This window comes from Photinus pyralis, unplaced genomic scaffold (assembly GCF_008802855.1).
Source record: "Photinus pyralis isolate 1611_PpyrPB1 unplaced genomic scaffold, Ppyr1.3 Ppyr1.4_LG1, whole genome shotgun sequence".
NCBI classification, from domain to species: Eukaryota; Metazoa; Arthropoda; class Insecta; order Coleoptera; family Lampyridae; genus Photinus; species Photinus pyralis.
This window is the reverse complement of record NW_022170249.1, coordinates 64,153,348-64,218,166: the sequence shown is the minus strand read 5'-3', so window position 1 is coordinate 64,218,166 and position 64,819 is coordinate 64,153,348. Positions and strand designations below refer to the sequence as shown.

Here is a 64,819-nt window from a genome sequence, read left to right as displayed (position 1 = left end):
ATAATAGTACATTATATATCAAGGTAGAGAAGTACAGTATTATTGCCTGAGCACCAAGATTACATCTCGAGGCGCTTGCGCCGAGGGGTGTAAGGTGCGAAGGCAATAATAGACTTCTCTACCGTGGTATATATACTATTTTTTTCACTACTAGCACTTGAAGTCCTCTAAATTAACATATTATATTGATAAGAAAGTGAACGGTTGGACAGAATTTTTTGTTTATTAATTTAACATGTCAATCAAGTACGTGGAAGTACAAGTCAAACAGGCCGTATTTTGTTCTGTCATTGAGATATTTTCAAAGAGTAATTTCGTTCGAATTTTTTCAAAATGTGATAATTTTAGGTATGTAATTTCTCTGGAAATGGCGGATGGTGGCAATTATTCATTTTAGAGAACTTGTCTAAACGTTTATTGAGCGAAATTTCGGGTTGTGTTTTCTAAAAGTGACAGCGTGACAGTTCTCATTATTGACTACTAGTTAATAATGTCCACATTATTAACCACTTTGAACAAATGCCGAGAAAGCCTACTTTACAAGTGGAAAAAGGGTTAATAATCATGCCATCAGACGCTAGTAGTGAAAAAAATTTTTTTGCTTGCTTATTTAATTATAATTAGTTAAGAATCATGCCGCACACAGGTACACACAGACATTTTCTAAAAACCACTTTTTTGGACTCTTAGGACCTTGGGCGCCTTTTTCCCATACTTTGATTTAAATTCACGCGTGATCCCTAAGAATCACGAAAAGTTGACTTGTGAAAAATGCAAAACCAGCACAAAATGCTAGAAACAAAAACAAAAGAATCCACGAAAATATTTTATAACAGTATCTCTAACCCTAAAATACACGTAATAACAATTCTACCACAACTAACGTAAATAGTATTATACTTGCAATACAAAAGCAACTACAGAAGACACTCAGTACTTGTTTTAACGTAAATATAAAAAGGAAAGAAATAGAAAGTAATAACACACATTTCCCCATATCCCACTAAATTTTACAGACATTATCAAAAGAATTTGTGACAGTGTCAATATTGTCTTCTACTTCACTCTGTTGCTTACATGGTAACTCTAATTCCGTAGTAAGTTTCTGGCAACCATCTAAGTTCGATCGTTTTGCCTTTTTATATATGTACATGTCGGAAGAGTCGAATAATTTACGCTTGACCAATTCACTTTTCTCTGATACATGATGGTTTCCATTGTCCAAGTCGAGAGAGACATTAAAAACGACGGGGTTATTTAATTTTCGCAGTTTCTTCAATTTGCGCTTCATGCGTCTGTTGTCTCTGCGGATTTTTTCTTGTAGATCGCATTTACTTTCACATTTCGAAGAGCTGTAGTCGTTGCAGTCAATACCTTCATCTAATTCGTTATCTGCTCTAAGAGGCGATGAATCCTTTGTGTTTCCCAATTTCAATTGGCGGATAGTGACAATGGGTGATGGTGGACGTGACATGGCTTCATCTGTGGGTTTCTGTTTGGAGGTTTCAGGTTCGTTCGATTCTTGGGTGTGAAATTCGACAACAGTGTCGCTAAAGGAAACGTTCTTACGTTCACCTTTGCGTTTCTTATTGCCTTTGTATGGGCTGTTGCCGATGAATATGCATGGACTGGTTGGGGGCGCTATTTCCATTGCATCCTCCAATCTGTTTTTATTTTTGTGGTATTCGATCTTTTTGAGTTTTTTCTCGATTACTTTCTTATTACAGTTGTCGTTATTGTCTGATATACTAACATTGTTTAATTTCTTCAGCAATATCTTTTCTTGCATTTCTAAACGTGATAATTTCCCACTCAACTTGCAGCCATGCCGAGCCCCTCTAAAATGAAGACTGTTCTAAAAACAAATTAAAGTATATTGATAAGCTTACTTATGAGCAGTACGTCCCCCGCAAGCAGCAAATAAATCTTCATCTTTTAAGCAAGGTGTCGAACTGACAGGAGCTGCCTCAGTAGATGTGTCCGCAAAATTGACAATTCCATTCTCAGTCAACTTGGATGTTTTTATGAAAGACTTGTATTCTGAACTAGTTAAGGTATGTGTAGGCGTACTTTTCTTTGTAGAGATTTGAGTGTTTCCATTGTTGTCACTATTGGTTACCTAAAACGTAACATTTAACATCTCAAGATAGACATGGCTGGGTATCGGATATATTACATTAATGTTACTGGCAGTCTCATTATACAGTTTTTCCCACCAATTATTGGTATACCCTTCAGAGGCGTTAAATCCAACCCCTGCATTGTCAAACTTTAAAGCTGGCTTTAAGGCAGTTTTGATACCAATGGAGTGTTTACCTAAACCATTTCCTAGCACAAAAAAATTGTTTATCAAAAGTTAACCCAAACTTTGTCAATACCTTCTTTCCACCCATATTTCTCAAGTTGTCGTCTAGCAAAATCCATTTATTCTTTACGTTAAAGCAGAGCATAAAAATATTTGTTTTTGTTTAACCTACATCCACCATTTCTGCTGCACCAGTTAATACAAAAACAGAAGTAGATGGCGCAGCGCTGTTGCCAAACGCATTCCTAAGGTTACGATGTTTTAGGCAACGCACAATACACGCTTAAAATGCAATGTATTTACTTAGAAGTCAAAAAAGAGTAGGTACCCTCGGTAAAAGTAGCAACACAAAACAGAAAAGCCATAACCGGAATATTTAGAACTGGTTCTTGCGAAGTTTAAAATACAATCAAAAGAAATTCCAAAGTTTTTGTTTAAGTTTAGGTACCTATGTGGTTTTATGTATAAATATTATTTCTTGAAACGATTTTAACATGTAAAATAATAAGAGGTGTATACTTTACGTATAAGTTCCAAGTGCATCCAGTTTTATGGTCTATCTCTATCAAACTTCCACTAATGGAGTTTTTGGGCTCATGCTCTTTGAAAGCAGCCTTTCAGTTTATTTTTTGAAATCAAGCATGGATGCAATCTCCTTAGAAAATGATATTTTTAACACTGAATTGGAAGATTTGGCTACCATTTGAGAGCCAATTGAATTAATTGTTCGACTAATATTATTTTCTAAATTTATGACGTTGCATTGCGGTTATAAAGTTCTTTTTTACACAGCTCCAAAGAAAGAAATTCAGATGGGTTCACGAGGTAGCCATCGAACTGGCCCATTAGTTGCTGTCCACCGATCTCCAAATAAATGGTGCAAAGCTTCAGCAATTGTGTGAAAGTTGTGTGATGGCTTTTGCCATCTAGTATAAATAAGTTACTATGGTGATACTTAATGCTCTAGGGCATAAAGTGCCACTTAAAGTGGGGCGGCCATAAAGTGGTACTTTATGCCCGCGTATCACACATGAAATGTGCTATGATATTATGTTAGTGAGACATAACTATAACCACAGACAACATCTATAACGTACCTACTAACTCTTTGGTAAATACATAAATATGTAAATAAGTTATTGGTCTAAACATTAAAACAAGTTAAAAAGTCATTATGTAAACATAAATGACTAGAGTGTATTTTCCTCCTAATAGCGTATACAAATATAAGGAAATGTCTCTAATTTAAATGCTTTGGTAAATGCGCCTGCGCAAAACCAAATTTTGAAACTTGCATTATATTTGCTTTTATTCCAAATGCCTAGGAATCAAATTTCATTTAAATGCTTTTAAATAAAAAAGTTGGCACTGCGCATGCGTACGACAATATTTGGAAAACGTTGCTAGTTTTACTTGTATTTGTAGTGTAGTGTTTACATATAAAATTGCATTTAAATACCTTCATAAATAAAAAAAGTTAGCATTGCACAAATGCACATGCGCTAAACCCAATTTTTGACAATGCGCATGCAAAAAACAAAAAATATCGTACGCGCGGAATCCTTGGCCCAAGCCCTTTCAAAATCAACCCCATATCACCCGAATCCGATCACTTGTGCAAAAGTAGTACGTGTGACAGAGCGACGGACGGAAAAGTGCAGCCGATAGCTAAAAATAATTAGCTTGTCTCTAATTTGTTCTACCCTTATTGCCTGTACATACTAAATAGTGACGATGCAAATGTTTTGCGTTTAGTTTGAATTAGTAGATCAAATGGATGGAGTTAAAAATCAATATAACTTTTCAAAAATGCGTCTGTACAAAAATAATCAAAATTCTATGCGTTTGTTTTAAAAATATGTGGATTGATAAGGAGTGTGCTCGAAGGTAAGAGAAGCGATAAGAGTTAGTGGCCTGATTCACCTATGCTAATTCAATGGTTAAAACCAGAAATTTACCTGAACGGGCAGTCATTCTGTTTTGCCGCGTCGGTTCGATCGCGTTTAAGACGTTTTTTACGTCGATTTCTGTAGTGTAAAATAGTGTATAGTGAAAAAAATAATCGTGCGGGTCGTGTACTTAATAAATAAGTGAGGACTAAAAGGCCTCCGTTGCTAAAGGTAAGTCTAAATCAGAGGAAAATTTTAGTCTAGCGTTATGTGAGTGATTCATTTGGGCCGCTTAGTCATATAGGCTGATATTCCGTTTCCAAAAAGTCACATATAAGAACCTCAAAATTTCATTTTTTAATCTTCGTATTGAGGGTGTAGATTCTTACAGGGATTACGCATTTGTAAAAAAACGTTCCACTTCAGCCCTAACGGTTACAGGTCTTCTTTTCCAAACAATATATATCTATAAATAAATGTACTTTCGAATACCTACAAGAATTTTGCATTGCTCGAAGGTTCTTAGTGTAACATTAAACACAAATGCAACGTATTCCAACATCGCAAAATAGCCTGAAAACAATTAAGTTAGAAAATGCACAATTTCTGTTCAATTTTGAACAACATAATGCGCAGTACGTCATTCACGAGCCTACGAATGTATACGTCTTGCGTCACGTTCACTGGCTGAACTTCTTAATATTTAAATTTGCGAATATGAAATGATCCGAGGTGGCAAATGTATTATTAAATTCAAATATATAAATTATAAATATAGCAAAAAAGTGCAACTTTAAGTGACGGTCGTTATTCGAGCGCCTTTCATAAATCTCCAATGCCTTCTTGGTGACTACGCGTATTTTGACCAAATAATGAACCCATTCCTGCATTGTTGTACTCCAAAACTTCGCTTATGGTGTCACTGTAAACATTTTTTGGGACATGTTCCGTCGCAAGTATGGCAGGATTAAATTTCAAATTTCTGAATGGAGGTGGTAGAGGTCAGGTGTTGGACGTACCAAAAAACTTGTATGTAATGTACGTTGTCACTGGCAATCTCCATGCCGCCGAAACGTAAAACAGATGGCCCACTTGAATTTTTTTTAATGTCGTCCTGTATAAGTATATTTTAATCACAAAACGGATACTTATTAGCGCCAAGATACAATGCATGTGTAGGTTCCCCACCAAATTGGTAAATTCGTATCTTGTTTGTAGTCTAAGTCTAGTCAAACCAAAAAAAACACAGGGATCGTTAAAAAAATTGCAAGAGAACGTTTTATTTATTATTTAGCACCGAAAATGTGTAAAGAATAACTTAGCGATTGTTTTGGTCGTTTTTCCAAATTCCAAATTAAAATCTTAGAACAATTTCACTAAACACATGCTTTAATTTTCCAGTGAAGTTTATTAGTGAACATAAAAAGGGTTCCTATTAAAAAATTAAAGGATCTTTGACTCAAATACCTCAGAAAATATTCCAAATATATACTATCGTTTCGTTTCCCAAATTGTAACTTTAAGTTGGCAATCCATTGCTATGCTTTCATCAAAATTATTAGTTACTCTTTGACTAGGTATGTGTTGATACTCTCTTAAAAAAATAGAAAATTTTGAATTTATTTATTTTTAAAGGGTGGATATTTTACAAATTCTAAACACACATTCCGCTCACAAGGCAACGTGTAACAATTTTAAGAACGACATAACAATAGCATCAGCAGTATACAGTTTAGAAACATGAGTGTAAAAAATCGTAGATCATTAACAAATAAATTACTTAGCGAACTACAAAAAATTTATCTTAAAGCCCCTACAGTCTTTTTCGCCGTTCGTTGTATAAATAGCACGTATACACATTATCACCACGTTCTCGAAAATGTCTACCACTTACAGCCATTTGGGCGAGCGAAGTAATTTTACTTAACTAATTTAGAGATCACTCAAATTTTGTCTAGTAGACTGGAAAATATCCATGCGCGTGAGCCTGAGTTAGTTGCGAATTTTGCCTATAATTTTGATAAAGAGGATCTGGTGGTATCGCTACATTCGCTACATATTTCCTCGGCTGATTACCAATGTAAGGGTCGGCAATACTTTCAATTTTTTGACTAGGCGCTCTAACTTGAAATCGGCCTTCGGGCGAACGGTTGTAATTGTCGTACCTCGGTCTGTTGTAGTTGTCGTTGTAATAATCGTTCTGCGCACTGAAACCTGTGGGATAATTACGTATTGGTAAATTAGGTAATGTGGGGTTTAAAGCGTCGTTTAGCGTTACATCGTATTCACTTTCGTTGATATCTAATGGATTTTTTCTTGGAGGAGTACTGAATTCCTTTGGCTTGCCGTTGAAGCGCACCTGCACCTGTGGACGGTTTGGAAGGGACGCGAGCTCTTCTTTGCTCTCCGTTTCATCTGGGTTTTGGTATTTTAAACGGTTCGCTACTTTGGCTACAGTAGGAGGTGGTTTAATTTCTTCTTCTGACTTTTCTTCTTCTGTCGGCAATTCTTTTACTTCGGATTGTGACGGACCCGTTTCTGGAAACTGTCTACCATTTTGTACCGTATAATCCTTCCCTGGTCCTTCTTCAGTGGTGGATGCTGCCTCGTGCCTGGTTATATCAAGTGCTTTAGCACCGATTGGTTGTAATCCACGTGTCGAAAATGGACTTCCTCCGCGACTAGGTAGAAACGGCCTCTTAACTACTCTGACAGTCTCTTGGTAGTCACGAGGCGATTCTTTCGCAGTTGTAGGGGGAACATCTTCGTTCTTATGCTTCGACTCCTTTGAACTGACATTTCGTTCCTTACTTCTAGAAGTGTGGTCTTGGTCGGAATCTTCATAGCTGTCGGTGGTTGGGCGGTTGCGGTTGTGTTTTTCTCGGGAAAGTATCTCTTGCTTTGGCTTCATCTGTGGTCGCACGGGCTTACTTCGATCATCCTCGTAATCGCTAAAATCATATTGAATTTTTTTATTAGGCGACGGTCGGGACCCTCTGCGTGTGTCACGCTCACGATCTGCTTGACGCTCCGTCTCTCCCTTGTGTTTTGGTGTCGGCCGTTGAGGTGGTAAGTCATAGTCATAATCATCGTATTTTTCTTCTTTAGGCGGCGCATTTGTCGAAGCTGCTTCGGCTGTAGGTTTATATGCAAACTTACTTTGCTCATTTTTAGGAACAGGGGGACGTATTCTAGGTGCCATTCGGGGTTGATTATATATAGAACTACTGCTGTTCGGCTTCACTAGTGGCTGAACATTTTCTTGTGGAGGCGAATTTCTGGGACGGTCAACGCTTCGACGGTCTTCTTCATGAGATTCATCATCATATGGTCTACGATTGCCTTTGTGTCGGATATAACGGTCCTCCATTGGTCTTCTACTTTCGTACCTAGGGCTATCTTCACCATCGAGAGGTCTACGTTTACGATCATCTTCTCTTTTTCTGTCACGATCATATCGATAATCTGAATCGTCGTCTTTGTCATAACGCGACCGATCATCGTAATCTCGCCTTCTTTCATCTTTGTAACGTCGACGATCGTCGTACTCTCTTCTTCGTTCCGACTCTCTTCTCTCATCGTTACGTCTACCAGATCCTCTTCTCTCTTGACGGTCATCATCATACTCATCATCGTACTCGTCGTAGACAGGGCGGGGACGTGGCCTCGGCCTTTTTCTTCTTCTACGAGGCGGCTCTTCATAATAATCGTCTCTTTCTTCTTCTTCGTAATCATCGTCGTAATCGTATTGAGGACGTCGCCTTGAGGGTCGCCTTCTTCTCACCGGTGGTGGCCTTCGAGGTGACGCCGTCAATGCAGGCGAAATGGAAATAGGCGTGGGTTTAACTGTCGTCGTCGTTGTGGTGGCGGCTTGGTATAACGCATCATTCCTATATCACCAACAATAAAATAACGATTCAGCCTTAAATTTTGGTAGTACTTACCGATGCCAATATTTGTGCGAATTGTTGCAATCTACCTCCGACACGAAATGACAAATGAAGGTTTTTTGATCGAAAGCTGTGTAATTGGCACATAAAAAGTCATAGCGCGTTCCAAACAAACAGTGGTGATACACCTGAAATTGAAAAGTATTATTAATTGCAAGTAATCGAAATTTGGCACGCAAAATGAAACGCAAATGTAGGATTACATAAACAATTTACCTAAGTAGTAAACACAGAAGTTAAAAAACGGTATGCAAATTGCTGATGGTCGCTACTGGTATGTAGTTATATAAAGAATGAATATTGATTTCCTCACTTTTTTTGAAAAGTCAAACAGTAGGCATATCTATAAATGGTTTCAAGTTGTTTACATTTCCTAAGAATGATGTTCACCTCAAGGTAAATATATTGCGTAATGTTCACGTTGATGATCTTCACAGTAAACATGTGGCATCCCTATTGCAAAATACCTATTGTAAAACTAAACGCGTTTAGAAGCTATTTAATGTTGGATGGAAATGATCTTATTTTAGAAAAAAAGCCTTTTATTAATTGAAAAGTTGGTTGGAAGTCTTTTTTGAAGATACAATCGCATAAAAGTGGTATTTGACAATTGTTAATTTCTAGCTCTTGGGGTATTGACAACAATTAACATACTACGTATATTACTAACAAATAATTCATTCTAGAATATCCATCGGTGTAATTTTCTTCTCAAAATGGGGTGGAATGAATAAAGTTTTCCTGTCAACTTTAAACAAACTTTATTAAATAATCCTCAAATTCAATGTATACGAAATATTGAACGACAATGTTCGCAACAATTATACCGATGAAAACTATATATTGCAAATCGATCAGCAGGTAGTATATTCTTGACTCTAGATATTTCTTGGTCGATTAATCCAGTGTTTCTCAACCTTTTTTTACTGGTGGCCTACTTGTGAATGTTATTTATCTCTGTGGCCCCCTTCCGCGTCAGACCCTGGAGTATAGAATCCCCCCCCCCTGGAGAGGGGGGTCATACCCCCACAAGTTTTTGAAATTTTAGTACGTGTGTGTACTTGTTTTTAGACTCATTTACGCCTTTCTCAGACTGCACAAATATGTATAAAATACAGGCCATTAAATGTGGCATTTTAACACTTTAGAATTAGATCAAAATTAATTTGAGTTATTTTTTAATTATCAAAAAACCATTTTCAAGTTCTTTTGTTTTGACGCTGAAATTTAAAAAAAAAATGCTTCTTTGAAAGGTGTAGAAAAACAAATCTCTACAGAAAAATAATCCTGGTAGGCGGTAAAGGGGTGTTAGTCGTGCACATGTGTTCATTTTTACTATGTGCGATATGTTTGCCTTCGCTAATGAGATTTGTAACTAACTCGCGTCTGTTTTTAAACAATGTTTAATTTACGTTTAATTAATGTACTATTTCAAAGGTATCAGTAGGTACATTTATAATGATTAATACAATTCATTTTGCATATTCTATTAAAATATTCAGCATATTTTGCGTTTATTTGCATATTTTCCTTTCACCAGCGATCAGCTATAAACTCTCGACATGTATAACACAGTATATTGAATCAAAATAATGTCTGCTTATGGTGAACGAATTTACCTCTGTGTTCTAAATGCAGATCAACACTTCCAATAACCTTACTGTGCAAATGAAGTTTGTCCAACATTTTAAACATATACATAGTTTCATTTTCTTAGGAAATGGGTTTTTGGCCCGTTTCAGGACTCCCTCTTAATAAATTTGTCATACATTTTTTAGGGAAAAAGGTCAAAGAGTAATTCCTTTTGGCATTGACTTAAATGATAGATGGAGGTAAATTAATAGAAATACATACTTGGCATTTGTGTGGCACACTAGCATAGAAACCATCATGCAGACCATCGCACTTGAAATCGATGTCTTCAGGCATGCTATTGTAAAAGGGGTAGTTGGAAAGGTTGTATCCATTTAACTCTCTTGGTAGATTCGGATCAAAAATGTAGTCGATTTGGGGATTTCCGGTAAAATTTGATTTGGTGGAATTCTCGGCAGTTTGTGCTAGTTCCGCTGCTACCTGAAAAACAAAGGAAATATATAAACAAACTTCCTTTTTGGCATAATATAAGTAGTGAAAGCATCGTTTTACCTTAATTTATCCTTGAAATACATTAAGACATCCTTTACATGGAAGGTACCAACTCGACCATACATTGGCCTTGAAAATTTTCAATTTATCGGAAGAAAAATCCCAGTGTTACGAAAGTAGGCGGTTTCAAACAAATAAAAGTGAAGGTGTGCATAAATACCTTCATCTTCTTTATTAGCGTCACCACACAGAATTAAATATAATAAAATGTGAAGGGAATCCAGATTTTTGTATAGGTAATAAGCTGATTTTTAATTACAATGCAAGTGACATGCCGTTACTAAACCCAACTTGATTGAAAATCGTCCTTCAATTTACTGTTCGATTAGGTCATCGTATCCTTCATTAGAAATTTAAAGCGTGATACAGAAATAATCGTTAAATAATGCGAATTAGTTAATTTAATGGTCATTTACAGATGCAAGTTTAATTTTAAATAGACACGGTTCGGAGATTTCACAAAAATACATTTGAGATCGTTTCATTCACTTGATCTGATGATTTTGCATAAAGCAAATCTAATTTCTTACAGAAATCCTATTTAACTTGAACTTCCAAAGGCGACTCGACAGCAATTCATTTTCGATCGCCCGTTACTATGGTAATAGCATGTAATAGCATTGTTTTAAACAATGGTAATAGGTAAGGTACCGTTTCCGAGGCCGTTTTGATGTTTTAAAAGGTGTTTAATCTTTAATGCCTTTGCCACGGTATCAATTAAATCTATGGCGTCCCTATACCATGACCCAATAAAGGGAAAAATCTAATAGTTATTTGTAATTGAATACTACTTCGTTCTTTTTCTGGAAGCTGCTCGATTAACAGCGGTTTATTGTTAATCTTAACGTTAAAGGTCTATGATACCAAAGTCTTATCTTATATACACATTATTGAGGGGGCACATATCTCAAGATTTTTATATAAAAAAACATTCAACTCAAATGAACATTAGTATTCATTATTAAACAGCGAAAGTCTTTAGGCTGAAAAGCTTCTTTATGAAATCGCACTCTCTGTGTGTCCGTCCAAGAGCGCGAACGTAACAACGTATATCGATATTTTAATTGTATTTTCTGCAATTAGACCTACCTATGGTCTCTTGGATGAGTTTGTAAAAAAACAAAGTGGGATTGACCAACAAATTTCAATTTATATAAATAAAATTATTATGTAGGTACCAATTTAATTATAAAACGGCGAAATGCATTATTTAGTTGTTTTACGTGTCGGACTTTAACCTCATAGGTGGTGAATAAATGAGGATCTTCCCCTGATTATTTATTAATGGTGTATAAAGTCAATTAAGGAGTACGGCTCTGCCAATAAAACTGACTTGAAAAAAAAACAGTGTTACTGATTTGTTTGAGCCTTGTGCCGTTTATTTAAAGTGTTTTTTCTGACGTTTCCATGAAACTTATATGTTTAGTTATAGTGGACTTGAATCTGTCCATTGTTTTTCTTTGTATGTACTTTAGAACTCAAAATTGTGACAATTCTGTGGTAGGTTATAAGACGACTGCTGCTTAAATCACAGGATCTGTGATCCTTGCAGAGGATTTCAATGCTCATTGTGCTGCATTTGTTAAAAGCAGTGCACTACAGCTAACCCAATAGGTACTTTGACAAAGGAAAAGGATCATTACTTCCATATTCTCCATAAGCAAAAACGACCGATTACACTGTTTATAAATAAAACTACATTATTTGTTAAAGGTATTAGTATCTACAGGGATTTAGGTAATTTAGGGCATCGTGGAAATTTTTACCCGAAATTTTTCCTCAGATGTGGGCAGCTTTAATTTAAGATAAAAGTGGCAGAACAGGTCTGGGGTGTCTCACCACAGAACTGAACTGCGCCCCGTTAGATTACGGAATATTGATTTCTTTTAATTTTAATTATTTATTATCTATTTCTATGTTTATTTTTTCCTCCTGTACTTCTGGTAATCTAATAAATGTCACTTATTATAATGTACAGGGTGTTGATACAATTTCGGTTATATTTTAGGTTTCGTGTACGTACTATATGGAACTTTCACATTTATTTTATATTTTAGCAGTTCGCAAGAAAGTGATCTTAAAATTCAGTTATGATGTTGTCGATTGGTACGATGGGTCTGGCAGTTTATGTGGGAGCGTTAAATATTTATTGAATTTGATCTTCTATTGTCATCATCTTTTATTTTGCCTTATCTTATTTTACATAAATGCCAAATGTGATACTTTTTCATGACTGAATATATTATTGGAATACTGTTATGTCTCGTAACCTACTTTGTATGCAAATGTTATACCCCTGTTAATCCTAGCCAAAGGCGGGACCTTGAACTCAAACCGCGAACACAAACCCCAAGCATATCCCACTATTGTTGTTATGGTGAGACAGGTCAGGTCCTAATGCAGGAGTATGAGTTTACAGGAGCTGCATACATGGTTATTACAAAATGAGTCATAGTTTATATAAAGTAAACATATTGGTGGCTATCCTGTTAAATTTAGAGGTGTTTTAACTGTAATTTATACAAAGTGTGAGTAATGGAAAATCTACACTTATTAACCCCTAAATGGGACACATAACATATATACACCTATGCTTTACTTTTTTGGAAATAATTTTCAAATGTAGTCGCTTTTCTTGGTTAAACGTATAGAGATGTTCTGGTTAAATTTACGGGGATACTAGAAAATGTACACGTATCAACCCTTAAATAGGACTCATATACATAGGTACGCTTTATTTTTTTGAATGAATTTTAAAATTTATAGTCTTTGTGTAAACGTCTTAAAGGCGGTCGCTGGTCACGTCAAATTTATGAGTATTTTAGCTCTAATTTTATGAAAATTTGTGGTAAAAGGAAAATGCACACTTAACAACCCTTGAGTAGAATGCCATACCGTATATACACAGACAGTTTATTTTTGAAAGTAATCTTAAAACGTTTGTGGGATAAATATCTTGGCGGCGAGGTCTATATAGATTGCTAACAAAAGTGTAGGAAGGTTTCGATATATGTGTTCTTAAAAAAGGTTTCGAAAGATTTTCCCAAAAAGACCGTTTGTAACAAAATATGCAGAAATAAGATTTCTTTTCGAAAACGAGGTTTCTAAGAAAATTCCTAAATGGGTATGTATTAATATTTCCAAAATGAACTTCTAGTTAATAAATACAAACTTAGATTTATTATGCGCCAAGATAAAATTATTATCCCAAAAATAATAGTTTTTTTTCTTTTTAGAACTGTTTGTAAATGCTTAATTCTTGTTTAAATTTTATCACGTTTTAATTGTTCAATTTAGATATGGTGTAAGTGAGACACATTCTGGTCAAATCTGCAGGTTTTATAAAAAGGTTTTTTTTGGCCGTTGGGTAAAGAAGTAAGAAAGTAAAGAATAAGAGAATGCAGGTGTTAAAATGCGCGTTTATGTGGAGAAGTGGAGAACCTTTTCCGCGTTCCGTTGTGGCTGGAGTTTATCTCCTCTAATTGTAATTGGCGATTTATTCGAAAATTCATGAAGGAGTAGCTTTTATGAAGGAAGTTGCGTTTCCTTAAATACTGGAGACAACAAGAAGACGAGGCTTTTGCGACAGTCTGGGAGCGTGTAGATTTTCTACGCTAAATTTTTCATTTGATAGTGATGTTTTTCTCTTTTCGATGACGTAACATGTTAGTGCAAGAACATTTTTCAAAAAAAATTTAAACATTGATTACATCAATAACATTAATCTATAGATAACTTACGACAAAATAAAACAAATGAACGTGTACGTTTCTTATTAAACCACGAAGACAAAAAATTAGAATAATTGCTGCAGCAATTTCGCCCAGAATACACAGGCATTCATTTCAAGCTTTTCGTAATAGGTTAGGTTAGGCCACTACCTTTAAGTGAATGGCGCAAACCTTCATTTGATTTATTTTGATGTAGGATATCTATATTAATGTTATTGGTGTAATTACTTAATAGAGTTTTTAATTTTTTTTAATTTCATGTATAAGGGTACTAACGTGTTACCTCACCGCGAAGAAAAAAAAACTATCAAATGAGCCTAATAAAAGAATACATTACTACTTAAAGAAATTCAATTGTTTTTCGTTACTCATTTGTTTTCTGAAATAACAACTAAATGATGCCTTATTATGGGAAATGAAATGTTAAACAATTTTTATATAGAAACATGTCATACAATCGTTATTTACCGAAATATATACTATATAATGGGCACCCTGTATATAAGGTAAACTAAAAGGTTACATGAGTGTTTCGAGGCGAATATTTATTTGATGAAAGTTCTGCTGACATCCGTTTTCCCTCTGTTCTATTATTATAGTGATAGTTTTTATTACACTATGACACAACATCATCTTTAGCTTGCAACACATGAAAAGTAAAGTTTATGCCGGTGTAGGTATATTTATGTAAAATGTATAATACAACATTTCAAGACAATTTCATACTTTGATGGGTATTTATGACCCATGAAAGTACCAAATGCAGTTAAATGTTGCACAAGCGTGACGACATAGCATGTACCTATTCGTTTTCAATTTATAGATAATAATTTCACGTTGTCATCGTTATGTGCGTTGTGGCAAGCATCTCTAATACAACTTACAGTAAGTACAAATAAGCAAACTGGGTCTAGGAGAGTTTCAAACAGGCACTCTTGCTGAAATACTGCTAAAATATGAGCTTTTTTCATTTTTTTCTAACAACATAATTTTTTTGTTACTCCGGTTAATAATTGGTTTCTAATTATACTTAATCTCCCCAATAATATTACAACTAACTTAAAATTACTTGATTAAAATGTAAAAATAATCAATTATTCCCTTATAGGTTATCTTACATCGGCGAAAACAAAACAGCCAGTTGCCCTTAATCATGTAAAAACTCAACATCCCCTTACCAAACAGTCCCGCTATATAATATGCTTGTTCCACACCGGTGTTAGTGGTCCACTAATCTCAAGATTTAATTGGTCTATGGAGACGCAGTTGATAATTCTCACAAATGTCACCGCAATTGTAAAGTTTTTCAGTGTTGCAAACTTGGGAATCATCAATTAATAACATCAAAAAAATAAAAACCTTTGATACAGTTATACGTGTAACTGAGAAAGTGGAGAATTAATTTAAACCAATTTTGATATAAATTTAATATTTTCTAATAGGTATGTCCAATAGGCAAAAATATATGGTTCACTGATAATTTTTGAATTTTAACGTGTACAAAAATTCCTATTCAAATATTTTGTAGTATTACCTCATCTCCTACTGCTTCTCCATCGAGTGGTGTTTCTGTCGTGCTTGTGGTTGTTGATGATTTTCCAAAAATTAGTTGTGTACCTTTTAAGCCATTTCCTTGTTGTAGACACAAGCATAGCACTCCTGAAATTAAAAAGAAGATGAAATGTAAGAGAAGGTTTTAGTAATTGTATATTAACGTAATTTTTTTTGTAATCAATGGGAGACTATGATTTCCTATGCTACGATTGACTTATTTTTGCGAAACTTTTCAGAGCTTCGTACGAGATATAGTGTCTGCTTAGAATAAAGGAGGGACAGGTGGGCATTGTGACATATATACGCGCAATTTTCCATAAAAAGACTTCAAAGAGAAATGAAGCAAGCATTAATTTTGGTTGGCTAGGCTAAGATATGATTTAAATACGCCCACCCTAACGAAGTATGTACTGCCATATTATCTATCTGTAAAATTAAAATTTTGTTAGTTAACCCGTCCCGTAGATAGAAGTTTAGGTGCGTAGGAAAGAATCATCATAATCAGCTTACCCAACACATTTTCCTTTAGATATATACTCTTCTGCCTCGTCTTCTCCTACACTCGTCATTGTCTCACGCATTATATAGGATTACTCAAAAGTCCCGGGACGGGGGTATAAGTTTCAAACGAGTGAAGAAAAAAATCCGAAAATCTCGGGATGGATAAGAAGTCATAACAACTACATTTTAGATTCAAAGTTTCAAACCATCCAAAATGAAGTTTTTATTGCCCGTGTTGATCCCAAAATTTTCAGCTTTTTTTCCCTGGACATTTGGGAGACCCTGCATATAAAGTTACAGTTTTACAGCATCCACCTTTAATAACTGGGGAACGAGGTGTGTGATCGCCGTGCCGGTGTCACCCAAAATATGACGATCGAGAGGAACATATATGATGATGATTTAAATTTGTTTCTCTGTGCCCCACCCTGAATTTGTTATAAATATTTCACATTGAGGACATTAGTGTAGGTATGTAATTTGCATAAAAAGTACGAGTCGTTCATGTTTAACTGTTACTTAGCCTTTTGGAAATTCTCTCTTTAAAACGCTACCTAATTTATTTATTTATTGCCCCTCTCTTGTTCTGGGCCCTCAACAGGCTTTCGCCCAATTACAGAGTGACCCGCGTAATGCCTTTTAGAGGTACCCCTGCAGAAGTTGTTCTATACTACTACGGTATTTACCTTATATTTATTATTATAATCTTCTCGGATTGACATAGACTAAAAACAGATAAATCGACATCCTATATGAGAGGGTCACCTCAATATCTCTTTCATTTGTCGAGATACGAAAAATTTGTCAAATATAATTTCATATTTGCACATATGATCTATCCCACCGCATATTGAAACTTCGGGTACCGCTTCCTGTTTAACCGGAATTGGAGGTAACTTTTTTCAAATGCAATGCTTATGTTTTTTAAGATCTTTCAAAAGAGCAATTAATATGCTGTACAACATAAAAATGCATATGGTCGATATACAAAAAATGGTCAAATTCGTGATTCAATATTTAGAAAACTTGAAACTATGAAATCTAGCATTCCGTGTGCTGTTATAATACGAGCTGTCTGTTATGTTACACAGCAAAGACCTGCATCAACTTGCTGAAGGTTTCATTTGGAAGATTTACTTTTGCGCGATACGATCTTTCTGTGCATCATAACCGCGCATCCTAACAGCACACGGCATGCTAGATTTCATATACATATTCTATGTTGTCGTATAGTAAATTGATTGCTCTTTTCAAAGATCTTATTAAAAAACATAAATATGCATTACATTTGGAAAGCAAAAGTTTGATCGATTTCTGTTTCACCGAAAGTCATCGCATAGATCGTGATATCGCATACAAAATTATATTTGACCATCCTTTCAAATTTCGTCAAATAAAAGAGGTGACCCATAGGATGATCCTATTATCTCTAACACACCTAACACACTGTAGGTATATTATATAATTTTTTATCATGACCGTTTTTCGAAAGAACACAGAGACCATATAATAATCTAATGAAAGGAGCTTGGCCATAATTCTTTCATTCCAAGATCTGGTACCTTCCTTGAATCCATTCATACAGATATGATATCCTAGATCGAGTGGGATTGCATGGTAACTGTTTTACTATTGCAGATGGAGATTAGATTAAATTAGCTTCAGCAATGTTTTGTAGTTTTGTGGGCTGTTTGAAAAATTAGAAGATATTATAAGTAGATTACTTAAATATGGCAAAACATTTATTTGTTACGTCAATACAAACTCAAAAATGTTACCAAAATTAAATTCATAGACATTGGACTAGCAATTTCTTCTGTGACATACAGAATGTTTACTACATGATTAAAGTGAGTTTTTAAATCTCCTTTACTTTTGACGAGATATAGAGAGTGAGCTATAGCGCGGGACAACGGACAGATGGTCAGACGCACGGAAAAGTAGGGACATAAGCGCTCCAGTTTCGTGAGTGATATGTGAACCAGTTACAGAATAACTGAGTAATTGTAGGCAAATTACAAGAGATACTTTTGTCTGTGAAGAAGAATGTCAGCACAGATATTACAGTAATATTATGCGCGTACTAGTGGAAAGCATTTTGAGCAATTGATACAATACAATTGATACAATCAAAATATCCTTTAAAATTATGTCACTTTTTTTGATAGGGGGTTCATATTATAATTTTAAAGTGGAACTCGCTGATGGTTGGGAGATGAATGCCTTAACTAAAGTACGGGATATTTTAAATCTGAGTCTGGCGCAGTTACGTTACACTTTATTATTTTTTAGGGATAATAAATAAATAATAAATGCAGCATAAACTAATAGTCTCTCTCTAGGATAATTCTCCGATAAAGTGCAGGTCCAATTTGACAGAACACATACATCAGCCCATTCTATATTAGCTATGGGGAGTCATATGGACTGCTTTTGAATTGAACAACTATATCTGCCCAACGTTGTTTTGGTTGATGACGGACACTATTTGGGCAGTTTGAACGGTACCTATACTATAAAATCCGATTACCTTAATTTTTAATTGGTCGAAGGCCGTTCATTTTATGGCCTTCCAGGATCAATTCATTAATGTTCATTAAATATATGTAACGCTGTTTCACTTCCGCATTAAGCAGTTGGACTGGTAAAGATATTAGGAATCAAGTTTGTATTCTTCGCTAACAGTTCCATGGGTTTGCCCTGATACGATTACACAATTTCGTGGCACACCAATTATGACTAATTAAACAATAACTTTCACTTTTCGACGTGTCTAGGCGCATACCTACGCATTAAAATTAGTAGCAAATTAAAAAAATGCAAATCTTACCTGCAGATAACAGTATCCAAAGTCCCGGTGGCCTTTTCATCTTCCTGTAACAACAATAGCAATTGTAATTACCTCGCAACCAAATAACAACAAAAAACATATAGCTTAACCGACACTAGTCACGTTCTGAATGCTTCCAGATCGCATCAAAGGACAATTTCAAGCTATTTGCGGTTGGGAAACTTTAACCTTAAACGAAATGTGTAAGTCCAAGAAATGCAAACGGATCTTAAGACGTGTCGAAATGCTTCAGATTGCAGAATAAGTCGTGCATTCTGAGCATCTTCAGTTTCAAAATGTTGAGAGAGGACACGATTCGGTTCAAGGGAAAGATACCAACAGTCCCATTCTTTACAACAAGGATAGCAACTTTTGCAGACATTTTTACTTTTCCACGAAACTTGTAATAGGAAGTGTTATACTTTCTACACAGAGCTTTTTCTAAAAATGAATCAATTTTGAAAAAACCAACCGATACTTTACAAATAAGAAGAAAGTTGTGCGAAGTGTGTTAATTAGATTGTAATTAACTGCAACAATGGTGTGTAAAATTTTAATAAGGATCCTCAAGGTTTATTTGCCATATGTAAAGATCTTTGGCTAGGTTCAGCGAAGATTTCGTAACCCGAGCCACTATTTTTAGTTACTGCGCCGTTTGCAAATTAGCCAAATTAATGTAACCGAATTGCGTAAACGACTAATAATCAATATTAATAACACCATCGTAATGTGTACTAGAAAAACTTTCATTATGTCGTAAATGTAACCTACAAAGCACGTGCTATGAGAAATTCAAACAACCTTGCCCAAGTACTAAAAGTAAAAGTAATTTAGTAATCTAGTTCTTTCTCGCTTCAGGTGAAAACCTTATGTATGAGTGGACCTTCAATCTGGATTGTTATTTTAATGTATGGGTACCCTAAGTAAAAATATAGTTTCCTATGTGATTAACAAAACAAAAGACATATAATATGGTGCAACGAACTTTTTCCTTTGATACACTTCCTGTATAGTATCATATTTCCGTAATCAGTTCATATATGGAATCCCGACTATTATAATTGTTATAAAACAATGTAAATTATGCGCTGCATATTAATACAGAGAAGCTTACGTAATAGTTCTCCACAACCTAGCTTTCTTAATCACCCATATACCAAACTATAGGTAGGTACCTACTAAAGACGATTAGTTTTATAAGTCAATCATTCATTTTCTTCTACGAATATTTGTCAGATCGTGGGCGAAAAACGCCAAAATTCCTCAAGTACGTTCACCTTTTTTACCTGTCGCAGTCGATGTAAGGGATCTTGTCTTGTGTATTTACCATGAAGCTTGATTATGCAGTCATGAAGTTAATGGTTTTTAGTGCCTGTTACAGTTAAAACTGTGTTTTTAGATACGCGTTTGATTCGATAGCTAATTGAATAAATCTTCATTTCCTTTGGCACTTAACGGAATTAAAAAAAAATTATTGTGCAATGTAATTATAGGTGCACGGCCACTGCTCAAGGAGCACAATTCAAGGTGCTCAGACTTGAATTATTCCACCCCATGCGCTCATTGCGTTAAAATATTTTATTTCAGAATAGTAAGGATAAAAGCCACATTTGCGGATCTGTTCCAACACGTACCTAGATGGCTTGTTTCTAGACAGAAACACGGAGGGAAACTGAGACAACAATCAATGAAACTCGCCATTTCGCATGCAATGATAAAAATTGTCAGATTTTTCCTAATAATAATTGATGCGCGCGTGTCCAAAGAAGCTGATCATAATAGTATATTAAGATACAAGTGTATAATCAAGTCTTTAAAGCACGCGCAACGAGTTTAAGGGCACGACGCGAAGCGGAGTGCCTTTAACCTTGCAATATAAAAATATTAAAATATTAACCCAGTCTACTAAACCGGAACCGCTTTGAAAAGAAAACTCTAGTCACAATTAAATAAAAGCAACTCTAGTATAGAAAAAAGTTGGCAATCATGATAATTTGGGCTGCAAACGTCATTTTTCACATAGAAATTAAAATATGGAAAAAAACTGCTAAATTTAGGTATAGGACATTATGCATAGGGTGCTCCATTTAAAATAAGCAAAATAGCATCAACTTATTTTAGTTGAATTGTTGACATTAATACATTTTCAATTGTTTTAAATCTTCCGAAGTTTTTGAAATATTTTGAAAAATCGGATTTTACGAACCATCTTTTTTGGCGTTAATATTAATTTGACCTAGAGCAAAACCAATGATCTTCACCATAGCATCGTTTAATGCTCTCCGACGTTTCGTCTTTGCGGAACTATCAACTTGATTTTTTTAAATAGGGCCCTGATATTCCGATGTGAACCGTTCTCTATTGGAGTTAACATTTCTTTAATCACGTTCATAAGAACGCTACGAAATTTCCTTCGCGTAGTACATGGCGCATTACTTTATTTTAATGCCTCATTGATAGTGGGCTTCCATGTTCAAGTTTCCATTACTTTCATTCTTTAACGTTACAGTTTTAATATCCCTTGGCCAGGATTAAGCTGCTTTTACTTTTTTGGCGGAAATAGCATTTTATGTAACCAGATAATTCATCCCTTAGTTTTAGGATTCAAAATTGGGTTTATTATCTATTATGGCCATATTGTCAATGATTGTGGATCGCGATTCCATTAAACAATTTATGCAGAGTATTGTTTTCGTAGCTATACTTTGTAAATCAAAAGAAGTGCAAGTCATTACCTAAATCACAACTCTTAATAAAACATAATTATAAGCATTCCATTCTACTAGCAATTTCCGGTAATTCTGTCCGTATTGTTTTTAATTGCACGTGATAAAGAATATGGATATTGTGGATATTTAGCTATTGGAGAAAGAAACCTTTTCATGGTGCCACTTTAATATTTCGTGTACGATTTGATATTGTCGTGAGATCTTCTCCCTGACCGTTCCAAATAACAACGAAAGGATTTTGCCATTATCCTTATTGGGATAAAAATTCGATTATGCATATTTCGTAGTCCCCTTGAATAACCCCATACGGCTGCTTCATATTCGAGGGTTGCCGACTGCTTTCGGGGATATTCTGAAAAAACGAAATTTTGCAAAATCGTTTTTATTTTTAAAAAAATATATTTCAAAATAAATGACACATTATTATGGCCACTTTTCACTCTACAAGATGCTAGTTTTAAATTTTAAGTCTGATGTTTCGTCTCCGGTTAACCATGATCAACTTGGTTTTTTCTTATGCAAGTCATTTTTACTTCTTGTGTCGTTTGATAGTGCATTTTTTTAAATTTCAAAAATGTAAATATCATTATTTTTAATAACAAATAGCGCTCTTAATTCGTAAAAAAGCAAGAAACTACGAACATACGCTACACAACACAAAATTTGCCAGGCAAAAAAGAAAATATTTTAACAATATTTAAAAAATAGTGATGTTTACAGTTTTGAAATGAGAAAAAATGCTCCACCAAGCGACACTTCCATACGAAAAAACAAAGTTGATGATGGTTAACTGGACTTAAAATTCAAAACTAGCATCTTATAGAGGGAAAAAAGTTGCCATAATAATGTGTGTTTAATTTGAAATATATTAAAAAAAAAATAAAAAAGATTTTGCAAAATTTCGTTGTTTCCCGGATATCTTCGAAAGTAGTCGGAATTTTTTAGTTTGAAAACGGCATTTTGTTAGACATCAAAATTCTCAATTTTGCCAAATTCAAACTAGCTACCTATGTCCTACAGTTTCGGAGATCCCCATGGTGGCCCTCGAATTTGAATCAGCCTGTATAGTATTCCGTCATTAATTTTTTCTAAATAGGTTTCCCTGTTTCTTTTCAAACGATTTAAACAACTTTTTGGATATGAAGCACTACTCTGCTTCTGATTTCTGTTGGGTTCCGATCAAGAAAAAACCGTTTTCCTCCAAAGAATATGAAGAAATTTTTTTTTTCGTTTTTTCATGTTTACTCTGGACTGATTTCTGGTCACAATAGAGATTTCTGGAGTAGGTACTGTGCAGATTCTCCAGCTTCTGCAGTTCAGTTAGAAATAGAAGTAATTAAAAAACACCGCAAAAATGAGATAACAGCATTTACAGCGGATTAGGAGTCAATTTTGCAATGTTAAAGTGACAATCTACATTTCACAACCACAATCTAAGTAAACAGTTTAGAGACATAGGAACAATAAGGAAATATTCTAGGTCACACTGTGAGAAGCCCGTTACGGAATTTACAAATTCGAAGCACATTTCTTTCTCATACTCATTTAGAAATTCTCTACTTTGTAAATCAGAACTTAGAATGTCTAAAGATGAGCTTCCACTATGGATTAAAGGAATTAAATGTTAATTATTAAATATAGTCACTGTGCATGTAATTATCCATTATACTCGTACAAGGTTTAGTAATACATTGAGTGAAAGCAGAAAATGTAATAAAATTTGTGTGGTGATTGTGATATCTTACTGTGCTAAATAAGATGAAATAATTTAGTTAAATTTTTGATTACCGTTGTGAGAGACTTCACTTCTTCCATATACCTTTCGTAACACAGTTTACCACCAAACGAAATAATCAGCGTATTTGGTGAGCCACTTTAAGCGAAAAGGGTTTCTAGAACTATGCAGTACCTATAGTTGTTGTCAGTGACCAAAATGGTAACAGTGTTAATTTGTCACGACGTTTGTCTAGGGTGTAACAATCAAAGATATCTCTTTGTCAAAAGGAGTTAGTGATATCGTCCCTAAACTTTCACGTTACTCCTCTATGGTCACACTGTAACAGAGACTTTAAAAGTGGCCAGTGATAATAATTCGGGAACGTATACCTAAACCGTTTGGAAAGGAGATTTTGTAAGTGTCATTGAAACTCAAAATGCAACATTTATAGTACCGTTGTTTCAAACCTGAACATTTTGACTTCGAACTCTAATCACCACGTCGCATTAATCTTTATATTTCCAACTAAGGTTTAGAGTCACAGATTAACTTTTAAGAAAAGAACAAAAAAAAGAAAAGAAAAGAAACAGTGTCAAATTCCAACTTCACTTTCATATTCCAAGCTTCGGGCTATCAAGAGTCGCAATTCATATCTTGAATTGCCTACAGCTTCAGACTTAGAGAATCGTGCTTCAAAATTCATTTAGTCAAGCTTCAAGTTTCAAGTTTTAAATTTTGAAGCGTCATGAAAATTCAAGCAAGGCGATTAATCTCCATCATACAAGCTTTCTATCATTTATATTACTATATTTCTTAAATAATTAGTTTATTGTGCTAATCCCTCTATATCTATGGATAAACAATTTTTGTATGCATATTTCCAAAATATGTGTTAGAATTCGCAACAAATTGTCTTGAAATTGATCTGTAAGAATCTTTTTATTCACAGCTGTAACATTAGTAACGTTAAATCTTCATAATTGAGCAGTTAGAAATAATTGTAAAAATAAATAAATAAATAAAAGTATGTTGTTAATTCTATTTTTTTGGGGTCGATATCTTATTTATTTTTTAAATTATTTTTACATTGTTCCTAATTGTTGTTTCCAAGTCTCAATTCTCTTTTGAGTTGTATAATAATTAAAATTTCATGTGAAGCACGTTCAGTTATTATTTTAGATCAATACACTCCATTAATGTGCGACCAATTAGCTTGGTGATTGTTTCAAATTGTAACCAATCAGATGATTTTATAAGTGATTAAAAGCTAGATAGCTTTTTATCAGCGATAAAAATGCGTGTAGGAATGCGTAAAATATGTAGTGGTTGTAAAATTTACTGCCTTTAATTAATATCCCTAAAATACACTTGATCAGGATAATTTTATTTTTAATTCACTCAAATTTTCTTGTCTCCTGGAAAAAACTATCGATCAAAAGTATAAGATAAAATCGCTCCAGCTAAATATGTCACGATTTTATCACACTTAATTAAATTAAATAATTCTTTGGAATTCTAGGAAGTGATCAAGGCTGCTGAGTTTCTCAAATTACTAAAGTCAATATCAAGATTTTTCTTGTATCGGATGCAAGATGTGGATTGGGAAATTTATAATCCGAATTTTCATATAAAAGGTTGTGTCCAGTACCCGAGTTTATTTCCGCTAGCTGGATTATGTGGGTGGTTTAATAGACGTTTTGCCATTGCGCACAGTATTACTCTTTTGAAAATTTGAAAAAAATACCCCCATTATCCAAAACATGGTAAAAAATATAGATATAAGAAATGATTAGAAAAATGTATCGACATAATCAATCAATACAGAGAATGTAATACGCACATGCGATCGTGTGAAACAAATCAGATAAATACAGTTTTAATTACCTTACAGTTAATAATCCGTAACGTCCATAACTGCGATTTCGAATCCGAATATTCATTTTTTTAACCTCGACTCATTACCTATTCCATAAATGTCAAGATTAAAAGCAAAAACGTCAAGATCCACACCTCTCAAAAATTACCATGAACTATAGATAAGTCTCCTACATAGTGAGTATAGGCATGTTGCATTATTAATACCGACTTTGTGGTTGAATGAGGAATTTCCGCCATGGGGAAGGTTTTGAGGAATTGAGTTGTTTATTTCCTGTATGGTTCATCACCCCATTTAGAGTATGGTTCAACCACGAGTTTTTTCTGATTACTGTAGAAACAGCGGAATAATTCTGTAGAACTGTAGAGGTGGAATGTGTTTCTTATATTTCTTTTTTTATTACATATTTTAAATTTCAGAAAATAAACCGTTGTACTGATATCATTTTAACTAGAAAAAACAACAATACCTTATTCCTCTTCCTTATTTCTGCCATTATTTTGAAAATTAGAAAAATAAAAAACTGCTATAGCTACAGTTTTATTAATTTTTATAAAACCTGAAAGAATTAGGTCGGAATTTTTATTTTAATATGCTACCTTAACTTTAGATCCAATTTAAACAACGTTGTATCTGCCCGAGGCCCCCATGGTGATTGACAAAAAAAAATAGAATATTTTCATTGTAACAATATATAATTTCACAAATATTATAGAAGAATCCGCGCCTTGCGGACCTGGACGACTAACTGGGTACTTTATTAATAATTACATCGAACAGTTGCTAAAACTAAACTGCTCATAATAACTAATTAGAGCATACTAAATCCTTTAATTCGTATATTTCAACAAATTGCAAAAGTTTCTACTCTTGTTAAAGATTGAACACCTGCATTATTATTAACTTTAATTTCTCGTGCCCGCCACGGGATAAGTATTAAAATGAATGTAATTGAAACTGCACCGCTGCTCTACTTATTAAAACTTGTTATGGTACAGACGACACGGTTTATAAATCGTGTATAGATGTTATATGTAGTGAAAGTGGTGCTTATTTTAGTGTTATTGCTGCTGATTTGTTATTCCTTACATAATAATATTTTGCATATGAAATTGATTTCTAGCTAATTTAACCATGCTGCTTCACAATTAATATTTACGCTTCGTGCTCTTAGGTGCATGGTAACAGTCTTCTCTAATTTCTTTTTTATTGGTGCGATGATTGTATCCATTTTTACACGATGCAACGGTAAAATTCCGTACATTCCAGCACGAGCTTTTTGACAATTCATTATATAATCTGAGTAAGAAGCGAGGAACTGAAGTATATTTGAGTGATCTCGCCCGTAAAATTACATGAAACGTACATATTTTAGTAATTTCATGTTACATTGACATTACATGAATGATCGCGGAATTCCTTTTTCACTGTAATGACATAATATTACCTACCGACTATTGTAATAGGTATATTATTAAAAGTGCATTTATATTTAGTACCTAACCTTTCAAGGCTGGTTACATTATTTTCCATCATTTTATCGTTAGAGATCGGAGAAAAATGAGGCCCCCGACCCCGGCAAAATTCTTAGCAAAAAACTATTTTGAATGTGTCGATAAATCTAATCGGCTTAAGAAAATCCAAAAATCAAATGAGTTTCGTGCTTGAAAATGCAGTGGCGATTTTAACTCTTTTCGACGAACAAATCAAACGGGTACATTCTTAATGAGCATTTATTGCACAAATTACATCTCCTCATATCTAAAATACGGGATGTTCGACATAGGGAACAATACCAATCTTCACTTTTGTTTTTTCCACTATTCGTTGTCCTTTTTGCATGGAAGAAAGTATTCACAACCTTGCCCATTTTCTGCCTTGTGTAGATTTTTTGGGTGAAGGTTTCTAATTTACGGTTCAAAAACCAAATTTCACTGTATTGAATATAAATATAAATCTACGCGTTACCTTATTTATAAGATATCTAAAAACTACCCTCTAGTCGTCCAACGTTGGAAAAATTGGATCTCTCTCTAATTAGGGTTTGCGGTAAAGGAAATTTGTTTGTTGAACTTAACCCTGGACGCGTAGCTGGCGTAAGTAAGAAATGTTAGTCGTTGCCTAATCCAAATGACCCAATTAACTCGAGACGTATTAATTGGCGTCCTTGTTTATTATAGAAATTGCAGTTGGGGTTTAAATTACCGCGGTTGATTTTAGTTCGAATTGCGAAATATTATTTTTTTAAACACATAGACTAACCTTCCGCTTTCTCAATATGATTTATTAATAGCGCGCCGCAACGAGAACCCAAAGTCCATTCAATTTATTTCCTAAAATTCTATACTTGACTTCTGCACGGAAAAATTCTCCTAGTACTTTATTCGAAAGTTCTAAACACGAATCCATGTACCGAAAACAAAATTTCCACTGTATTTGCACAACGTACGCGAAATTACGAATTGCGCTACCTTTGATTTTTCGAATTCCAATTTGGACCAACGAATTTTTTAATCACGTATCTTTAAGTTGAAATTACAGAAGCTCAAACGCGAGTCTGAAAAATCGCTGTTATTTTGACGTGTTCTCTACAACGGCTCAAGAGCAATTAGTTAATTCCTCTCCCTTCTAGCACATTAGTCCCCTTACACTTTCGCAAAGTTGACAGTGTTTACCAAGCTGGGTCGCTTTCTTTATCAAGTACGGGGTGTGATTCAGCAAGTTATTTAATAAACCTGAGTTTATCAAGCACTAAAACCGACGACTGAATTTTATCAGGCCATTAAAAAATCCCATGGCCAACCTCGCATTCCACTGACAGAAATAAAAATAGCGACTTATGAAACCCACTGTAAGTGTTGTGCATTTCTTGACCGAACTACTAAAGAATTGTCCCATTTGTTGCCTTGAACATGAATAGTATACAAACTAAAAAAAAATAAAATGAGCAGTGTTTTTTTTCATTTTGGATAAATTGTGACTTGCCACATTTTTCTTGGAAATCCAAGTCAGTACCGGAATTTTGAAATCATTTTTGAAAACTTAGATACTGTAGTGAGACATGTTTAAATACATTGAATATTACACCCCTCACCTTCTCCCAGGCCCAGACCTCCGAGATGATAGTGTTAGGACCCTAGATTTTACGTCTTTTGTTTTGTGGTATTCTAAGTTACAATTTTAGAGGTTGTCAGTTCTTTTATTTGAAGTAGCACAGAGACTAGGTAAATTAAAGGCGTCGTAAGAGTTAATTAGGCTAGTACTTTGGTTTACTCCTTAATTAACATTTTGGAAAGAAACTCTTTCATTTCGGTAGAATGAGAAAACACATAAATGACAGTACTCAGGACCTAATAACTACGAGACCGAGGACTGGTAGTAGGGGTTGAAATGGACAGTAGTTTACAAAACCAAGTTGGAGGATCTATTGATCCCACTGACAGAATAATAATTATGTCTTTGTTATAATAGCCGTAGTTCAGCGTAGGTCTTCTTGTTACAGAACCAAAATTTAAGGCACCATTTGACCTTACTGTCTGCCGTAGTGACCAATTTAAAACCACCCTCCAAACAGTGTTTCTTCTTTGAAACACTTCAATGCATATTCATGAAGTGATAAAAATATGAGTCAATTATAACAGGAGGAATTAAATAATACTTTCAGCTAAATTAATATCATTTACTAGCAGCTTGCGTAATTAGCAAACTAAATTTCATTTCCGAATACAAATAAATGACATAACTCCTAACTTTAAATTTTTAAGTCCGTCCCTGACCAACGCCCCCATCTGTTGCATTTATTCATATCAGACCACAGATTTACATTATGGGTACTTGCAAATATTATATCTCTACAATGAGAAACTATTTCGGTAGATAACTTCATAAAAACTTAATAGTAACTTCAGATAAACATATGCACAATGAGCTTTAGGGAAACTTGCGATGAATTTGACAGGAACTTGGAGAAATATAGTGGGAAATTGAGTAGAACCCGAGACTAAATGGAGAAAACATTGAAATGAAATATGGGCACCAGAGATAAATGTGACGGGACCGTGAGGGAAAAGAAACCTATGGGCACAACCTTGATACAAGCTTAAGGAGAAATTTGAGGAAAAGTCGGGAAGTATTTGGAAGAAAACAATTGGTTTGGGGGAATTTGACCTTTAGAGTAATTTCATACGAACTTGAAGGGAAGTGAAGAGACATTTCACAAAGAAAAGTTCACAGGGGCTTCAGAGCTGGATAAAAAAAATAAAAAGTTGGGATTAAGAAGGAATTATTTAGAGCTTGATATAAAAATTAAATAAATCGTTTGTTTGGATGTTTGTTTACAGAGTGGTTGAAAGGGCAACGATGTGACAACATGGCCACAGTAACACAGGTCGGAGGGTTTGAATCAACCTGTATACGAAGTTGAATATCAGTAATTTATGAGTTATACATACAATTGATTTCATTTTCTATGGCACACATCAGTTTTTTGAGACATTTTGCTATATTATTTTTTGTTTAAATTAGTAACAGCTTTATAAACACTCCATTAGACTAGAGAACTGCAGTAATCTGAATAAAAAACGGGCGTGGATCATCTTGGTAACATTCACTGAATGTTTGCATACATAAATTTGAAAGTTGAATAAACGAACTTGAAAGTTCAGGAAATGTATTATTATTGTTGTAAGAGTTTGATATCATTTACTGAATCCAAACGGCACCATTGTCCCAAAAACAAGACAATTTAAAAATAACATACCGACTCTGCTCATCCATATTCCAGTATGTACTTACTCATAGCCCACATTTACTTCCTTCGACAAAATGTTTACCAGTCAACGACACTCACTAATTATATCAGTTTTTGAACTATAAAACACGACTACTGAAGTTACAAGCGACATTAAAAACACCACAACTTCATAGTCCAGTAATCGTTAGAAAGGAATTTTATGTCCACCTCGAGCATTAAAAACTGTACTTGGACAGTTAGGTTTTATAGAATAAAAGTGAACTACCTGTATCATATTTAACTTCCTATCTCGCGCGATTATAAGCTCTATTGAGCGCTATAAAACAGGCGAGTAAAGAAGAAAATTCTTTGGCACACAGTAACTGTCGTTGCAATCTCGATCACCTTCACTTTCAACGACCAACAAAAAAATTACCACACCGCCCTGTGCAATTTCAATTGCGTGAGCTGCGTGTCTTTTTATATCGTAAGTTTGCTCTTTTTGTTGATTTTTAGAAAATTGATATTTACTTTCTTCTTTTCCGTACTTTACTTGAAATCGTAACGTCTGATCACAGTCAATGCTAAAGAATAGAGGCTAATCTTTTATTGAAATCATGAATGGTATCTATGGGATTTCATAAAGCATACCGTAAAGAATTTCAAGTTTTAACCGTGGACAGTCTTAGAAACTGCTTGTCATGCAGTTGATCACAAAAACAAAAACCGAAACTTCCTTGGTACGTACTCGTTTTTTTATTCGTGCACCAACTCCTACATTTTGTGACTCAAAATTAGACATAAAATTGTCAATCTGGGGTTACAACTCAATGCCTTTATCGTGCCCTGTTGTACAGATTTGGGGACAAAGTTTCATGATTTGTGCATCAAAATTAACGGAAAATGTTTTTGCAATTTAGGGAAATGCGCTATTTTGGTAGATTTGACCGTCAGTCTCCGTTTGGATGACTGTATGAAAATAAAATCTTAGGTTTACTGCAATGATTTTTCCTGTGTTTATTCAACATTTCCGAGAGATACCTACCAAGGTACAAAAAATGTCATTACGTTGATTAATCTTGTACTGCATATTTTAATTTGATCTACCTATACCTGTATCTGCAGTATGAGATGCTGTGTAACGTCTTGTAGACGGGATACCATGAATGTCAGAAGTATTTCAAATAAGTAAATTTGATACGGGTGGGGTGGTGGTGGTGGTGGGTGTTATTTACGAATAAGCACAGAATTGGTTTATTTCATTTGAATTTGTACTTTGGTGTTCTTCCATTTTATAACAGTTTAGAATTTCGTAATTTTGCTTGTTTAACTTTATTGCCTGTGTGTAATACTTATTTAGATTTGTGTATTTAATTATAAAACGTAAAATTGCGTGATAAATGTGGGAAGATCTGGACAAATTTTGAGTTTTTTTATAAAAGGTTTATTTCAGTGTTGTGGTATGAACAATTATGCGTTCCTTCGAAGTTGACGCTATCTAACCTAATTTTCATTGGCGCTTCAAGTCGTGGGCGTAAAAGCTTTTCCAGCACCTCATTCTCCGCGTTTACTTTACTTGCAGTCAGTGTTGCCGTAGTTTGATTTCACTTTGTTAAAAATTGTGTACGTGTGTGCGATTGGTGATTTGTCTTTGCCGACCGCTGACGCATAGGTAAAAAGACATCAATTGAAAAACGGCTATGATCTACGAGTATATGAAAGAAAATTGAAAATATTAGGACGGTTAGAATACATGAAGTGTAGAAAAATCTAGTCAATAAATAAAGGGACTTCCGCCCATTTCCTTTGTCGGTACCCACTTTGGACTTCCGGTTCACTCGCAATTCGCGTTTGAAGTTTTCATCGTCCGTAAAATCTTGTCAGGGATATTCCCTTTTTCGGTACCCACTTCCGACGTCCCGTTCACCCGCAATTCGCATTTTGCTGGATTTCGCTAGAAATCCTCCACAAATTAGTACTCCATTTTTGGGGCACTTCTCATTGCTCGAGCTTCTATTGGCGACACGAGAAAGAGAGTCCGTGATTTGGGCCTTAAGAAACTTTAAACAAAATTCACAAGGGAAAGCAACTTTTGGGTGGTCGAAGTCGACTACCACTCGAACACGCGCGCCTTGCACAAGTTGGTTAATTTCACTTCTACAAAAAAAAATTCCGTCACGCAGGAGTTGGGCGCGTTTACAAGATCTTTCCAATGACACCAATTTGAAAACAACTTGACCCAAACTATAGAAGATATGAATCAATTGAAAATCACCATGTTAGTATAACACCCTCGGGGATGCCTCCTAGATGTGGCCGACCCCAGAATATGTAGCCTCGTCCCTAAAGTTGTTAATTACACGGCTCCGTTAGGGACAGGTACACCCCTCGTCTTTCAACAAGCGTTCTTCCACGAGTGCGCATTTGCTGCTATCCAGCCAGCCGGCCGGCCGGCCAAAGTGAGATTAAACGCTACCTTTTCACAAATAAATTTACAACAATGCGATAAGGAGAGTTTGGAAAATATTCACTCTTCACAGGAACACTAACGGCAAGTACGAACTAAACGGAGAATGAGATGTCGGAAAAGTCGAAAGTGGGGGAGGTTCCTTTATTGACTTGCTTAGAGTTACGGGGGGGCACTTTGAAGGCCCCCCTTTCAGGCAGTATTGAATTCATCACGTTGTAGGCAATCTAAGTGAAAAGTTTCCAGCGTTTTATAGAAATATTAGAAAATAGTATTTCGATTATTACAATGGGTTGCTGAAAATTTTATCTGCGCCACTCAACATCTAAAAAATTTGTTGTTGTATGTATATATTTCGTAGGAAATTTTACTTAAAATGCTTCGTTTTAGAGTTATTAAGAAAATTTTAAAAAAAGGTAGATTTTATCCCACTTGGGGGTGGTTTTGGGATGACGGGGTCAACGCTGAGGTTTCAGAGGGTGTTTAGACCTTTCAATTGTTTTTAATTTTATTATACGCTCGTTTGATATATATCTTTTTTTCTCTTTTCGATTACGTAACATGTTATCCTTATGCAAGAATATTTTTCAAAAAAATTTAAAATCTCTTTATTACGTAATTACACCAATAACATAAATCTAGATAACCTACATCAAAATAAAACAAATGAACGTGTACGTTTCCTACAATACAAAACGAAATTAGCAGTAAAATGGCTTTCATTTCAATACATTTTGAAAATGTGCGCGATTAGCTGCAAGGCAGCGGCCTAACCTCTCCAAAATCTTGAAAAAAAGTTAATTTCTAATAACAAGGTATAAGTAAGTCTCGAAGTAAGTAGTAAAAAATCAAATTGTTTTTCGCTACCCATTTTTTTCCGGTAATAAAAACAACTGAATGCTATTTTATTACGGGAAATAAAATATTAAATAACTTTTATAATAAAAAAAATGTATACGTATACAGTCATTATTTACCGAGATATAGACTACATTCCATAAATTGTGGATACACTGTACAGATACCCATTATTTTTAGGATGAAAACTTAATTTTTTAAATTGGAAACTTACATTTTGGTGTTCACCGATAAATTCTACACTGAAATATACAGATACATCCCCATATCACACGTGAACGGATTCCATACGTACCGATGCGACACCGGGCCCAAAAGATGCCTCGTACTTCTGTGTTGTCACAAAATTGTTAAAAAATTTAATATGTATTTTGTACTAAAACCGGACTTTCCATGAGAGTGGTAACGTCTATATCCTTTGTTTTCGTCCGTCTAGCCCTACGCGACATAAATCTTGAAACAATAAGATATTAGCCTTCAATTTAAAAAGATTAAATTTTTGCATTTTCATATTGATAACTTTGACATTATTTGCTAGTGACTTATCGGGTAAGGCATAGTCTTACTATTGCCAAAATTTTGAAAAACTCAAATAATTTAAAAAACCTTTTTGTAAAAAACCTATTTTTGTATATTTGTATATTTGCATTTTCATTTGTTTCTCATATAATAATGGAATACATTTATAGGCTTACCACAAAAGGAAATACACAACACAAGTAAGCAAATCGCGAATAAAAGATCTAAGATGCTTAGTCGGACGTTTACAATGATACAAAATGGTATAGCAATGTCTAAAAAATTCACTCTCACTCACCCCCTCATTCTTATATTGCTGAATATCACGATAGCATGATTGATTTTCTATTTTCACAATTGCAATTAAAAAAAATACGTCAGAGTAAAAGCACAAGATTCAGTTGGAATTTGCTGTAATTGTTCATATTGGGTGTAGAATCAATGTTTGCTGTGGTAGCAACGGTTTTTTGATGATACTTTTGAGACTATAGGACCTGTTTAACAAGCTTTTCCACTTTTCTCAATTCTCTCAGTATATTCCATCAACGTGGCCTTAGTCATATAAGGCTTGTTTTGATAAGTCCATTATTTTGGCAATTTACTGTACAACTGGTAACTGGCTTGTGTTGCATTGCTTTTATTTAATTAATTTACACTTTTGCCATTTACATTGTGAATTATTTATCATTTAAAGATTAAAGCACGTAATGCTATGAACTAGTTGTTCCCTTTCTATTTTACTTTCATTGCATAATTAGAACTAGATATCATTTCCATTCCTTACCATTTGGGATGGGCGCACAGCCCTTCATTCCGAAAGTTATGATAAAACCAAAATATTTTATAATAATAAATTGAGATCGTAGATGCAAATTTAATTAATTAAATTCCATCCCAAGCAAATAAGTATTAGTATGCTAGAGTTTTCGATGTCAGAACAATAGCTATAAATGAATGTATGTACAGATTTTCCTTTTCATTTACATTCATGCACGGTGGAATTTCAAGTACGCGATTTTGCACCTTTACAGAACGGATTCTTCGATTGGTGATTTTATAATTGAATCGTTCCGGTAATGTAGTAACAAAGTGTTTAAATATACCGATAGATTCCATTCAATAAGCGCTTTTACAAGCAGAACAGCGAAGAAAGTAGCATTTCACTTTTCATTGTCGACTATTTATCAACAAATTTACAATTAGTGAAATTAATTATTTGTAAAGGTATATGTATAAATAATTGTTGGGTAAATTAAAGTAGTTTTTACATCATTAATATGGTTGTGTACTACATCGCTTTCATATTTTTAGGTTTAAGCAGCGGTATTTATTGTTTGCGCGAGTTAGGTGATACTTTCATATAATTTCCTATGTGACCAATTAATCTCGATTTTTAGTAAATCTACTTTTACTTTTTCACAATCTGTAAATAACAGGAAATTAGGTATTCAAAGTGCATCATAAAATATATCGGTTAACGTAACACCAGCCTTTTGGTTTATTTTCACCATTAAGAAAACCGATTAATGCGGGCAGCGTAAATAGAAAACATGAAGACTAATTGGTAATTCTTACCTAAGTAAATTGGAACGCTTGTTTCCACTTAATTAGTCAACGCATTTCACCTCTTTCACACAAACAACTCCACTGTACTTTATGCAACACAGATTTTTGAAAATTAATTTAATTCGTCGGTAAAAAACTTTAAATAAAAGTAAGCTAGTGCCAATAAAACAACGGCGTAAATTAAGTACTTGATATAAATTATGAAAACGTCCTTAAGGAAGCGTAAAATCGCGTTACCTATGTTTAGTACGTAATTTCACCAAAGAACTTGCAAAAAAACTCCCTTATATCAATTATCGAAATCGGCAGTAGCGCGGAACATCCAAATTTGAGGTACTTCACTCCAAGAACTGTAATTGAATAATTCTTTAAATCTCTCAAAAAATAATTAAATAAATTTGTAATTTGACACATGTGCACAGATTTCACCGGTGTATTTTGAAAAATTTTTGTTTTCAAACGCGAACGATAAAACTTGCAGCTGTTGGAGTGAGCGCAACTTGCCGAATGAAAATTTTATGCACGACTTGAAATTGTTCTGGTCATAATTCTAATTAGCGGTCTTACCAATGACCGCTTTCATAAGACGGTGTTAGCAACTTTACCTGATCAACTTTCTAAGGTGTTCTTCGAGCATATTCCATCTCACTTTAGAACATTGGCCGAACCTATGCTTTCTCGCAAGTGTGATTTGACAGTTGTCTTTTTGAATTTTTTAAACGTCGATGCAAAAATAAGGTAACCTTCGATTTACCAAAGGTAATTGTAGGCCATTCACGCTTGGATAGTTTTTTTATTATTGAAAAATGCACGTTACGTAACGCAATAATGCGAACGATGCCTGTATATCACTTTGCAATGCAATGGTCATAAACCAGGCAACAATGCAACCGTAATTTTGAAACCAATTTTTTGATTTGGAGAGGTCCTTTTAATTTAGAATGACCATGTCACAAATTATTTTTTGTCACAATTTATAAATAAGCGAATCTTCGTTTTGTTACTCTGCATAAATAAATTATATTTATTTAAATACCTGTCGATCAAACACTAACTTGAAAATACATTCATCCCCCTTTATATAAAATCACTGCCTTTCGATCTTTGCACATACCCTTCAAAAAATACTGTAACGGTATCTAATTGCATAATATTGGGGAAATGAAATATCCGTTGCGAATTTTTCGTTTGCCAAAGGCCGATGTTTTATTGGTGGACTAACGCCTATCTACCAGATTTTCCAACCAAATCATGGAGATAAAAGTAAAGTTTGTTACTGAGGAGAATTTTAAAAACATATATCAATCACTTCTGTTCGGCCAGTATCAATTCAGCGAACGCGCGAGGTTAAAATTCTGCAAAGGGTCCAAGATTATACCGTGTGTTCTATTTTGGTTAAGACTGCAGTGCATCTTAGCTGTTTGTGAAAGATAGGGACTTCCGGCCATCGCGATATGTGCCACTTTTTCGCAAAGCTTTTAATACGACAAGCAGAATTCAAGAAATGATTTTTGTAAAAATTCAAAAATTAATGGCATCATATGACTCAATACGAGAGCATAGCTTCGGTTTTGGCGGATATGCCGCCTCACCTCGCTACCTTACACACTCTTGAAGGATTCTTTGGCTTTGTTTACAATGATAAAAAATGCACGAAATTACACTATTGACAATTTCAAAATCGACCATTTTAAAACGATATTTCCGTTTAAATGCGCTTTATAAAGATCACGGTTCCGCATAGTGTCTCGTGATAGATGAGATGAGTATTTGAATCGTCTCGTGACGGAGCGTCTTGTGACGGATGAGATGAATTTAGTCTCGTGCAAAACATACAGTCATACCGAGCGATAAGAAGTAGTCACTTCAAAAATGTTGAATGAATTCTAGGTAATTATAAAGAACTATTAAAAAATTCGGCGTCATAGGTGGAGGTGAAAAGGCGTTACCGTGAACGAACATCAATGCACTTGTCAGACGAACCAGTCAATTTATTTCGAGTTGTGAATTAAATTAAAAAGTTTTATACATGGTATGTTCACAAAACTTCCATTGCCAACTATGACGCTGAATTTTTTGAATCTATAGGTATAAAAATCATTATAAAGTAAGCCACAACCTTAACTAAAGCTTGTAAAAAGAATACAAAATAATTTCGTAAATTTCAAAAGACTTCCATGAATTCCAAGAGGACGTACACCAGAATTCCTCAGTGGTTTGTCCCTCGAGTTGGACGAAAAGTGTGACCATGAATTGAGCAAAATCGTTCTTCATTGCGTCTTACAACAATCCATTTTGGCTAATTTATCCAATAACAAATCTTATACCTTGAAATCAATTGTTTCAAATAGAAATCACAGTGTCCACTCGGGTATTATGAAGCGCTTTGTATATGTTTCTCAAATGATTACAATAAATTGATAATCAACAGTTGAGTAACAGAATGAAATATCTTTTTCTGTAATGTTAACACACCGGTTAATTATTTTTTTTTATCAACCTCGTACAAATAATCGAAAACAACGCATCTGGTATAAACATTTGTGCACAGTCCAAAAATGTAAAAATATACGGGCTGTATCATTTCAAAATATCGCCAATTCTTCCAATGTTACTAGAGTAAACCGAGTCCGATTTACACACTGTGCTATGAAAGGGGGACATGCATAAAGATTTGAATATCGTGTCTAATTCGAAAGCATGGTACAGTCGTTTTCAACAAATGTGATCTTTACAAATTTTCAAATTTTTAATATCTCATGACCTCGTCCATTTGGAATTGTTCCATTGCTCCATGTTTTTATTGGGACCAGCTTTACAGTGACCGTGCTAATTTTAGCGAACCTTTTGTTTACCTTTGTTTAGTTAATAATACAGTTTATTTGACAATTTGATGTAAAATTGGAAGCACTGTTAGGCTGATGATGATCTTGCTGTCGAAACGGTTTCGAGGTTTTAATATATTATGCTCATTTTTTAAGAAATCCGTTTGGGTTGGACCAGGAAAGGTTCGTTTTGCAGCAAACTCTGAAAGATTATCGTTTGTTTAGCTGAAAATGGGTTTTTTAACCAAAGACCAAATCAGGATTATCGCGCCCTTAGCCGCTGTTGTGTTCGCTTTGTCCTTCTATCCGTCTGTCCCACTGGCTGTGTCAGTATTCAGTATTAAACCTTTATTTAATATAAACGCGGACATAATTTCTTTTCTGTTTTATCTAGTATGGTCTTCAGGCTTGCATCAAGCAAACAACATAAAAGTGATCAACAATGCGATTTTCACGAGAAACGCAACGAGGCCATTTACAAGAGGCGGATTATAGCTAAGCATTCACATTTACTATTTTATTAATATTTCTTTTATGCTATCATTACTATTATTATATTAACACTATACAAAATTAAGAAACATACAATCGTTTATTGGTGGATACATTATGAATCCTTCTTTGAAGTTCTTCCCTCTAATTTTCCTCGACTTGCTCTCATATTTATTCTCTCTCGAGGTTAGTTTACTTTTTTTTAACACAATATAGCTCTAAGAAAGGTTTTTCAAAACTTACCTTTTTCCGTTAAGAATTTGCAAACCCAAAAGTGTAATAATAATTTGTACAACTAGAAAAGAAAGTGGAGTTTTTCAACTCGAGTTCAAAGTTTGACACATGAGCGTAGCGAGTGTGTGAATTGAACGAGAGTTGAAAAACACTTTCTTCTCAAGTTTTACACATAATTTTTTCTGAAACTATAATCAAAATTAAAAAAATTATTGTATGAAATAATGAAGTTTGACACTTAGCAATATAAATACGTAGCAATTGTTTTTTACTTTCCTCACTAGAGAGGAAAATCGCATTTTCTTCACCCTTTTTAGAGAAGAAAGTAGAAAATACTATTTTAACTTCAAAAGTTTTACGTAACAAACCGCTTTTTTTTTAATTTTTCTTAGCTTAATCCAATGGACAATTTTGAAACTAGGACAAACATCCCCCGGCAAATTACGCCCGGACAAAAACCGAATGCATTAACCCCCAGACAAAACTCCCGGGTCACACTAACCCCCGGATAAATAACCCCTGGACAGTAATCATCCCGGACAATATGCACTCCAGCAAAAATTAAGAAAAATAACCTAAACCATCAAATAACCTAGTGCCCACCTCTGCTGGATGTCATGCTCCCTTTGAACTTTAGAAAAGAATCTACATACACATACCTATACAACTTGTTGAAAATGCCATAAAGTGGTTGTCTCCCGGGGGTTTTGTCGGGGGGTTATATTGTCTCCCGGGGTTTTTGGGTGGGGGTTATTGTTCCGTTCCGGAAAATTTTATGAATTTTCGCCAAATGTTCTCATCGCAATTTTTGTACCAGGGATGAATTTTCAGTAAAACGTGTTAAATCGTAATTATACAGGAGAAATGGGAATTACTATATTGAATTTGTAAGATTATTGGCTGTTGGTCACTGACATCAACATCGTATTTTTGCTACTGCAGTAAATATCCCTGAGATTTTCACATACGATATCTACGTCACTTTGATGAAGTGTCTTGTTTATGAGTAGGTATAATATACATCACTTATATGAAGGAGTGGTTGGAGTATGCAACGTGTTGGTGATTGCTGCACCTCAAATACATGAAGGAATGTGGATGTTCTTTTTATTTGCAAACTGCGATCACCTTTTTTTGATCTTGACTTTTGTATTCGATCTTTGAATATTTACGTTTTCTAGTGCAGAAGGCTAGCCCTAGGCCCACGAAGTGAATGTTTTCAAATTAAGGCTCTGTGGCCGGTTACGTATGCTGCAACACAAGTGAAATTAATTAAATTAATGTATTTACATGGTATCATGATGACATTTATTATTCATTAGGCAAAGTATTGAATATAATTCAGAAAAGGTAGGTATACTTGCAGGTATATATGCAACCCAAATTACTTCGTTTTGAGGATTAAAAACTAGATAAGAAAAAGCAAATTGAATTGATTTTTGAGTTTTAGGCACTGCTTCGATAGCTCTTCAAAATTGACTACAAAACGTATAACCATTCTGAGATTTAGAATTAAAAAATTTAATCCAGCCAAGCCTCATTTCTTAATTTTCGAGTGAGGGTTTACCTTCGGCTGTGGGAATTTTCAGGACCACAGATTGAAGTTTTGAAATGATTGGGCTTAGCAAGTAGCTAAAAACAAGATAAGTGTTTTCAACACCAGTGAGTTTCGCCGCGACGGTGAGAGAGCCGCTGTGGCGGCGTTTGGAGCGCGGTAAGAGAAACAAAAGCACCGTGCGATTTGGCGTTAAATTCCGGGACGATATAGAACACTCTCGCGGAATTTTCAAATGTGCCTCCATTTAAGAGACGACTACTAATAACGCCTGTGAACAACGATAAGAACAATTTTTTAGCCGTGTTGGGCCCCTCTGGCCGTGCCATCTCCGGTGATACAATCACCAAGGGTAGCCGTCATGGAGAGGAGGTAGGATGAGAAAGTGAGGTGCGCGGTCCCGAAAGGGAAAAATACTCCCAAACGGAAGAATTTGGGCGAGGATATCCCCATGACGGACAAACGTCACAACGTGAGAGCAATGAACGACAAAGTATTGCAACTTATTAAGATCATCACCAAAACTAAGAGATTCGAAACCCTAGTCTGTGAGAATACGGCAAAAGAAATAAAAGAAGTCTCACCAGATCTTGGCAGTACTGCATCTCGTTTGACCGCAGACAAAATAGAGGGCTTTATGAAGAGGACAACCGATGCAATCTCAAGTCGTAGGGATGGATTCATCCGGAAAGGAAGCAGTTTGCAGCAGATGCAAGATCAAGATTAAGGCGGAGAGGACATTGCTCGCGCACGAAAACGTGTAGAAAGTGCAAGTGTTCGAAGTAACTCAAGATAATTGGCCCAAGGGCACGACCAGAAGCCAAACAGAGGATGGAGGAAACTGATAGGAAATATTCAATAATATTAATAATATTCAACCCAAACGCAAAGCCAAAGAAACACTTACACAATAAAAGGCTTTCTGTAAAAGGAAAGTCTTTAATTTATATTTCAATGTAACTATGTCTAAGTTTCTTACTCTCAATGGTAATAGATTGAAGATCTTATAAGACATATGTAGAAAGCTTTTGTGAGTTTTCTCCAGACGATAAAATACCAAGTTCAGTTGCTCTCTATTACGTGTACCATAATTATGAACATCAGATCGTACAATTTGGTTGCTTGAGTTTGTTTTAGCATACAAAACACAGTTCAGTAAAAATATACATGGCAAAGTTAACAACTTAAAGTCTATAAATAGCTTCCTACAGTTTTCTCTGTAACCGATATTACCTAAAACCCTAATCGCTCGTCGTTGTAAGGCAAACACCCTTTTAGCATGAGAACAATTGCCCCATATAATATTGCAATAATATATGTGCGATTGAATTAAAGATGTATATATTTGCTTTAAGAGCTCCCTAGACACGCATTCTGAAAGGCGTCGCATAACATAAATATTTTTGCTTATTTTTTTAGAAATATACTCGATATGCGACTGAAAAGACAGTTTCGGGTCCATAAAGACACCTAAAAATTTAACATAAGGTGGATTCTCGTACTCATGATTTCTTAGTGACATTAACATTCGTACAGTTTTATTGTTATTTAAATAAAGTTGATTTGCTAGACACCATTTTTCCGCAAGATGTAGTAAGCGAAGTGGCAAAGGATCTGAAGTTAAGGTACGAGCTAACATGATTGGATGAGTTGCAAGGAGCAATTAACAGAGCCTTTTGGAGACTTTTAGAAAATCAATTAAAAGGAGGGGAAGAATAGATACCGGTTCCTAGCAGCCCTGAAGAGCAACGATGGGAAAGAAGTCGCCAGAAGCATATACGAGACTATAACGAGGGCAGCGAATAAATTATCGGTTGTCAAGCAAAATAGGTTAAAGATCTTTATCAAAGACCAACCAGGGAGACAACACGACAGATTGCGGAATGCATATGCGTTACGAAGAGCATTAATTACAGCATGGAGGGACAAACAGCCACCGCTAAAACTAGATAAAAATGTGAAGAAGCCATACTCGCTAAGGGCTACACACAAGACAAAGGATTGACACTTAATTTTGCCGTCAGTAAGAAAAAAGAAGAAGAAATGCCTCGTATGTGATAAGACCGGGAATACCCCATGGATAATTGCCTGTCCCGAATTTAAGGCGGCCATAAGTGTAGTAGAACGGGGAAGAAGGCCCACTAAACTGATAAACAGGGAGGACCTGGGAGCCAATAGTGGGACACTGCTGTGTAAGTGTGTGCTTTCGAAACGTCCGCTAGCGACAAGCAAACCTTGACATGACAGTACGGGCGATAGGCTGTCCCCCAAACAATTCGGATTCATGAAAGGAATTCTCAGCGAATAGAAGAAGCATTGTTATTGCGCTGCTTGAACTTAAAGTGCCGGATTATCTGGTGAGGGTTGTGGAGGACCACCTCATTAACCGTGTCGCCTACGCCACGAAACCGTCAGGTGAGGAATACACGTTTATACCTAGTGCGGGGGTGCGGTAGGGATCGGTCCTTGGGCCTCTTCCGTGAATCGTGATGTACGATGGGGTCCTGAGGATATCAACCGCGAATGGAATAGAACTGGTAGGATTTACCGACGATCTCACGGTAGTAGTGAGCGACAGAGACGATGGCGATTAAACCAGTGCACACATGGATGAGACCGCGAAGGCAACATTGGTCCCCAAAAAAACCAAACTCTCCATGATTACTGGGAAGAAGAGGGCCCACGTCACGGTAACCTGCGAGAAAACCGTGAAATGCCACGTGGGGCTGTACAGAATCATGCGCAATGTTGGGGTGCCAGGACAAGTAGGAGGAGGTTGGTGGCCACAGCAGCGATCATAACCTAGGGCGCAATGATTTGAACCAGGACGCCGCCGAATTAACAAGGTGCTGAGACTCCCGCCGGTTTTGGTGCATGCGTGAGTTGACATCTCCACAGAAAATCGTTAATCGCGGGGTGGCATCCAGGACCTGAATATCATGCAAGGCAATGAAAGGTTGCTATGTGTTGGGAAAACAAGCTTGACGCTGGAGACGAAGTACCAATATTCGGCCAAAATCTAAACTCGTGTCAGTAAGTCCTCTGCATGCGTAACCGAATGCGTTAAGACAATAATTCCGGTTGGTACTCAGTAACCCAAAATTTTGAGAATGAATGTGCACCGGTCAGTTTTGAACATATCCAAGTCTTAAATTTTCATAAACAAATAGGTTGGTGTAAACAGTACTCTCCATTTACATTGATGTACTTGCAAATTTGTTTGGGTATTTTTTTCCGTGATGGCACCCCAGCCAGGGTACTAACTTTTACTCTTTCCATTATTGACTTACTTACAATTCCCCGTAGTTCAATCAATTATCAACTATTGAACTATTCAATAACCAACCTACCCTCTACTTTCCACGCAATGGACAACAACCGATTAGAATAAAAATGTTATGAAAAATATTCGAAACCAAAGCAAATAACTTTATGATAATACGTATTTCGGTGATTCAATATTACCATTTTCCATTCACTACAGAAAATCATTTGAATCTCAGTATGCAACCTAAACTACGTGCTTGTAATGGTACTCACCGTTCATTACTTCAAAGCACAATAATCGTGTACTTTACCACAGATTCCACTACAAGTGACTTTACGTATCAAACTTTTAATAAATTTCTACAGAGATTACTGTAATTAAAACTATAAACGTTTAATTCACAAACGTAGTTGCTGATTTTACATATCGTAAGAGTATTCTTTGGTATGGTTACAATGTCCAGAAAACTTTTATAAAGAAATTATAGGTAGATAAATTCATTTAATTACCAACTAAGCTTTGACGTTTAAAATAACACAGAACGAACAATTCTTAATTCATGTTTTGCATACTTTATTTTTAAAAAAATACTTCAAAATGCATGTTATTCCCTATCGTGAAAGAAATTAAAAAATAAACATAAAATCAAATGATGAGCATGAGTATAGGTACTATAACCAAATAATTACTCTTTGCTATAACAATGGGCCATGTACAACCACTCAGTCACTTCAACAATATATAAACAAGGCTCCCGGTGTTTCTATTTTTTAGTATTATACCTTACGTTTTATTGAACCAAACCTCAAATTAAATTTGTTAAATTGCCCCACATTTTGAAAGTGATGTTTTAGATAAAACAGTTAGAGAGGGATTCGTACTTAACCCAATACTCTTTAACGTATGTATAAAATACAAGGACAGAATATTAAGGCAAAGAGTCAAAGATGAGGAAGGAAATAGAATGGAGATTTTGTGACGAAAATAATAGAAGAACGAAGAAAAATAGTAAAGAAGTATATTAGACGAAGAGAAAAACATTCTCTTACGCATGCAGCGGTCATAAACTGACTTCATTTTGTGCGTATATTGAATATCGGGAGCCCGTACGTACACTATACACATATCCCCTTGATTCCAGTCGACTAAGTCTTTAGTCCGTCATATTTTAATGTTTATTCATTACTGAAGAAAGTACATGGATGAATATTGATTTATTAATCCCGGACTTTGCCCGCAGTTTCCCGGTGAAGGTTACGCCACTGATAACGACGCTTTTGTAATCAAGAGTGTCGGAATGTAATAAATATTTACATAAAAACCAGGAAACCGAGTACTTTAATTTCCGAGACAAAGTAGTGTCATTTTACAGACGAGTTTTGTGTTAAATTTTACTCTAAATCGTATTTTAATATAAAATTTAAATTTTCATATAGAACTTTTCTGTCAGTGATGACAGAAGTCATTATAGACATTTATCACTGTGATAGGTGCGGTCGGTAAAGTGACAGGTGGCGAAAAAGCCGCTATAATGGTAACTAACATAAAGTAGGCATGAATATAAAGGTTTCATGACGATTTTGGGATTTTTCTGTCTGAAGTTCGTTGGACCAAACGTTGACCAACACAACCAAATTAATGCCAGACGGTCAGATAACAATCTTCATTTATTAATATTTGCATTTTACATTAATTGCATTAAAAGCATGATTATTAATTAATTATTTTTGTTGTGTACCACCCAAATTAATTGAAATTTTATGGTATCTGAACTCATTGCAAATTACTTTGTCTGTGTGTTAAACACAATTCTGCAACTTTATGGTAACATTGCTTCAATCAATCGTTGATGGTATCAAGTAATTTTTTAATCTTATCGGCTCTACTCCATCTTTCAGTTTCCCAATTCAAATGTTTTCAACGTTTCACTGTATTTGTGATAGCTTCAATTCAAGTGCATCAGCCTTCTTCAATTTTCGTTTAGTGCTAAAATTATTCCATAGCATATAGCATTCTGGTAGCAACAGATGGCACGCCAGAAGCAAAGGTCGTGTGGGAAATCTTCAACAGTAATCAATAAGGATTGATTTTAACTAAGGGCCGCTCTTTAATTCATTTCTCATCTGAAGGTAGGTAGATAACTAAGATAAATAACCTTCGTCAATGTGATTTCATTTTTACCATAGTAGTTAACTATCTAACGATTAGGTAAAACACCGGCCCTTTGCATCTAGATTGAGATACACCCATGGGTTCAGATTTTATGTCATGGAGCCGTAATTCTTTTGAAGTACATTCAACTGCAATATAGTTACTGGAGACATATCCGTCCACGTTAATAGTGTGCTTGGGATGGATGGGTTTGAAAATGTAACGCCTGTATATGATGCTATAACGAAATTTGGTAAACATTATGTAAAAGTACATTTGGTCCCCACCTATATACCTTGAGCCGACCTATGTAGCCAGATGCGTTTGTAGCTTTAACTTTGACTACAAGGGTCCTGGGTTCGAAACCCAGGTAAGGCATGACTGTTTGTGATTGTATAGTGCAGTGGTTCTCAAAGCGGGTGCCGCACGCACTTCATAAAGGCCGAAACCCATTGGCAACACGCCACGCCACGCTACGCCACGCCACGCCACCTCACGTGGGACGATTCAAAACCCTCAGATGTGACCGACGCGTGTTGGTACGTGTGAATGTTCCCCGGTCGCCTCTCCACTCCCGCGGCAATCTGTTTCCGTATTTATTTTAAGAGGGGCATTCCGCGGGAATGTTGCCGATAGATGGCGAACAAGTAGAAAATCACCTAAAATTTTATTAAGCATGCAATGTCTTTCACGAATGAGTAGAACGTTTTTAAATATCGTAATTTCTGATTCAAAACAATGGCAGCAGCAGCACATTTTTCTAAAGAACTCTCACTAGACGAACTGCTTGCGCTAGTGTAGTCCATCGCACTCAAAGTTACTACTGCCAATTTTTTTAAATAAAATGACAAGCGTGTCATCACGTGGCGTGTAACAAATATGTACACAAACTGTCCCACGTGAACCTATGCCACATGGCGTGGCGTGGCCTGGCGTGTTGCCAATGGGTTTCGGCCTTAAGGGTGCCGCGAAATTTTTAAATATTATATTATTATAAAATGAATATTCCTTTTTTATTATGTTTTTAAGTTTCTATTTTATTTATTTCTATGGTTCATAGGTATTGCATTGCGTCTCACTTTCTCACTCTTATAACTCCCACTTTGAATATGTCTTTTCAACTAATCTGGTTAAGTACGTATATCACTTCATTTCTTAGTCTCTCAGTGGCTCGGTAAGTGGCGTCACGTAAATATTAGAAAAAAATCCCAAAGTGGCACTTCTCTCTCACAATCCTTCGCTCCATTCTTTTTACCGCGATCGATTATAGAAAAAAAACCGCGCTCGAGAGATTCGAACCTGCGTCATCATAATCAAAAGGCGGCCGCCTTGTACTTGCAGTTTACGCTACGCATCGTCCTATTTATTTTTTTTAATATTAAAAGCGATAAACTTGTACGTATAACAACAATAATATTAAAATCATTTTATTTCTTCCGAAACTATTAGGTAAATACGCTTTAAATGCGTATATTAGTCAATATCAGACACATCGACGATTTTAATGCCTTATTTTCTTTCAAATGGACAAATGTGCTTTAAACAAGTAACCTTAACAAATAAGAGAGACATATTAAAGGTCCTTGAGAATGAGAACTTACTTGCAAAAATAATTTTTTCAAGACTTCTCATCCTTCATATCTTTACCCTGATCTTTACCAACTGTAAAAAAAAGCAAAAAATAATAACAGTTAGGGGTGCCGCAAATTTTGTTTGATAATTGTAGGGTGCCGCCAAACGAAAAAATTTGAGAAACACTGGTATAGTGGGTTGAGTGGGTAGAGTAGCTAATAGCTAACACTCCTCCAACTATAAAATAAAGACAACAAAATAAAATAACATAATATAGGGTTTCGAACAACACTGCCAATCTTGATCAGAAATCGTTCGAAATTTATTTACTCGTAGTTATTTTTAAAAAAATGTGCTACTTTCATGACAGAATAACGTCTTAGCTCAAACCAAAAATTATTTTAGAGGAAAAGTAAGTGAGGGGAAAAAAAATTAATTACCCCACACTTGACCCTTAAGGGACAGTTATGTGAAAACGTGCATAAATCATCGTTAAATGGGCCCCTTCATATATAGATCATGTTTTTTGTTATTCTAGCTAGTTTTTGCAATAATCGACCGCCTCAAGATAAATAGGACACATTTTTTGTTCGGCATTAGTTTTACTTTTACTCGCATGTGCAATCCGTATTTTGAATTTCCTAAGATAAATAGAACTAATGCTGATTTAAACAAAATTGTGAATGCTGAATCAGCCCCTTAAGGTGTGTTATAAAAATGATGGATGTATGAAAATCTCGAGGATCGTTGGGTATTCAGTTGCATCGGATTCTTGTGCTTATAATATTCTATACCCAAGATCAAATTGAAATGACGGGTCAAAGAATAGATATACGGATTTTTTAGTTAAATGGCTGAGTACGAATTTTTCTGCAGTAATTATAATTTTTTCAGGCGAAGACTGTTAATTTGGAAATGTGTTTCTTGTAATTCGTTTGATTACTTTTTTAACTTGTTGAAATAATCTCCATAGGCTGGTAATCTGATTCCGTTCTTATCTCCACTATGAATTATTTTACACCTTCCATTTCATTTTCATTCACTAAGGGGGCTGGATATACCAGCTGGTCCTTAAGGTTCGAGCCTAGGGGCGCATCGTTCCAAGGGGCGCACTGTCGCCAAACCAATTTTAATTCTTTCAAATTAAAAATGCACACTATATAATGTAATCTCTTACCGAGCTTCCTCTATCATACCTCCGTATTTGCATTCATTATGCCCTCTTTTGTTCAGTTCTAATTGCATATCCCCGACTTTACTGCCTTCATCTCTTGAGGTTCATTCTTATTTTCACTTTTCATCGATAACCTTTATTCTCTATTTTAGTGGTTAGATCTCCCTCGAATACACACCCCCACCCTTTCCTCGCCCTTATCTATCATAGTCACTAATTTCTTTCTTACATTTTTCATACCTCGTCTGTTCTAAATGCCACGACTTCCACTCTTCTCTCTTATATGTCTTCTTCTTGGTTTATTTGTTCCCCCATTCCCTAACTTAGTTTATCACTGTTAATTCTTATTATACCATCTTTCGCTTTTCCCTTTTAGCGACTTCGGCATCCTATTATTAAGTAGGTAGTTTTTTTCAGTTCTCTTCTCCTATCACTGTTTTTTTAACACATGGTTTTTAAAAACTAATTCCAAATTGGCAAACTTACAAATGGCCGATTTCGTAAACTTCACATATTCAGTTAAGAGTAAAGTGATCGGACATTTTTAACGCATATATGTTACGCATTCAATGTTACTTTGCATTACACATAATATGATGTAACATATAAAGTCGTAATCATATGTGCCTTAAAAACCGTAACTGATAAACGCGACATTATTAAAAGGTTACTTTCGTTCATAACCCGCAAACCCTTCCCGATTCAACATGTTAAAAACGTGAAATCGATTAAATTTTACGCTACATTACAAGGATCTATTAATTTTCTAATGCAAAATGCGACATCATAATTGCTGTTGTAAATTGATCTTGTACGCGTTGCAAAATGAAATATTGAAAACCAAAAAGGCATAGCCAGAGTAACATAACAACTCTATAATTATTCATACATGCACAGCCCCAGTATTTCAGCAATTCTTATCATCATTTTAACTAATAATTAGAGCAGCAATTAAAATGTTTGTTATGCTAATTATAACAACAATTTTCTACAATGTAACTTGCACATATTTCGGCTCTTTCAACCACTAAACTTAAAATTCTTACGTTATAATAGTACAATTTACTTTCAACTTCTTTTTAGTATGCCACAGTAGTACCTACCTATATAATCTTATTTATAAAAAAACCACTACATCAAACAATGAGCACCTACACGAAAATTATGTTGTAGGTATATATGCGATTTTTCTCATGTGCGACTGCGAACCGTGGGAATATAGGCCAAATATATTCATATCTGATAAATATGAAGACGTTACCTAATACACTAATTGCACCAAATATTGAAATACTCAAACAAATTGCCAAATTCAGACAATACAAATAATTGCCGCGGAAATGTGCCCGCTCCTCATTATGCAATATACAGGTAGATTTGTTTATACGCTCATCAGTCCGATTATTACGGATCATTTCGTGTCTAATAAAAGCAGACAATTGTGAAACTGCGTTATAAAGTTTCACAATGGGCCTTGTTATAGCAGAAGGTTGGTGTTGGTCAACAAAATTATAATTGTTGGAACTGGACAAAATTTAAACATTATTTATTAATTTCCTAAATCATAATGTTATTTTGGAGTAATGTCAAAACTGATACATTTTGTGTGTTTGGTCCTTTGAGTATGTAGTATATAATCAAAGGTTTGGTCACATCAAAGATAATAGTATTATCTTTAGTCACATTAACCTGGAAATTTGCGCCGGTAAATACTTACCCTTGAAACTCGCTCCAGGGAATATTAGCTTATTCAAAATTCGCCTCCACGAAGTTATCCACCGGGGTATTCGCTGCCGAAATATTAGGCTGCAGAATTCTTATTATAACTAAAGGTCTTCTTGGGATACTGTTAGAATTTTCTTAGAATCATCTAGAATCATCGTAGCTTGACAGAATCTTGGTAAAATTTTCTGGAAATCTCAGTAGAATCTTTTCCTTGGGATCTTAGGATCACCTTGTGATCTTTTTGGAATCTACTTACATACTTTACGTATAGAACCTTTAAAATATCTTCAAAACCAAATAATTGTCTTAAATCCTCTTAGAATCTCCTTATAATTTCCGTAGACTCTTCAAAACTCTTAAAATCTTTGGAACCTCCAGAGTATTTACAACCATTGGAAGGCATGGAATAACTTTCATACAATCTTCTCAATTAGATTACAAAAAATGAGACGATTGAGGCCTTGTGGGTCATTGGATATACGGCTGATTCAAATTTGAGGGCCACCATTGGAATCTCGGAAAGCTTAAATTTGGCAAAGTTGCGTATTTTGATGATTAACAAAATGCCGTTTGAAACTGAAAAAATTCCGACTACTTTCAGACATATCCTACAGTTTCCGAGGTCTCCGTGGTAGCCCGCGAATTCGAATCAGCCTGTACATTGAATAGTAAGTATATAGACGTAGGATATCAGCATAATTTTTTTATTAATAATAAATTATGTACTTTTCTCCATCCAATTTCTAATTTCTTTATTTTATTTGCAGCCTTTAACATTTGCCTTCACAAACTCGGCACGAATTGAGGGAGGATGCAATTGGGGCACAATTTACGAAACAACATCCCGGGGGTGGTGAGATGTAAAATTTATTTTTGACGCTACTCAATTTTTTTGTAACTGATTTCGCCTTACAATTTCTAATTTTTTTAATTTTAATTGCAGATTTAACAGTTATCCTCTCATACGAACTGAATAATCGCGCAATTCGTGCAGAATGAACGTGAAATAATCTTTCCCTGGTGGTAAGATATAAAATTTATAAATACGTATGATATAATAATTTACATTTTCTCTGCTGCATTTTTTTGGCGACTAATTATGTACCTTTCCGTTACAATTGAATATAACATGCCTATGTGGAATGTTGTATGTTTTGAGAAGCTTCTTAGCACATCGTGTACATTTTATCTGTACATAATAAGTTCATGTTCCTAAATATGATGTAAATACGAAAGGGACTAATTCTTTGGTTTATTTGATGACAAAAAGTTCATTTAAATAGTTCCGCAAACGCTTATCGTTCGTTTTTCAACATTTTTCAGAAATTTCCAGAAAGTTTTTTGGAAATTCTGGTGTGATTTTTTATAGAATTGCTAAAGAATTTCTCATGATGCTATCGATAGGGCACATTAGTAAAATTCTAATGTTAAAGATAGTTAAAGGAACTACTCATGTGAATCTTTCAAATTTGTTTCGTTATAATCCAAAAATCGAACTGACAGTAAACTCATGGAATCTTAGTGTTGACAAACGAGCAATATATGCTATTAGCACTGCTCATATGGGCCTTTTCTCAATGGGACGAAGGAGCACGCCATTCAGGTGTGGTTAGTTTTGCACTAACCCTAAGCTAAAAAGTCTATTTGTAACGCAGCAGCGTGTACGTATTATAGAAGAAATAACAAAATAAAACTAGCTAATTTAACTACACTCAGAAACTGAGCTAAACGTTGGATCAATTTATGTTGTAACTTGTGGACTTCTCTATTACAAAATGAGCAGTTTTTTTGTAATATTGGTGTTTTTTTTCTCCGTGAAAATTGCGAAAAAGCTTGGTTCCTTTAGTCTGGTTTACTTTATATAAAGAACAGATTTAGATAAGTCGAGAAAAAGAATGAGAGGTATTTTGGTGTTTTTAGCGCATTTCCACAAAAATAAAAAAAAAATGCGCTATTGTGGCCACTTTGTCCGTCCGTCCGTCCGTCCGTCTGTCCGTCCGTCCGCTCGTTTTGCGACGCTACTAGTTCTTTATCTTAAGAGCTATTGTTCTACTTTTTTCGCTATTTGGTTCGTTATGGTGTCGAGTCTTGTACCAAGGAAGGAATTTTTTCTGTGCCGCTTACAAAAAAAGTTATTGTAAAAAAAACAAAAAACCGTTTTTTACATTTTCCATAATTTTACACTTTTACCGTTTATTAACGATCCTAGAGATCGTTTATAATTTTGCATTGCTATCTATCGTCTGCCTGTTGGTCTGTCCGTTTGTTCCTTTGTCTGTCTGTCCATCTATCTGACCGTGTGAACGATAACTTTGTTTAGAAATGTTCGATCGCTTTTACATCTCCGTTAGTTATGAACTGAATTGCATGAAATTCAATATGGGCATAGCTTTAGCCATATAATACGCAATTCCAAAAGTTGAATCGAATCGATTCAAAATTCACAGTGCCCTTTTCGCATCTCGACCATTTATAAACCGAATTGCAAACTTTTTTACTTATAACAGTATTTGAATGAAATTTGATACATAGGCACTTGGGATAAAGGAAAATCAAACGCCAATTTCAAAATTTGGTTTTTGCGCATGCGCAGTGCCAACTTTTTTATTTATGGAAGAATTTAAACGAAATTTGATACATAGGCACTTGGGAATAAAGGAAAATCAAACGCCAATTTCAAAATTTGGTTTTGCGCATGCGCAGTGCCAACTTTTTTATTTATGGAAGAATTTAAACGAAATTTGATACATAGGCACTTCGAATAAAGGAAAATCAAACGCCAATTTCAAAATTTGGTTTTGCGCATGGGCAGTGCCAACTTTTTTATCTATGGAACCATTTAAGTGAAATTTGAAGGCGCTTGGAACAAAGGAAAATCTAACATAAGTTTTAAAATTTAGGTTTGCGCATGCGCAGTTCCAACTTTTTTATTTAGAAAAGCATTGAAATGAAATTCTTCTCATAAACTGAAATTGAAGTAGCACGTCAACAATGGATTGCCCATGTGCAACGCTATCTTTCATATTTGTGGCGGATTTTTACGATTTTAACAGAAGTTGCATCTTACAAATGGGAAATGAATGCAAGTGGAAATGCGCTTTATGTAAATCGTTTACGATTACTTTTTAACTTGTTGCTTCTTCTTTAGAGTTAAACATTGGAAGAAAAAGAAAGTCGACATACTTTTAATGTTATTAAAATACTTAACGCATAATATACTCAATGATAATGGAACTTATGAAATAATAACCAAATATATATGCAGCTAAAAATATGTGTGTGTATCCGGTATCCGGAGTACTTTTAACGTGGCGAACTTTTGTTTACGCATAAGATAAACTTCTTGCGAAGCAGGACGGGTTCAACTGGTGCTATTACTTTTATTGTCCACTTCTGATCTCCTACATTCACTTACACGAGGATTGTGTGAAACAAAATCCAGGTGTTGGTTTCATTTCAAATAAGTGAATTATACTGGCACCCGTTTTAAGAAGTGTATAGTATAGACAGTATAGTGCCTCTCCTAGAAATTCACCAAAAGTGATTTGCGTTTTCAACTGACAGTATGCAATTATGCATACATACTTACAACTCTAGTACGCCTAATATGTTTCTAAAAACTCGTTAGAAGAATGCCTCAGCACTCCTATTGTTTTAAAAATTTATCTAATTATAAATTTTGTGTATACGTTATATTAAGTTTATATTTTTTAGCGCATTTCCACAAACAGAAAAAAATGCACTGTTGTGCCAACTTGGTCTGTCCGTTCCTACGGCTGTGCCGCTACTACATCTTTATCTTAAGATCGATTTTTTTGCACTATTTGGTTCGTTATGGTGTCGAATCTTGCATCAAGGAAGGAATTTTTTCTATGATCACTTACTAAAAAAGTTATATAAAAAAAATCTGTTTTTTACTTATCACAAAAAATCTTATATGGTTGTTGCATTTTGTTTTTTGATTAGCCAAAACTGCTCAGTTTTAGCGATCATTTGGAATAGAGAAACCCATCAACCTTAATCTAAACCCTATTATTTATTATGTTAAAAAATGAATTGCGCATTAATACTTTAGCAGATTAGCACATACTTTACAGTCCCACTACAAAAGGTTCATGATTTTCTCCGGTTTGTGATGTGTTTCGAAGTATAAAATTCTTTCTTTCTTTGTTATGTTCTTTTGTTGTAGTATGTTGTAACTTACCTTTCGTACTTACTCTCCGGGCTAGCTCAGGTAAAATTGGTTTAAAAATAGTAAAGTATTTATTTTTCTCATTAATCATTACCAAAATTTGGGAAATAGTAACTCAAACTTGATATTCCAATTACAAGAATGTTTCTCAAGCAGAATACATTTTTTGTGATTTAGCAATAATTAATGAATGAAAAACAAAGTCTTAGTTTCTTTAAAAATAAAAAAAACTATCTTCGGAAATAATGGAAACAATGATCCTAAGTACCTAAACAATAACTGCAATAACTCAGGAACGGAGTGAAGTTTTTTAATTCTTTTCTGTGCAGTCCTATATACTGTCAATTCTCAGTTGACATTCTAGTAATGTCATCCAAAAGGCATTAACCCATTTTCAATCTATGAACCCAATTTTAAATTTAGGAAAGGATTTTAATAACAAAATTTTGATTTTTCCTTCTCACCGAAAACCGTTAAGTAAATTTACTATCCAAAATACTGTAAATAGATACAAATCCAACATTTTAAAGCGCCATAAGCAGTTATGAAAGGCACTAAACTTAATCCGAACCGAAATTCTCTAGAAACGTGGGAAACTAAGGTCGTTTGAAATTAATGTTGTTTTAAGGAATGCATAATTAGGCACCAATTATGCGCCCTCATCAAAAACAAATTATTCTCCCCAAACTTCACGGAGCCGTGACCGAATTGTAATACGTTTTTTCATAACAGAAACTATACGTTATAAATTATAATAATATTTAGGCCTAATAGTACATTATTGCAAAAGTCGAATTATTTCGGCTAACTGATTTTTGGAATTATTATTATTGCAAAACTGGGACTGGTCTGCTCATATTTACCCAGTCAAACAAATAGACGAGCATACGGTTTCATAGGGAAACTGTTTAGTTGAAGACTTTCGTTTTTCAATAAGTGCTCATTTACAATCTTTGCAAAATTTAATTCCAAACGCGCAAATTGGCATAAAGTTGGTGCCCAATTTTTTGCATAATGAAAAAGTTGCATCTACATAACGTCAATCGACCCAATTTAATATTTTCGCTATTTATAATTAGGGTAAAACATTCTTTTTCCAAAAACGACGAGTAATGGATAAATCTGGAAAACAAAAAAGTTGTTTATAAAAAAATCCGCGCCTAAAGGTGACCCAATTTTTGAAATTGTATGTATTTTCCGGGGTGAATTTTGACTTCAGTGGCGCGTATTATTGAAGATTAATCATAAATTCATTTAAATTACAATACTTACGAACAACTTTGCTAACTTCACAGTTCACACACCAACTTTTAAAGATGTTAAATGAGGTGGTTATTATAAATACTAATTGCAAACAGGACCTGTGATAATAATAATTGTATCAATCTATATCATTACCACTTTTGACAGGAAACATTTGGGCGCAAATTACCTACGGAACATCCAAATGCTAAATCATATACAGGAAATATGAATGCTATTAGGAAAGATGCTATAAAATTAGATCGCGAACGATTGTATAATTTACCATTTGAAAAGGCCGATTATTAAAAAGTGTAACAAATCAACAAATACGTATTTATTGAAACAGAATTGGCGTGACAAGGTAAATAACAGAAAGTATGAGAATGGATGAAGACCTATATCACACTGATTCGGAAGATTCTTACTTAATCTGTGTTAAGATCTCCCACATATAAAAGCCGTCATCAATTAGAAGACGCATTATTGTTTTACCTTTCGATCTTTCAACTTTAAATACGAAAAAAAACGCTCGGCTTAAATGTGTTACAGTAATTTAGTTAATCTCATTTTTGTTTAATTAGATTTGTGTGAGTTTTCTGTGATTGTTAAACATGAAGTTTCTTAATACGGCCATTATTTCTTTAGGAGGATTTTTAATTCAACTAGTTTTATGTGTAAGTAATGACTCAATTTTTTTTGTTGTTGCAAAATTTAGCGCACTGTAGTTTACGAATTGCACTAGTTTCGTTAATATTGGCAATTGAGAACTTTTACTTGGTGGTTTAAGTTAACCTTGCTGATCAAATACCAGATTTTATCTAAAATGAGTGCAGGATTCATTCAATGGTCAGTTACAGGAAATGTTATTATTTAAAAGCGGAAGCCCAATCTTAACATTACTGGCTAATCTATTGTTATAGAGTGCCATAAACTGAAAACAATCCATTTATGTGCGCGGATTCACACATGGATAATTACCATAACATGCATTGTTGTGTTCGGTTTACAAAAATTTTGTTTCAGCAACTCGATGGTTACATACCAGGCCAAGATTATCCCACTTATAATGAAATACCACGAACTTCATTTACATGCGAGCAAAAAATTCCGGGATACTACAGCGATCCAGAAGCTCAGTGTCAAGTTAGTGAAAATCGTCGAAATTCTGTGCTACAACTTAGACTGTTTCCAGGTTTGGCATTGGTGCGTACCAGGTGGTCCCCAGTACAGTTTTCTGTGCCCTAATGGAACCGTTTTTAACCAATTTGCTAGAGTTTGCGATTGGTTCTTTAACGTAGATTGTGCGGGTGTTCAAAATCTGTACGGAATTAATGAAGACTTGTACATAATACCGGGGTACAATCCTCCGCCCCAGTAACGACAACTCACGCCAGATCACCAAGATCGATCTGATCATCTCATATTTAAGAGTTATTTATTATTTTTATTTAATTTTTGTATTGTACATAATATTTTAATTGAAATAAACTGAATGTCTACGTTTAGCAACTGTAAAACGTAAACAGGCACGTTAACAATCCCGTTTCCCTGTGGGAAAGATTTGATTACCTAATACTTTCTTACCGGTGCTATATAATATACAAATTGTGCTGTATTTGATTCAATCTAATGCACTCTCTCTTTTCTTTCGAAAGTACCATCAATACGATATTGCACATAATTAAATTGCATATCATTCGGGCATAAAGCACCACTACTTAGTTGTAATGGCTTAGTAACTAATACTAAATTAATGGTAACCAAAATATAATCGGGAATGAAATATTGCCTTCTGCTACATTATTGTTGAATATGGTGATATAAGCATCCGAATTTCCATAGCAGATGTAGAAGCTACAGGCTACTACTTTCTTATTTCTTATGAGTGCCATATTGGATTTTTACAGAGTGAGATAAAACCCAAGAAAAGAAAAATAATCACGTGTCACAGTCTATACTTTTATATATAAATTTACAAGAAAAATTTCAAAATCAAAAGTGTTACATTCGTTTCTCAACAAAATATCCACGAGTAATTAGATCCTGCTGAATGTGTGTAGCGCAATTCGGTTGAAGCTGGGCTGCGGTATGAAGGGTCCCTGGTTCGAATATTATTTATATTTGTAAATCTGTAGTGGGTTGGGTTGAATGAATTTGTTTTTTTGTCTAAAAAATCCAATGTGGCACCCATAAGAAATAAGCTAGGGAAAATGAAAACGAAATTTGACATTTTCAGTTTTTTTTTAGTCACAAGCGGAGCAACTTTGCTTCCATTTGACCTGCACTGTTTCTCTCACCATTACTGAGATCACAATGGTAAGCCACGAATTTGAACCGCCCTGTAGGTACAGTGGTATTTGATGGGTGCACCGACACACCAGGAAGCACAAAAACAGCTGGACAGAAACGACTATATGGGCTCAGTGAGTGTATAGACATCAGTGTTACTTTGGAAAGTGAAATTAAATTCACACAGACGAATTTCCTTTGCAACTTTCATAATAAGAATCATCTGATAAACATATGCACAAAACTAGGGATAAATACCTTCCAAGCCTCAGGAAATGCTGCCGTTGGCCCCCTTTTGTTCTTGGGACACTCATAACTTCTATAGGGCGTTTCTAGTATCGGCAGTACCCCTCATTATGTGAAAAACTCATGTCATACATTCTCGCTGAATTGTAACGAGAGCCCTTTCAGAGATTGAAATTTGTGGTCTTATTTTCGTTCTAGGCGTTCTGTTTCTGTCTGATATCTATTTTTTTGCCTTTTTTTGATACGTTTAAGTGCATTTACCTGTGTAGGAGCGGGAAAGAATACCTCTACTGCAGAGACACTGCATGTCGTAAGAGGCGACTAATCAACTGTGAGTTGACCGACCACGTATAATCAGGAAATAAAGGAGGTTAGGGAGGTTAATCTGAATCTATAGACTGATATGTTGTTGGATAAGGATGATTAGCAAGAATTTTATACAGATTATGACTTTTTGCCTTAACTATGATTATGACACTGTTTGGCGACTTGTTCGGGTCTGAAACATGAAGACCAAGGTGTTTTATTTATTTATTTATTTGTTTAACCAGATACCATACAGAATGCAAGTATTCCAATTACATGGCACTGGGGTGAATATTGTAATGTTGAACAGTGGTGTTTCCATCATGATGGTGAAGGCTTGCACGGCGCGGGAGAGTCTATGAGAGGTTTAAGTGTGATATTTTTGGGTTACTGTCACTTGCTACAAGTCTGATTAGTCGTGTGATTGGGGGGTTGGTATTCCTGGATCACCGTAAAGAGGTTGAATTTCTGGTTTCTTTGGAGGGGTTTCAAGTTAGGTCCAAACGTTGCGTTACAAGAGATCTTTATCACCTATTTCGCATAGCCTTCTTAGAAAATTATAAAAAACAAACGTACACAGCAGTATCCGAAAATAAAGCGTATGTACTATAAATTTAGCCCAGGAAAATTAACCCAAAGAAGGGCCGCGCTGGCAGATAGATATGCACACGCTGAAAATGATCTTAATTCTTAATCATCACTATGCACACTGAAGGTCAAATGGTGGAGTTGTCTAAACTAAAAACCAATGTCACTGAAGATCAAACTGTGGATACCTTCAAGGTCGAAGGCATTATGTTTTAAGGCTGAATGTCACTGAAGGTCAAACGTAGAGGTGAAATAGAGAGCAGAATTGAAAATAAAATAGAAGGCACAATTGAAGGGCCGATTTGAAGGTGAAATAGAGAACATATTTGAAGGTGAAATAAGGGGCAGAAAATTAAGAGTGAAAAGGAGGACAGATTTGAAAGTGAAATAGAGGGCGCACAAAACAATGTATAGCCGATAAAAAAACAACTGAAGCTCAAAGGGGTGGTTCTTACGTGAACGAAAAAATCAAGGCCCCTGAAGGTCAAAGAGTTGGTTATAAAATGCAATTCGATCAAATCCGATTCTGTGGCGGGGAATGGGACTCTCTTTCCTTAGAAGGTCTTTTCTTTCACTTTCCTCTAATTCGTCAGCTCTCAACTTCTTATTTCCCTTTCAATTCATATGTGAAGTTGCCTCAATGTTCTCCTTAAGCATATTCATGTTCTGAAATTTCTTTAAGGTACCCTCAAGCTTTCGCTCAATTTCATGTGACGCATTTCTTAATTTCATTTGAGGTTTTCTTATTAAGTTCTTCCCTCAATGCCTCTCGCTCTACCCATAAAGGTTTATTTCAGTTCCCTTCTAAGTTTTCCGTGAGTTTATCTTTCTAGCAATTTCTCCTCTAACTACTCCCAAAACTTTCAAGCTGTATACAAATTCCCTTTATGTTTTCCCTTTAAGCGTCTATCAATTTCCTAATAAACTCAATTTGAAAAATTAGAATGACTAAAGTAAAGTTGTTGGCATCCGAAGAGATCACGAGATTTCGTTTTTATTAAAAAAATTATTTTAAGAACAAAATTTTGTATACCTAGACAGAAATAAGATGAATGTTGATTTACTGTGCCAAAATTGTTGGCCGTTTTGCATGCCGAACATTACAGTGCCCAAAGGTGTTAAAAAACAAGAACCTAGGAGGTACTGTGCCATTTTTGCAAATTTTGTGTTCTTATTGATTTTGAGATATTCAAATGGTTCACACCTACGTACCATAATATAATACAACATTGCAATTTTTTTGGATCTACCTCAATTTGCTATAAGTGCCTACTTCATCGGCTTGGTAGCGCAGCCTCGGTAAAATCGCGGACATTAGAAAATTATTCAATGATTTTTAAACAACTCTAATGCGAAATTCTTGAAGAATTCATGTTGGTTTTTATATTTCTCATAGACCAGATTAAAATAATGATAAAAATAAAGGAGTCTTTTTTTGAAATTATTCGCAGATTTTTCTGGGGCACTTATATTATATTGGAAGACTTTCAGCGAATATCCATACCTCTTCGAGAGAATTTTGAAATTCTTTCCAAATCTTCGTCAATTTTTTTTCACAAAATGATTATCGACTCATGACAAAGTATCCCGATGTTCCAGAAGGTGAGCATACGTTTTTGACAGGTTCCTCAGGAGTATTTCAGATAGTTTTAAGAAATATGCAGTTATTCTTCACTGATGCTTTCGGTTGTGATAGGGCAGGATGCATACGTGGACCAACTGCCTTTCCACATTTGATTGACAGAAGAATATTTCAAATCGATGTTCTCGTATACCCTCTCAAACGACTTTTTAGAGATGTTTTCCTTTGTCATGGAACACTCATACTAGGTATAGGGTTGATGATTCGTATAAACCCTAACCGTTTCATTTTTCCATTATCTCCAAGAAAAAGTTTCTCGTAAAATGGTTGAATCTCCTGCATTTTGACCAATATAATGAACGTTGCGTTAATCAATCATACATTTTGTATAAACAGAAGTTGCGTTTGGGTGTTAAGGAATAAAACAGATCACTTCTTTTAAGCCCATACAACACTGTTTCGAAAAATCCAAACTTGTGCTTTTGTAACATAGAATCTTTTCGGTTAGAATTTGCGAAACAGACTATTTCGTGGTTTTCTGAAAGAAACCTGTGAATGAGCGTTTAGATACCCATTTCCCTAGCCCCCAAGCCGGTACAATACGTAGGCTTCCGTATATCTTATTAAACAACACACATAAATGTCCCTTTATCCTATCTCGGGAAGCATTAATCTAAGGTTTTGGTTTAGTATTAATGACTATTATGTACCACAGCTTGCGTTTTTTTTTTTTTTTTGCTTGGATTATTTGTCATTCGGCCATTGATGTTATTTTTGTAAGGTCGAAATACATCGTTACTCATAATCACTTTGTTCAAACATTGATAATAATGATAAAAAATAAGTCATAGCAGACCCAGTAACAGGTGGGGTTAATCGTTAGTTACGCAACAGGTGTTTGGCTATCAGTCGTGACAGATGCGTCATGTAGGTAGGCAAGTCTTGTAGTATATGTATATTTATTTGCAAACTACAACAACGGTGCGTCGCATTTTTAAAGTGGAGTGGAAACCGTTTTGGCATTTAAATTAAATGTGATTTTTTGTGGAACGATTTTCAGCAGGATGGCGGCACAGAACACAGAACCCATAGTGTCCGTAGATGAATTACCATTGCTATTCCACGTGAAGTATTTAGGTAATTCTTTTTGTCATTTTCGTGTTTAGGTGAGAGTCACGTCGCAGTACTTATCATTATAACGTTTATAATTGGAAAACATGATTACAGTCGTTTGCAATTAATTGGCGTATTGAGTGCAGACCAAGTTCAAGTAGTCCAATGAAAACTTAATTTATCGCGTACTTTATACCTTTAATTTGAGTAATTATGCACTAGAGTCGAAAGTTGCTAAATTTCAGCGGAATTTATTTGCGTATTTGTCACGGTTTACCTACTTTTCGCGCTATTGGGACAATAATTATAAAAGGGGCGCATGCGAGACATACGTCAGTGATTGGGGCACTACAATTCTGTGCTTTGTCGAATTATAGAAGACATTGAACTATGTATTTTGTTACAAACGATGGGATTTGAACGACAGTACAAAGAACGACTAATGACGGAAGCATGACATTTTTTGTTCGGTTAAAAGTTTTTGTTTGTTTTTAAATCGTGGCCAGTAGTAGAGTACCTACCTATATTGTCATGGTACGTAATATTATGATGTATGGATTAAATGTTTTACAAAATTGCGTTCGTGACAATATATACGTTGTCAAAATTTGCGATTTTTTAAATTTATGCACATATTATAACTTTCGATTTGGTAATCACCAAAGTTTTTTATCCTTTATTTACTTCATGAATAACTCATCCACCCTGACCCGCCCCAAAAATTCATCTTTAGAATATTCCCCATTCGAATATTCGCTCCCGCCCTCAGTACATTCTCTCCTAGGGAAACTCGCTTCCTCGTAAATTGACAACACTATCGTTCAGAAATCCGGCCCAAAATAGTCGCCACCAAGAGAAAGGACATTTACCCAGAAAAACAGATTACTTTTCTCGGCGAATTGGCAAATTCAGAAAAACTAGATTTTAAAAAGGATTACTGTCAAGGGAACTCATACTCGACAAAATTAACAAATTTGAAGTGGGTACTTGACGTACGAAAATTGATAGTGTCAAGTTTTTACGTCATAAGCCATTGTTTTTTCAAAAAAAGAGCAGAGATTTTATGTTTTAGATAACTTCCTATGTCAATAGCTTTTCTTTCTTGAAAATTAACATCCAAAAAAGTTTAAGTAAAATCGGCCTTAAATATTTAACAAACTCCTCTGTTATTTGGAAAGATTACGAAAGAGCAAATAAGCAAAGAGCAATCATCAGTTGTTCCTAAATCTCACTTTAGCTGTAGATTCAGACCTTTTTCAAGTGGATTTTGTTCAAATTTCTGTATAAGCAGTCACATTTCAGAGACGAGTTTTTCCCTATCTATATTAGCCTGAAGTTTCAAAGTTTCTAGTTCTTAAAATTATTTTTATCGCTCTTATCGGTCGTCGAATTCCTTTAGATATAGAATGACTGGCTAACTTTGACCGAAGTAGATTATGTGCTATATTTACTATACGAAAAAATAACTGTCGATAGGTAACGTTCCTCCTATAAATCGTAGCGCGACTGCAATATGATCTGAGTTTTCTAATAGACATCTTTTACAACATTTACTAATTTACATGGTGGGAACTGGGAGCCCTTTCTCACCTTATGCACCTTATAACTTTTTTAGTTACGTTCCGATTTTGATGAAATGCGAAACCTATACTGGTAGAGCATATTGAAATTTAAGAGACTAATGAAAAAACCGAGGGGGAGATCGCAGATAAAATTGGGTACCCCAAACATCCATTGAGTGTATAAATCCAGGGATCTACACCAGACATCTTGGTCGGATTACCTCTATCCATCTATGTACACGTAAATGCATTGAAAAGTTATTGACTGGAAAATCTTTTTCATTTTATTTTCTTACCATCCGAAACCGAAAGTATGTTAATGCAAAAGTTTGTCCCAAATTTCGTAGGAAAAAAACTTAGGTATGATTGCGGACAGGGTGTCCCAATTTCTATATCTCCTTAGGAAAATGATTTATTCCTAGAAATATTCAGAAACAGTTATTACTTTTCGTCTCTCATTTATTTATTAAAATATCGAAAAAACAAATAACAGAAGTTATTTATACCCGAGTTTTACATTAGATTACGTTTTTAGATTTTCCTGACGGAACATGTAAAATCAGATTTTTTTTTTAAAAAAAGCATAGATACATTTTTAGATACTTAATATGGAAGAACACACCTTAATGTTGCTATAAGAAAGATATAATAAAAGGTTTATACCGTGTGTCCCAGGTTGAACGCACCCTCGGACGCACAATAGATGCAAACAGAATTAATGTATTTTTCCGCGAAGGATCAGCGAGTCCTTTGATATGTATTTAAACTTCAACATACGTTATTGCGCTTGCCTGATGCTAGAAAGGGATCGGAGTAGTACGTTGAACGCTAATTTCAGAAGCCTCGTGAACCCTTTGCGAAAAAATACATTACCGTTTCCCTATGGTGCATTCCACCTGGGACACAATGTATACACTTGCTTCAAGGGTTGAAATGGAGAAATACATACAATTGATTGCCGCTATAACTCGAAAACCATGCAATGCATTCCTAATAAAATTTAAAAAAACGTAATTCAATATAATACCATGCGATCAAAAATTAATTGCTGTCGAGTCACCTTTGGAATTTTTGTTTACATGGGAAATCGTACTTAACTTGAACTTCCAAAGGCGACTCGACAGCAACTCATTTTTGATCGCCCGTTATTCAATTCGATATGCTTTTTTTTATTAATGTGTTTAATAATATTGAGATTCTTGGAAAAACCGATTTTTTTAACCTATTTTTTGAATTGTGAGGCTTTCCAATTGATTTATTTAAAGATATTTTTGAAAATATCGAAAAAAAGATAGGAATTCTATTCCTACTTGTAGTCAAATTTCAAATTT

General features: G+C 34.9%; 3 protein-coding genes across 7 annotated transcripts; 1 reads left to right on the top strand and 2 right to left on the bottom strand.

The window, feature by feature from the left end:
• Positions 1–813: 813 nt before the first annotated feature.
• On the bottom strand, positions 814–2,516 carry LOC116159485 (G patch domain-containing protein 4-like). Its single transcript, XM_031472464.1, has 4 exons — positions 2,379–2,516; positions 2,177–2,328; positions 1,890–2,119; positions 814–1,838 (listed from the first exon to the last, which is right to left on the bottom strand). Exons 1-4 carry the CDS (start codon positions 2,422–2,424, stop codon positions 1,004–1,006), a joined length of 1,263 nt encoding a protein of 420 aa, XP_031328324.1. The 5' UTR covers positions 2,425–2,516; the 3' UTR covers positions 814–1,003.
• A 1,579-nt stretch (positions 2,517–4,095) lies between these two features.
• LOC116173843 (U-scoloptoxin(01)-Cw1a-like) lies at positions 4,096–57,307 on the top strand. Of its 2 annotated transcripts, XM_031491571.1 has the most exons (4): positions 4,096–4,425; positions 51,133–51,218; positions 56,826–56,945; positions 56,995–57,307. In XM_031491571.1, exons 2-4 carry the CDS (start codon positions 51,177–51,179, stop codon positions 57,178–57,180), a joined length of 348 nt encoding a protein of 115 aa, XP_031347431.1. In that variant the 5' UTR covers positions 4,096–4,425; positions 51,133–51,176; the 3' UTR covers positions 57,181–57,307. The 2 variants fall into 2 exon arrangements, with proteins under 2 accessions (XP_031347431.1, XP_031347423.1); XM_031491563.1 differs by lacking the exons at positions 4,096–4,425; positions 51,133–51,218 and adding an exon at positions 56,077–56,476.
• Positions 5,802–35,886, bottom strand: LOC116173815 (uncharacterized protein DDB_G0283697-like). Of its 4 annotated transcripts, XM_031491551.1 has the most exons (7): positions 35,379–35,886; positions 18,906–18,949; positions 15,555–15,679; positions 9,999–10,217; positions 8,139–8,272; positions 6,473–8,084; positions 5,802–6,408 (listed from the first exon to the last, which is right to left on the bottom strand). In XM_031491551.1, exons 2-7 carry the CDS (start codon positions 18,943–18,945, stop codon positions 6,247–6,249), a joined length of 2,292 nt encoding a protein of 763 aa, XP_031347411.1. In that variant the 5' UTR covers positions 18,946–18,949; positions 35,379–35,886; the 3' UTR covers positions 5,802–6,246. The 4 variants fall into 4 exon arrangements, with proteins under 4 accessions (XP_031347411.1, XP_031347389.1, XP_031347403.1 ...); XM_031491529.1 differs by having other exon boundaries at positions 5,802–8,084; XM_031491543.1 differs by having other exon boundaries at positions 5,802–8,084; positions 35,607–35,886.
• Positions 57,308–64,819: the final 7,512 nt, after the last annotated feature.

Excerpts from the sequence above, each read along its gene's own strand:
- LOC116159485 (XM_031472464.1), bottom strand. The coding sequence starts at position 2,424 with ATGGATTTTGCTAGACGACAACTTGAGAAATATGGGTGGAAAGAAG. Across the intron at positions 2,120-2,176 it reads AGACTGCCAGTAACATTAAT|GTAACCAATAGTGACAACAA; the intron begins GTAATATATCCG and ends GTTACGTTTTAG. Across the intron at positions 1,839-1,889 it reads GGGGGACGTACTGCTCATAA|AGGGGCTCGGCATGGCTGCA; the intron begins GTAAGCTTATCA and ends TCTTCATTTTAG.
- LOC116173815 (XM_031491529.1), bottom strand. The coding sequence starts at position 18,945 with ATGAAAAGGCCACCGGGACTTTGGATACTGTTATCTGCAG. Across the intron at positions 10,218-15,554 it reads GAGAAGCAGTAGGAGATGAG|GTAGCAGCGGAACTAGCACA; the intron begins GTAATACTACAA and ends TTTGTTTTTCAG. Across the intron at positions 8,273-9,998 it reads GTGTGCCACACAAATGCCAA|GTGTATCACCACTGTTTGTT; the intron begins GTATGTATTTCT and ends TTTCAATTTCAG.
- LOC116173843 (XM_031491563.1), top strand. The coding sequence starts at position 56,414 with ATGAAGTTTCTTAATACGGCCATTATTTCTTTAGGAGGATTTTTAATT. Across the intron at positions 56,477-56,825 it reads TAATTCAACTAGTTTTATGT|CAACTCGATGGTTACATACC; the intron begins GTAAGTAATGAC and ends ATTTTGTTTCAG. Across the intron at positions 56,946-56,994 it reads ATCCAGAAGCTCAGTGTCAA|GTTTGGCATTGGTGCGTACC; the intron begins GTTAGTGAAAAT and ends GACTGTTTCCAG.